At 45.0% G+C, this 69,896-nt stretch overlaps 1 protein-coding gene across 1 annotated transcript; it reads right to left on the minus strand.

The window, feature by feature from the left end:
- Window positions 1-18,091: 18,091 nt before the first annotated feature.
- LOC128348238 (heparan sulfate glucosamine 3-O-sulfotransferase 3B1-like) lies at window positions 18,092-60,403 on the minus strand. The gene is made up of 2 exons (XM_053303994.1): window positions 59,673-60,403; window positions 18,092-21,645 (listed from the first exon to the last, which is right to left on the minus strand). Exons 1-2 carry the CDS (start codon window positions 60,227-60,229, stop codon window positions 21,027-21,029), a joined length of 1,176 nt encoding a protein of 391 aa, XP_053159969.1. The 5' UTR covers window positions 60,230-60,403; the 3' UTR covers window positions 18,092-21,026.
- Between the last annotated feature and the right edge of the window lie 9,493 nt (window positions 60,404-69,896).

The raw sequence follows: 69,896 nt of genomic DNA on the forward strand, positions 1-69,896 counted from the left end.
CTATGTGTGATCTCAGTTTTAACTCTGTAGAAATAGGCTAGACTTGGATAAACAGGAGACCTCTGAAGACATTGACCTACATCCAGTCTAGTGTTGCATTATGCTGCTGCAGTAGAGTGAGTACACAGAGTGAAGGATCACAGAGCATAACAGGACTATGACTCCCATAATCTCCAGGCAGTGACCAATAGCCAGGGATTATGGGAGTTGTAGGCCAACATCTACAGGAGGGCCAAAGCTGCGCAGCCCTGATCTAGAAGCACACACATATCTTCTCATGTTACACTTGCACAACACTAGTCTGGGTGTGGATCACTGAGAACAAAGACTGTTTTATTATCCATAAAACAATTTCTTTTTTTTACTCTTTCTAGCAGCCATATAAATCAAGTTCATCTTTTTCATTTTTATGGTCATGTTCTTAATAAGGGCCCCAGAAATAACACTGACTATAGGGGAGGCTATCCAACAGAGTGTATAGAAGGATGGAAGTTCTTCAGGAGCAGACTGAAGGAAACTGGCTAGGCCGAACTCTTCTCCTTCGACTGAGGGAGGTTTGTGTCACACCACAGGAACAGAAGTAGGCTTTGACTTCCATCATTCAGCTGTGCTAGGGATTTACCGTGGGCTATTTTTTTAAAAAAATGGCTTTGATTTGCTTTCATGCCAGAAAGATATATTAAAAATAATTCACAACCAGATTAATGAGGGGAGGGAAAGTCATTAGAAATCAAAAAATGAGATAATTCTGCTGTAGACATGACTGATGGCAGCAAATAAATCATATATGGCTGACATGACTTAATTAGTTGGAAATATAGTGCTTTTTTAAAGTTGCGTAGGTTAAGCTTTTGACACATAAATTCTGAGCAAAGTATCCCAGATGTCAAAGCAGGCAGCTATAGCTCTTTGCTCATGTCATTTTTAAAAAACATGTAATTCTGAAATTTGATTTAATCTTTTATATATAAGGCTTGGTGCTTTTCATATTTTAGGGTTACTTTTACTGTATAACAAAGTTCAGATAAAATAAGGATCAAGCCTTCTTATGCAGAAACCTTTTTATCCAGTAAATGTCTTAGTGATAAAAGCACAATTTGCAGTTCAGTTTTCTGAAGATTTCATTGACACATACTTTGAGCACACATGATGCTCTCTCTTTGTCACATGACCAAGATATGGAGCAAGAGTAGGGCTATTGTGATAGGGCTGGGCTCATTTTCAGCTACAGTCCCCATCCTGTTCTCTGGGACCAACTAAGATAGCAGTTGACAAAACTGTTAGGAAAGGGGCAAAACCATAAATGGGGAAGGCACCTAATTAAGAAAGAATAAGAGCAAGAAAGTGTTCTCAATGTGCCACTATTTTATTGTGCCTAATGTGTATGTGTGGCAGGGGGGTTGGACTACTCCATCAGGAGTTGTCTGAATGACTCATACATTCTACTGGGATCTTGCTGATTTCTCCTTAGACATTGAGGCTATTCACACAATTGCAGAAAATCGGGCTAGCGGATTTTCTGCAATCGTGTGAACCACCAGGCTCGGCTGCGAGCCCGGTGGTTCTAGAGCGGGTAACCCACTCAAGTACCCCTCCCCTAAAACCGGGTTTGCGGAGTGAGCACTCCGCAAACACGTTTTTTTAAATTGTGAGTAGCCCGGCTCCATGGCATGGCTACTCACGAGGAGACCCCCGGAGAGGAGGCAAAAAGCCCCCTCCCGGCTCCGGGGGTCAGACCAGCGTGCACTCACACAGAGCATGCTGGAGCTTCCGGGGGCCAATTGGCCCCCGTTCCCCCCAGCCCCCACCGGCTCCTTCACGGAGCCGGCAATCATGTGGGTGGCTGATCCGGCTGCCCAGGGCTCCCGCTGTGATCGTCTGCAGGGATAGCGGGCTTAGCCTGCTCTCCCCGCTCAGCTCACCAGACCAGGTCTCACTGATCGTGAGAACTGGCTCATTGGCTAACATCCAAAGTTATTCAGTAGTACTACTCAGGACTTACTCTAAATGATGACTTAATTGTAATAGGAGTTCTGTTGAGTCAGGATGTCGGCCATTGGACACAATTAAACTGGAAGAAGGAACTGGGAGAAGGGCAAAACCTGCTCTTCTCTTGGAAAATAGAGTCAACAATGGGGGTAAGAACAGCCCTTACCCCAAAATGTAAGAAAACACAAACCTTTAATCCCACCCCCTTCTAAGAGATGGAAGTCTGGGGCAGTGCAAAAATATGATAGATAGATAGATAGATAGATAGATAGATAGATAGATAGATAGATAGATAGATAGATAGATAGTCATTCACTCTTCTGGGGGAAAATTATATATTGCACTTGACACCATTGTAATTACAGCTAAACCTGCTGCATTCCCTCATACTGGGAAGAAGCCTATCCACTGAGAGAAACCTTATGGGGATGAAATGTCTCTGTGTGGGGGAGCCCATAAGCCCATTGTGCACCTCCCATACATCACCTGAGCAATATATAGGGCCAGTCACTCCACTACAGCCCCACTCAGGGGCGTAGCAAGCTTGGAGTGGGCCCAGAGACAAGATTTTAAAATGCCCCCCCCCATCACCGAAGCTCAGCTCACGAAGTCAAGAAATCTTAAATGAGGCTGAATAGTGGTAACAAAAAGCATTACACACACACACACACACACACACACACACACACACACACACATAGATATAGATATATACACACACACATATATATCCCCTATGTGCCACAATAGAACAAGTCATTTAATATTACTAGAGAAAGACATGCTGTTCTAGTACCTCCAGGTCTTAACACTCCAGTGTGTATCTAAGTCAGTTATACCCCACCATTTTCTTTTAATCTCTTTCTTTTGTATGCTGCTCTTGGTCCTAGATAGGAACCCCAGCAGTGAGCCTCAGATTAAAAACAGCAAATAATCATAACGTTTCATTAAAAATACACTAAAATCCAACAAACTACAACTGTCAGCATGGTCAGGGGCCCTCATAGAGTGGGTGAAAATGTCTGAAGTGCTTTGAATGTTGCCATAAACTGTGGCGTATCAACAAGTTCATGATGATGATGATGATGATGATGAAGAAAATGAAAATGAATGGAGGCAGTTGGATAGAGAGAAATGTCACCCGCTGTGTCTGAAACCTGCAACCCACCTTCTCTATATTGCATCACTATAAGGATTTCGTAAAGAGGGGTGAGAAGAAGGTGGGGGCTGGGGGCGGTCCCTTCTGGGAAAATACTCAGGAGGATTGAGGTGGACTGACAGGTGTGTGGAAAACCACTAGTGCGTGTGAGGGCGGGGGAAGGAGAAGCTTTGCCGGTTGAATGCCTGCCTGATGTTCACAGCAACTTTCCAGCAGCGGCCATTTCAGTGGCATCCCACCCCGTCCTCTTCCTCCCTTGCGCCTCCGGTGCTGAATGGTTCAGCCTGAACCGGCTCGATGGTCTGGTCTAGCCAATCCACCTGTTAGGACCTGAGGGAAGCTCCCGCAGACTGGGGCGGAGACTTCGCCACTACAAAGCCAGTGGTGAGGTGGCGGCTGGTTATGGGGCTGGAAAGTTGCAGAGCAACGTAGGGAAGAGGACCCGGTGGATTCCGATAACAGGTGCGCCTCCTCCGCCACCCCATGATCCCGGGAGCAGCGCGGGGAGCGGGGCGTCTGGGTGGGCTTATGCGCCCCGAGTTCCTGCTTCGAGCGAGGGCAGCCTAAAGAGGGGCGGGGCACCCGTGGCTGGCACGGGCCAGGGCGCTATGCCGGTGAGAGTCAAAAGTGAAGATGAGCACATGCAGAGTGCTTTTCTCTTGCCCTTCAGCAGCTGAGCCGCAGTCGATTTGGACTAGGGAGACGGTTTTCTTTCCGCAGGGTGGTCTTTCCAAACAGGTCAGTGCTTCTCGTAAATCTATGAGCTGCCGGAGCTCGACCGAGCTGGGACTGCGGGGTTTCGATAGAGGAGGAGCCTTCAAGGGGAAAGGGTGGAGAGAGAGGGAGGGACGGCAAGGAAATATGGCACGCACGCTCGCACACATGGAGGAAAACAAAAATAAAATAATTCAAATTGAAGGAGCTGCGGCAGGTGCTGGGTGGGGGGAGGCACGTGACATGTCTCTGGAGGGGCCCCCCAGAGGCCAGGGCCCCTAGACAGCTGCCTCCCCTTGCCCGATCATAGTTACACCCCTGGCCCCACTCCTCCACTGATGGGCATTTGGCTGGTTGTAGCTGACATCCTAGTGGACTCGGGCAAATTTATTCTTCAGATAACGATATAGAAGTACCCTTTTTTGTATGCAAAATAATCAGTTGGTACTCTGATGCTAAACTCCTATATTAAGGACCCTTTCCACAAGTCCACTGGGAATGGAATGATGATGATACAAGTACAATGTTGTGTTACATGCTCTTACTCTGACAGAGCACTCGCCCCATGATCCTAAGTCTATGTGCTGGAGAAACAACTCTTGTGAACAGGAAGTTAACCAATCACATTGAACATTGATTGTTATCCATTATCTCAAAATGTATTACTGATGTAAAACATTTTATTGTTATGGTAATGTTACTGCTTCAGGGCTAGAAATGTGAGAAACAAATTACATTCAATACCTTATAACATAAATGCCATTCATTTCAGAGTCAGTGATATTGGCATGTATGGACTTCTTTCAACAAGTTAGTAGTGAGCAGTGATTGCCATCATTCTAACCTGTGCTTCCCTACCCCTTGATGCTTACAGTTCTCCCCAGTGGGCAGATCATGCCTAAGTGGCCAGGAGAAATCAGCAGGAGCTAATTCTCAGGAATGGAGTCAGACTTGGTCAGAATTCCACAGTTATTCTGCAACTACAAATTGTGCTCTGCCTGGATGGGATGTTCACATTTCACTTTTCAGTACAGCATAATATGCTGGACTGGGCCTTCTCTCCTTCAGCTTCAGAGGAGAAATTAACAGCCCTTCTTATCCGCCAGAGGAGTGGGGGTTGGTCTATACATGTGCTGCTGGGCTATATGTGGTCCCAGAATGTAGGCTAAAGACAACCGTTGAGTCAAGGAGCAAGCTCTGAGCTTATACAGCTGTCCAAACACACACTGAACCCTGAATGTCAGCATGAGGCTTACATGCATAAAATACTGCAAGTATTTAACTAAAGATTTCACGTGAATAGGGCATATTTGCATTTATACAGCAGGCCCTGGTTTGGATGCAGCATTCTATACACAGAGGAGTAGGGTGCATTGATCCAAAGCTTTCCTTTAGTAACAAGCTGCAAGGTAGCCTGACAAGGGGAGGCAAAGTGGGCTGGAGGTTCAGGCTGGAAAAGGAGTTGGATGGGATGCTGAAGCAAAGAGTTGGCAGACTGGAACTGGTGGGGAGGATGGCAGGAACAGAGGGCTGGGATGGGAAGCAGAAATAGCAGCAAGACACAAAGGAGCTGGCTTTAGAGGAGCTCTGAGTTAGAGATTCTCACCTGCAAGTGCCTGTCTCAGACAAGGCCCTCTTGACATGGCCTGGGTCTCTTATAAAGACAGCAGGAAGCCCCACCACTTCCTGCATTCTGGTGGCCCCAATCCAGGGCCTTAGGTCAGGGCTTGCTTCCCTCCTCACCCAATTGGACCTGTGGAAGAGGGGTGCCTCGAACAGCAAGGCAAGCACTCTTCAACTGGCTTTGGGCCCTGGCCCTGATGTAGTACTGCTATTGCACTTGGGGCCCTGGCCATTGATGGGGCGGGGTGGGGGGTGGTGGTGGTGCTGATAACCAATTGTATAAATGAAGATGTGTGTGCTGTCTGTCTTTTCCCCACACATGGATCACTGCCTCTTATTTCAGACCTCTGAATGCCATGCAAAATACAAATCATCCTACTCAACCTACCTTTATATAAATGGGCAGCTCAAAAGAAACCATAAATGTGCAGCCAACAAAACACAGCATGCATTAATCCATATAATTATTTCAAGCTATCAGTTATACATTCCAACTAAAAAGCAGATCTGAAACAAATCTCTCTAATGAGGAAAATAGACTATTAACCTGCTTGTGACTTCATGCATTAATTTGCAAGTCTGATTACTATTCTTATTTTAAAAACCATCTACATGATCAGTTGCTGCCCTTTATACAACCATACCAAAAGCGCAATACCTTGGACAGCTGCTGCAGACAAGTTTGGGTTTGGTTGGAGTGTTCTCTCTCTCTCTCTCTCTTTATGGAAAGTCAGAAGCCGGCCTGTCCTTTAATTTCCTCCTCCCTTCATAATAAAAAAAGGGGAGAGCAAGATCACCTTTCGACATTTATAAATGTCCTCTCCTTTTCCCCCTTCAGAACAAATATGAAAATATCACTTCCCCCCACCAATGAATTGCAATAGTCTTCATCAAACACACACACACACAGCCACAATGATTCAGTATCATGATTAAAAGCACCATTGAAACCAAGGAGTCCAGTCCAAACTATGTTCCATGGGAGGTCTTTGCAGTCAGTGAAGGGAAAGAGGTTAGATGCCTGTAGGCAGATGGCCCATGTCACATGATGAGACACAATGCTGACTCCCCCCATTGGGAGGCCTGTCTCTGCCTGCTAGTTAGGGCCAATGGGAGAGTGAAGCTGGAAGCTTAAAGCCCCAGCTACTCCTCCCTGCTGTATTCAAATCCGAGCAGTGCCCATACAACTGGCTGTGTAGGTCTAGAATGTCATCTTCCAAGAGCAGAGTAGGGTTTTCCCCCAGGGATGATTGGGATACTATACTGGAGTCAAGGGAGTGGTAAATGTCTACTGCAATTTGTCACATACTGCACAAGCCATACAGTGCCTGATTATGTTTTCAATGTGTTTGTCCATAACAAGCCACCAAAAACTTTCTCTGCCTTTTAATCAAGCTCATGCCCAGGTGACCTTTGTATGCAATTTTGATCACTTTGCACCACCAAATGATCAATATTCGGTATTGAGAAGGGACAGCTCACTTACTACATGTATGTGTGGTTGAAGGTGTTCAGGTATCCTGTTTTTGCATGGCCATCCATTAGTTAGGTAAGGTTTAATTTCAGTGAGCACTTGATCAGCACTGAGGGCCGCTTTCCATTCAGAAGACGAGATCACTCCATAAATGGATGAAGCTAATTGCACAATTATGACTCCTTCATCTTCATCTTCTGGGATCTCCTCTTGGCCTGGAAGTGGAAGTCGAAATAAAAAATCTGCAATTGTATTCCAAATACCTGGAAGATATTCCACCTGGAAATCAAAGTTCACAAGTCTGGTGATTCATTTGGCTATTCTTGGGATTGCTTGATTTGATCCCTGAGTAGATCCCGTTGCAGCCCCTGGACTTCGGAATGCACTCCCTGTTGAAATAAGAGCCTCCCCATCTCTGACAACTTTTTAAAAGGCACTCACTGCAGACACATTTATTCAGCCAGGCTTTTAATTAAATTTATAGTTTTAAATAATTTTAATACTGGGTTGTAAATGTTTTTAATCTTTTAAATGATTTTAATTGTTAATTGATTTAATGTTTTTAATTATTTTAATTGTAAACTGCCCAGAGTTTGGGGTGGTATAGAAATATTGTAAATAAATAATAGTAAATAAAGCAGTTGGGGGTTTATGGTATGACCATAGCGTGAACTTTCTGCCCCACAAGTAAATCCTGAAGGCACTGCCCATAAACATGCTAGAGTTCTTTTTCAATGACAGAATACATCTTCTCTGAAGCAGTAAGCACTCTGGAAACAAAGGCAACTTAACTTCCCTGTCCCCTTTTTGCTGGGTCAAAACAGCACCCAAACCATTTTCAGATGCATTAGTGGTTACAATAGTGTGCCTGTTGGTGCCAAAAGAAGTGAGAACAGGGCTTTCAGCAATGGCTGATTTGATAGTCTGAAAACTAGCCTTGCAGGATGCATCCCAGTTAAGTGCTATGTTCTTTTTAAAAAGTTGTGCGGCTCTGGTGCTTCCCGAATATCTTTCACCAAGTTTGTTTTGGGATGTACGCCACTCTGAGATATTGTGTGACCCAAGAATGTCGCTGAGTTTGTGCAAAACTGAAATTTCTCTGCAGAGATAGGAAGTCCATTTGTCAGCGTTTTTGTAAGACTTCTGTCAGTTTAGCATCCTCCTCCTCAATGTTTTTGCCATACACTAAAATGTCATCCTGACAGTAAATGATGCCATCTGTAGTCTAGGGATGTGTGAATGGTCCAGTGATCCAACAGTCTGATGGTTCGGTCTGGAGGTTCGGGGGTTCGAGATCGAACCAAACACCGACCCACCCAGTCCATCCAGACCGGAACCAAACTGCCAGGACCGGTCTGCGAATTTTTTAAAATAAATAAATAAATAAATAAATAAATAAATAAATATAAATGTCTAAAAATACCTTTAGACCCTGGGAGGGACTTGCTGTAGGCCACGGGGGGGGGGGGCTCCGCGGGTGTTCCCCTTCCCCACCGGCCTTCCTCATCACCACCACAGCCGGGTAAGTGTATCCTTTTTGGCCCTTTCAGGCCTCCATAATGGTGAGCGGCAGCCATTTTGGCTGCCACCGCTCATGCGCAAATGCTGTCTGCGAGGCCGAGACAGCATTTGCACATGCACGGCGGCAGCCAAAATGGCCGCTGCTCAGCATTACGGAGGCCCAAAAGGGCCAAAAGGGATACACTTTCCCAGCTGTGGAGGTGATGAGGAAGGCTGGCAGTGGGAGGGGGAACCCTTGTGGACACACACACTCCCCGTGGCCTACAGCAAGTCCCCTGAAGGGGCTAAAGGTATTTTTAGACATTTATTTTAAAATTTTAAAAAAATTCACGGACTGGTCTGGGACTGAACCGGACCGGGGCGGGGGGTTTCAATGGGGGCCGGACCGAACTGGCCCAGTTCCGTTCTAGGTCAGTCTGGCCTCGAACTGAACCAGGCCAGACGGTTCTGTGCACACCCCTACCGTAGTCCTAACTGCATGCATCATTTTTTGAAATACCAAAGCTGCAGAGGCTAATCCAAAGCACAGTCTTTTGAATTGAAAAAGACCCTCTGGGGTAATGAAGGCTTTGTATTGTCAGGAACTTTTGAGCACAAAAATTTGATGATAGGCCGAGGACAAGTCCAAAGCTGTGAACACTGAGGCCTCTTTCAGAATAAGCAGTATTTCATTGATATTGGGTAATGGATGGCAATCCACTACCATGTTGGAGTTCACATCTCTTAAATCTATGCACATTCGAATTGTACTGTTTGATTTTCACACAAGAACAATGGGAAAGACTCATTCTGATGAATCGACAGGCTCTATGATGTCAGCATGTTGCAGTCTTAAATGCTCATCTTTAAGTAGCTGGCACAATGCTATAGGTACATTCTGCACTTTATGTTGTATAGGTATTGCATTTGCCTTCATTGAGGACCCTACGGCTGTTAGTCTTGAGGGACTTTAATGTCCATGCTGAGGCCGCCTTGTCTGGTGCAGCTCGGGACTTCATGTCCTCCATGATGACTATGGGCTTGTTTCAACTGATTTCTGGCCCCACACATGTGGCAGACCATACGCTTGACTCAGTTTTTGGGTCAATGGTGGACAGTGGTGTTCCGTGGATAGTCCAGGAGGCCTCAATACCATTATCATGGACAGAACACCATCTGGTGAAGATTGAACTGAGGGTGAACCCACAACACCTCTGCAGGGGTGGGGGGCCAGTTAAGATGGTCTGCCCTCAGAGGTTTATAGATCCTGATGGCTCTGGGGGAGTTTCCTGCTGAGAGAGTGGACGATCCTGTTGATGCCCAGGTCTCCCTTTGGAATGAGGAGATGGGTAGGGCAATTGACATGGTCATGCCTAGGCATCCTCTATTGACCCACTGAGCCCAAGTGACTCCCTGGTATACAGGTGAGTTGTGGACAGTGAAGCAGGCTTGGGGATGGGTTGAGTGCCTTTGGCGGAAAACTCAGAATGAATGTGACCGAACACAGGCTAGAGCACATATTAGGGCCTACTTTATAGTGGTGATGGCGGCGAAGAAATTCTACTTTTCTGCCACCATCACATCGGCTTAATGTCAGCCAGTGAAGCTTTTTTGAGTGGTTTGAGGACTCCTAGGTGAGGACCCCAAAGACCATCAAACAGAACCCTCAGCAGCCCACTGTGAACAATTTGCATTACATTTTGCAGATAAAATCGCTCATATCTGTTCTGACTTGGATGTTAAGATTTTTGCTGCACCGGAACTGGATGTTGCCAATGTCTTGTTATATTGGATGGGTTTCAGACTGTGTTGCCTGAGGAGGTGGAGGTGGAAGATTGAGGCCTACCATGTGCATCCTCGACCCTTGCCCTTCATGGTTGGTGAAAGCTTCTAGGACAGGACTGGTTCCATGGGTGATGGAGGTGGTGAATGCCTCTCTAGAGTAGGGGGTGGTCCCCCCTTGCCTGAAGGAGGCAGTCATTAGGCCTCTCCTTAAAAAGCCCTCATTGGACCCAAATGACTTAAATAACTTTCGACCAGTTTCAAACCTCCCCTTCTTGGGCAAGGTGTTGGAGAGCATTGTGGCATCTCAGCTCCAGGCAGTCCTGAATGAATCTAATTACTTGGATCCTTTCCAGTTTGGTTTCCGACCTGGATATGGGACTGAAACTGCCTTTGTTGCCCTGGTGGATGACCTACGCTGGGAGATAGACAGAGGGAATGTGACTCTGTTGATTCTCCTGGACCTCTCAGCAGTTTTAAATACCATAGAACATGTTATCCTTCTGGGGCATCTCTCCAGGTTGGTACTTGGGGGCACGGTTATATGGTGGCTCCACTCCAACTTGGAGGGTTGTACTCAGAAGGTGGTGCTCGGGGATGCCTGCTCCACCTCTTGGCCTGTGGAGTGCCATAGGGATCTATTCTGTCCCACATGCTGTTTAACATTTACATGAAACCCCTGGGAGAGGTCATCTGTGGGTATGGGCTGCAGTGCCATCAATATGACAATAAGTCAGCAGACACCAAGGAGGCAGCGGATGCTCTGAACCACGGCTTGGAGGCTGTTCTGGACTGGATGAGGGCAATCAAGCTGAAACTTAATCCAGTGCCCTAGATTGGTAGAATTGATCGTCCAAGTAATGAGGTAAATCTGGTCTTGGCCAGGGTCACACTCCCTCTGAAAGACAAAGTCCACAGCTTGGGGTGGTTCTGGACCCGAGGTTTTCCTTGGAGGCACAGGTGGTGGTGGTGTTCAGAAGCGCCTTTTACCAACTACGACTGGTACACCAGCTGCGACCCTATTTGGAAAGGTCGGACCTGACCTCAGTCCCTAATGCATTGGTAACATCCAAATGGGACTACTGTAATGCGTTCTATGTGGAGCTGCCCTTGAAGACTGTTGGAAGCTTCAGATGGTCTAGAATGCTGCTGCAAGAATGCTCGTGGGCACAAGTCACTGCATGAGTATCACACCCATCCTGCGGCAGCTTCATTGGTTACTGGTCTGCTTCTGGGCTAGATTCAAAGTTCTGGATGACCTTTAAAGCTCTACGCAGCTTGGGGCCAGGGTACCTTTGGACCGCATTCACCCATATGAACCTGCAGGACCCTACGTTCATCATCTCAGGCCCTGCCAATAATAGAGATCCAGTTGGCAGGGACTAGAGACAGAACCTTTACGGTTGTGGCCCCTCTGCTTTGAAACATCCTCCCTGAAGAGCTTCACCATGTTCCTTCCCTCAGTGTTTTTAAAAAAACAACCAACTACAAACACATCTTTTTAAAGAGGCTTTTAAATGCCCCTTCTGTGGTTATATCTGGTAGGTTCTTTAATTTTTTAGTTTTTATAATTCTCAGTTTTTAGCTTTTAAAAATGGTTAATCTGCAATTAATATTGATTGTGTTTTTTAACCTGACTTTTAACTTGTTCACTTAATTTGGTTAATGTTATTGCTTTTATTGTCTATTGTATCTATTTGATAGTTGTGAGCCACCCTGACCAGTAGTGTACTGGAGGAGCAGGGTATAAATATTTTAAATAAATAAATAATAAATAAATCTGAATTTTATGTTTGAAATGTATGCCAGTGCCAGGAGTATCAGCAAAAACATCCAAGGAATTAGAAATTATATCAGCATATGGATTCTCCATCATCTGTAAAATGGGCTCCATGCTATTGGGTCTAACACTATCTGTAGCTCTTTCTAATGTTTCCAGCCCAATACTGAGACTCGTTTTTGTGACATGTACACTCTGCCTTCTGTATTACATCCTTTGTATTCCAGCACAGGAGTGAATTTATGGCAATAGGAGAACATCCATATCCCCATGGGTGGTGGATGTCTGAAGGCCGCAGGTGCAGATCTCATGTAGAAAGGACGGAGTTTCTTGTAAAGTAGGTGAGAAATGAGAGTGTATGGAGATCCAGAATCAGCCATCATCTACACTTCATGGCTGTTATGTTTTACTTGACAGTGTGAAGAAGCAGGCTCTGTCACACTTAAAACACTGTCAGGGTGTAGTTCATCTGCCTTATCTTTATATGGTGAGTCAGTAATGGGAGTGGATTTAGAATGAACAGCCTGGATTTGAGGAGGTTGGTTTTGGGGTACCAAAGAGAGCGATTTGTCACTGTGAAGAGCATTTCCCACCATTCTGGCCATCTCTATAATTTTATCCAAATTTCCACTCCAGTAGCAATTTTTCATGCAATTTGGAGCAGTTTGTTTTCATAACAATCTGATCCCTGAGCGGTTCATCAGTAAAGCTGGCAATCTCACAGGTTACACTTAAGACATGCAATACTGTGACATATTGTTCAATAGATTCACCAGGCAATTGGGATCTAGAATATAACTTGTAATGTTCAGCAATCACATTCAAAGTAGGGTTGAAATGATCATCTAAGGCTTGAAGAACAACTTCATAAATAAGGGTTGGGATCTCCTCCCAAGTTGGTAGGAAATGGCAAATGATTACTTTTTTTCCCCCTTCGGTGAAGCAATATGGCCTTCTGCTTTGCTGTAGTAAAATCAGGGGTCTGTATAGTGAAGAGGTAATGTTATGAACGGTCTATAACATATCAGAACCAGAGGTACCAACTCAGAAGTATGGTGAAATATAGGCCTGTGTCTGATTTCAGTTTATTAAGAAATGATACCTGAACTCAAGGTGAACTGGCCCCCAGGTCAACTGCTCGGTGGAGCAGGGGGAATCCAGCATTGTTTTGTAAAATGGGTGAACACAAAGGCTTTGGCCTGGGCTACTCATATGCTAAAATGCATCTGACTCACTATGTCTATGGAAGAGTCTGCCAGAGGCTGATTTTCCCCCTTCCTGTTGCAAGAAGCCAGTGTTAATCGTTGTCAATTGCTCTCTATAGAAATTCAACATAGCCAAATGCATACACAGTAAATGCCTGTAGATTTTAATCCTCACCTCACCAATGCTACAAATCTCACACACACCTTTTCATGTATACTTTAAATATTCTCTTGTTTTCAATTAAACACTGGGTAGAGGTACACAAGCTGTCTCACACAGAATATCCTGAATCCCCTTACTGACTGCTGACTTTTAAACACCTTTGGGGAAGATGCCATTGTGCCTCTCAAGTGCAGAGTTGCCTTGGGCAATGCTCCCCACCCCTCCCTTCCTGAGCGCGCAGTTTACAGAAGATGAGATTCAGAGATCTCTCTGAACTGGCCAATATCCTGAATAATTAAGACTTTGTTCAGAAGGTAGCAGCTAGTTGTCACCTTTTTGGACACCCAGGAAAAGAGGAGATTTTGAATAGATTCTATTCAAGGATCAAAGAGAAAAACACTATAAAGAATGAGGCTTTAGACAGAGAGTTCAGCAATCTTTTGCCTACAGCAAAAGGCTGCTCACAGGATCCCAGGGTTTGCTGCTAAGCCGTGGGGCAAAGCAGGAATTCTGTTCATGAACAGAAACTACAGCAATGCCTGAGTTTTGCTGCCCAGGCTGCGTGATCTGAGCACTGCAACAACTCCTGTCTCTGCCAAGTGCCTCACTCCTTCAACTGAAGTGATCCTCTGCTTTCAAGTCTCTGGTCCTGGGTAAATATGCTGCCTGGAATTCCCTCATCCCTTCCTCTTTCCCTGCTCCCCTCTCCTCCCCCTCTTTCCTCCACTAATCACCCCAAACCATGCCAGCCCTCAGCCTTCTTCCTCCCCCCCCCCCATCTTTTCTGCCTGTATCTGAAATGTATTAGAATCTAGGAAGATTTAATGCACACACATACGTTAGTTAGGCACATGGGTTGAATATATTGGTACTGGTTAGATGTTCTGTTTAAATACTGTTAGCAATATTGATAGAGTGTTCTGCTTTCTGCTTTGCTAGGTTGTTGTTAAGCCTTTTGTACTCAATAAAGCCCATTGAATCTTTGAGTGGTTTGATCTCCTTTTCTTCCTTGCGTCCAGATCAAACGTGGTCACCAATATAAAAGAACTTGGTCCAGACCTATTTTATATACTAGCTAATGAGAATATTTGGTGTATAGATCAGGCCTGGTCTGTAACAGTAATTGCAGAAATAGGACCTCCATTGTTACCAGGGAAGAGCAGGTTCTCCTGAGGTGGACAAGAAAAATGGTGGTGGTAGGAGTTAAGCCATGCTGCAGTGGGCATCCAGTGAACACCAGAGTCTAGGACTGATAAGGAAAAATACCTTCAGGTGTTGTGCAGGTCAGGAAGCTTGATAAACAATCAGCAGCAGCAATAGTAGAATGCAGCAGTCCAGGAATATAGGCCCAGTAATGCAATGAAGATGCAGGAACCTTCACAAGCTTTGCAAACTCACACACATAATTGGTTCAAAATCTAATCACCAAATGTTTTATAGCTGCTTCCCTCATAATCACAAAGTAGTCTTAACTTGATTTAACTAAGACTTTATTCAGAAACAACTCCATGTTTCTTCTTCTCCTCTTCCTTTCTTTTCTTTCGTACCACACACCCTACACTCTCTACAGGATCCCCACTGGGACAAACTTCTAAAATCACAAAACAAAAAAGACTACAGAATACAACTGGAATCCCTGATCTACTAATCTTAGACTAAAGAGAATGCTGAGTTCAAAAACTTCAAACAAAAACAAACCAAATGGAACCATAGTCATTTCCAACTTGAGTGTAAGTTCTGTTCACACATTCTGTTCAACACATTTAGAACCAGTTTGCAATGGGCAAGATCCAGAGTAAGTTAATCATAAACAAGCACTATTGAAATAATACAGCTATTTATACCTGTGAACATGTATAATGTAATGTCTGAAGAGGCTATAGGCACACAAGTTATCATCGTCAAGAATAATGGAAGTTGTAGTCCAACAAGAGCTGGAGGTCTGAAATTGTGCAACACTGCCATGTTTTGGAACTTATTGTGGTTTGTGCCTTGAATTAAAGCCTCAGACACAATACTAACCATGGAATGCTGCCTAAGGCCTTATGTCCTTATTATGTCTATGTCTATCAGTATAGTAGTGTTGGAAGATATTTGCAATTTGCTTGAGCAGTGAGCACTTAGCTAGCTAGGATAAATGTCGCTTTCATGCCTGGTACATCCCATCCCCTTCACCTTGAAGGTATTTGATTACATTACTTGAAAGAACGTCCGCAGGGAGGAAGAACCAGTCACTCTTGAGAAGAGTGTGAGAAACATAGCTCTTGGGAGCAGATTAGAACCTTTAGAGTTAAAAGAAGTGCCTTGGTTTGTATGCAATGTGTGGGTGTGGAATGTGTTTGTGGCTCAGTATATAAGATGATGAATTGCCAGAAGGAGGGGCCGGCCGCACCCAGAAGCTGTTTGCTAGCAAATGAAATAAAGCTTTAATTTGAAACTTTGATGCTGGTGCCTGGTTAAATTTACCTAACCAAGAAAACGAATGACAGGAAGAATTCCTGACTCTAACAGTAGGCAACCTGTAAGCAAGAGCGAGACTCATCCCTCCATCATGGCCAGTTTCCTGCTGCAGCATCAGCTTAATTCCTCCTTCCTTAGACAAATTTCAAAAGGTCAGAGATAAGAGCATAAAACCAGTTCGGAGAACCTTTATGGGCCTCCGAACCAGTTTGAAGAACCAGCGATTCTGCCAGTTCGATGGCGGGGGTTGTCTAGCTTTAAAAGCAGGGAAGGGTACACTTACCCCTCCCGCCACTTTCCCTCCGCCGGTATCAGTTTTTTTACAAAGCCCATCGGGGCAGCAGCGTACCTCCCTGCCACCCCGTTGCCCCCATTTCCAGATATGATCGTAAGTCTCCAATGCGCCTGCGCACGCCGGCATGTGTGTGGTTTGGAGTGATGTGCGCAGACTCGGGCAGGCGTGGAGATTTCCGGTCATAGCTGGAAAATGGGGGGCAATGGGACGGCAGGGAGGTACGCTGTCACCCCAAAGCGCTTTTCAAAAAACTGATGCCAGCGGGGGAAATGCGGTGGTAGGGTGAGTGCACCCTCCCCCACTCTTAAAGCAGCACCCCTGCCACCTTCGAGCCTCGCCACCATGGTTCCATGCACATCCCTAGTTTTCGATGGAAAGGAGCTCTTGTGCTGATGCCCAGAAATGCTTTAAAGTCACTGCACAGCAGCCTTGTTGCTACACCATTGAACTTGCCTGTGAAGTTGCGCAGCAGTCCCAGTCTCCCCTTAGCGTCGATGGAGGGCTGCACATCATGTAGTCCATTATGTTTAGACTGGAAATGATACTATGGTAATCCTCCAGGGAATCTCTAGTTCTTGACAATGGCTACAACCAGACTACTCAACATTACATAAGAACAGACCTGCTGGACTAGGTCCAAGGCCTATCTGGTCCCACATCGGCCCACCAGACACCTCTGGGGAACCTACAGGTAAAGGCTGAGGGCATGCCCCTCCCTCTAGCTGTTGCTCCCCTACAAGTGGTATTTAGAGGCATTTTTCCTCTGAGACTGGAAGTGGCCTATAGACCCCAGACTAGTAGCCATAGATAGTCCTGTTCTCCATGAATTTGTCTAAGACCCTTTTAAAGCCTTCCAAGCTAGTAGCCATCACTACTTCCTGTGGCAGAGAATTCCATAGATTAATGATGTGCTGTGTAGAAAATGATTTCTTTGTGCTGGTCCTAAATTTCCTAACAATCAGTTTCATGAGATGTGCCCGGTTCTAGTGTTGTGAGAGAGGGAGAAAAAGTTATCTGTCCACTCTCTCTACTCCATCCTTAATTTTGTGTACCTCTATCATGACTTTGTATCGTCACCTCTTTTCCAAACAATAAAGCCAAAGATGCTGTAGCCTTGCCCCATAAGGAAGGCGGGGGGCATGGGTAGTGAGGACATCCTGACATCAATGCCAACCAGTGCAGTTCTGCTTCCTGCCCAGCACATACATTCAACAGATGGAAGATTGGAAGAGCAGGGTCACCAAGCCAGTACTTCAAGCCCACCAAGAAGAACTATTCTAATGATGTACCTAGGAGTCAAGCTTCTGTGACTGGGCTTTCCTCTGAACCACTGAATAGTGCTTGCTTACCTGACCAAGCAGTCCTGATGTCCAAAAAAAGGGAAGGATGGAGCATGCAAGGCTCCTCCCTCCCACCACATGTAAAAATATATTTCAGCAGCTGAAGCACATAGAACTGGAGTTGTAGAGACCTGAAATAAAAGCCCTGGTCTGCAGGGGAAGATCAAGCCCTTCAGCCATCTAATCCTGTTCTGATTTAGCCCAGTAGAAGATGAAGTGGGTCCAGAATTTCTGCAGCAACTCTCCTATCCATAGGGGAGATTTGAAAGACAGCAAGAGATCTCTCACAAGAGGTCCCGATTACTTTCCCCATTGTCTCTCTTTCTGCCAAAGGCTCTCAGAATCTCAGAGAGGGTCTTGCCTCAGCTCATCCTTCTCACCCACTCCAGGAAGTATCTCGTACAAGAAAATATGGTAACTTCTTGAAAGTAATACAAATCTGCCAGCATCTCTCAGTGCTGCACTTGGATCATTGTGGGATTAATGAGAACATCTTCACAACATCAGAACATCAGAAAAGATTCCAAAACAAGTCAAAAGTTAGAAGGCTACCCATAGACACAGACACACGATATGGATGAGGGGGGAAAGGAGTGCGACCCCATGATTTGGTAAAATATATTTTATTTCTTCATACAAAGAAATAGTATGAATTATCAGAATTTCTTTTTCCTAGAAACCTCTGTGTAAAATTAATCTGTGTTGTACATACCACAAAATACTCCATTTACAGTTTTTGCTTGCCATTTGTTTTCCTTTACAAGTATACTATTCTAAAATGTACCATGTTACAGCAAACACACACAAAAAATATTGCTAATATCTGAATGTACTGCATTGCTGAATGGAACTCAGCCATAAATTAATGTGAAAGTGTGAAAAAAATGTCTAACCACACATCTGTGTTTGACTGTGTATCCCTGTGAATCAAACAAAAAGTGTGACAACATTGTGTTGAGGGTAGTGCCAGCAGTTCATAAGAACATAAGAACAGCCCTGCTAGATCAGGCCCAAGGCCCATCTAGTCCAGCATCCTGTTTCACACAGTGGCCCACCAGATGCTGCAGGAAGCCACAGACAGGAGTTGAGGGCGTGCCCTCTTTCCTGCTGTTACTCTCCTGCAACTGGTACTCAGAGGCATCCTGCCTTTGAGGCTGGAGGTGGCCTATAGCCCTCCGACTAGTAGCCATTGATAGACCTCTCTTCCATGAAGTTATCCAAACCCTTCTCAAAGCCATTCAGGTTGTTGATAAGTTGCAATGCCATATGGTATGGGGTCCATTGGGGCAACAATAAATGTTTTAGGCAAGGCCTTTTAAATTAATTGGCTTCCTAAGATTTTCATTGTATGGGCTGCTCAGCTAGGATTATCAGTTTAAAGTATTTAACAGGGAATTAAATGGCATTTTTATCACTCAACATTCTTGTCTTATAAAACCACTCAAAACAGGGTCTCTGGCTAGAATATCTGTTTTGCAAAATGTCATTTGTGCAATTGAGAAAGGCATCAGGATATGAACAGTTTCCAAGAAGAAACATGCAAGTCCAAAGACTCAGTTCTGCTGTCCAGTTAAGAAAAGAAGCTTTAAAATGAAACACAGGAGAACTATAAGCAGAAGAGCATCACAGACTCCTGGACCAAGTGAAGTCACATGGCTCAACAATACCAGAAAGCAACACAGTCATATAAGCAGGTCAGAGAGTCAAGAGTTCCAAAACTTCATGTGTCTAGGAAGAAGAGAGACTGAATTCTACATGTTGCATCTCAGTTCAGTGGGAAGATCAAGGGTTCATGTTTCTTTTGTCCTAGAGTGCTGTTTTATCAGCAGGTCATGCCGTAAGTCCAAAGATGACCTAAGCAGAGACTGAATGTTGATAGGCATCCAGGTCTGAGAGATATGATTTTTGTTTGTGTACACATGCATGCATTTTGTATACAGACCCCTGAAGAGTCCTACCTTCATTTCTGTTGAATCACTCAATACATAACAGGAGAATAAACCTGACAATTGTGCCCAGTGTGTCTCAAGTATGGGACAATCCCTTTCATTAATTTCTTGCAACTCTGCTTTTAAAAAAGATATAATTCTGTTCTAGATCACCCACCCCAATGTTAGATACATCCAACCCTCTCAGCGTGTCTCAGGGAAGGGGCTACAGTGGGAAAAGTGAGACTACTAGCCACACCTTGGTGATCCAGTTAGGTGTGCCAACCTCTGAGGGGAAGCTGCATTCAGTTCACTCCATGGCAGTTCTATTGGAAGGTGGGTTGTTTGCTAGTCTCCTGGAAGGTTTATGGAATTCTTTGGTGAGGTTAAGACAGACTATATGCCCTGCACATTTGTCTCTAGTGCCTCGCAGAGTGGCTTGCAATGCATGAAGCATGCACACATACACGTAATCTAAGCTGCTACTTTCACTTGAAGTCTGACACTTTCAGCTCAGCACTAATGGCCAATTCACTGTACTCTGCTTTCTGCTTATGTTCAAAGTCACTTGAAAGACAGACCCTATGAAGAGTGGATGTAGCAATGAGCTGCCTGTATCATTTAACCCTCAGCTCACCACAGGATTGAGAGTGACTAGGACTCATGGTTTGTCTGCAGACAAGTGGCTCAGCACATGCCAGTTCAGACTGCATGGCCCTAACTCCATGAAATGGATCTGAAAGTCAAGCTAAAAAAAAAAAAAGTGAGTGAGTCATGTGAAATGCTCCAAGTAAGCATTTCACATTCTCAGTAGGAACAAGTTAAAGCTGGACAAATTATGCATAGTTTTCAGCCCAGGAAATCTGTTTAAAGAAAAGGATAATTTTAATTGCATGGAAGCGGGTGGAAAAATGATAGGTGCTCAGGCATTAGTTCTCACCTTATAGCAAAGCCTCTACAAAAAAAAACACAAACAAACCATGGAGGGCTCTATACACCGAGGCAAAACTTATCTGGGAGACAGGTAGCAGCTATATGGCTGGAGAGTGTATCCTTCAGCACACGTGTGCCACACCCACCTGAAAAGGCAGCTGCTTGAGCTAGGCTCAACGCTCAAGTTCCATGACATCAGTTGCAAAGCTGATGTTATTTCACAGCCAAACACACACAGAGTGGCATGTGAACTGGCCTGGAAAGAGGGAAGACAGGAGATGCTACCTGAAGTGCCTTGCACACACACAAAAGGTTTCAAAATGCCTAGTACCCGTATTGGGGGGAAATTGTGCTTTTCTTACCCTTACCCACCTGCCTTTAAAAAAAAAAAAGACACATTACCTTTCTCCTATGAAAGTAGCTGGAAGCACTTTCTATCATCACAAACTGAACCAGGCAACAGAAGAACAAGAGCATAATACGATTCAGCACTGTGGAATGTTAAATACAGCTATGAGCTACAGTGTGGTTAGGCAGCTTAGTGAATTAATTGCTTAAGAATTAAAAATAAATTATTATAAAATAGATTTCTGTACATTTTACATATAGACCTATCTACATATATAGGGAGAGCAAGCTGAATGACAGGATTAATGCTAGAGAGCACGTCTGCATTAACCATCAATCCCAGCCAAAGTCATGGCCAGTCATCTGGTAGAACTTCATGTTGAAAGGCCTATAGAACTCTCGTAGCCTCTGCACCACCTTCTGGTCTATATTGGGGTGGGTCCGTCCTTTTGTTTTGCCCAGGCAGTGGGGTTTGCTACTGCCTTCTGCCTTTTTCAGGCATGGAAAACCCTTGGTTTTGTTGAAGTAGAAGTGTTTATCTGTAATGATCCTCTTGAGGCCAAGGAAGTCCTGGACTCGGCCTAACTCCCCCGCTGGATCACTGATTAGCCGCTCCCCACTGACAAAGAGGATTTGCCCAATGGGGAAATACAGGAGCCAGTTTTCCAGATGCTTGGCATAAATGCCGATCTGGATGGCACTCCAGGAGGTATCGATAAGGCCCGTAGTCCTGTTTTTGAAGGTCAGGCTCTCAAAGGTGGGGATGTCGGGTTTCTTGGACAGAGTCTGTGTGTAGTCAGAAATGGCTCTGGTAACTGGGTCTCTCACCACCACAATGAGCTTGGTGCCCTTTGACATGGCAGAGATACGAGCCGGTGCTTCCTTGGTCACAAAGTAGCTGGGAGTTTTCTCCATGGTGATCTGCCCATCAAGCGTCCTTGGCATCAACTCTCTGCCAAGAGAAAAAAATATATATATCAGCAGATTGGTTAGGAAAAAAGAAAGAGAGGGCACCCAGTACAAACATAACCTTTTACCATTCTTGCTACCAAAGCAGCCTACCAGGATTGTTTGTTCAACCAAAGAGAACACAGAGCATCATCTGATCAGGTGCACTATGTACTTAAACAAGCTAAAAGGTACGGAATCTTGTGTTTTGTAATTGTATTTACTGAACTTGCTAAAGTAAGATTTTGTAGGCAGACTAATTTATGCAAGAACCAATAATTTGCAAATAAGTAGTTTAAGGTCTGGCCTATGGAATGGGTGGCATATATTCTGGTTTCACAGATGTAGTGAGATTATAGTGCCAACAGAATCTTATGTCTCATAGGCAAGGGAACTACTAACTGCAATCTAAGATACCGTTTTAGGAGTATGAAAGTTTGCTTTCCCCTTGCTTCCCATCTCACCGGATATTCCTCAAGGGAATGTTCTTGGGCTCCAACTGCTGGTTCTCCACATCAGAGGGACATTATAAGCTATTAAATGGGTGTAGGTCCTAGGCATGCATGCCAAAAAAGGGGGAGGAGTGTTTTCTGCATTACACTTTTGTATAATGTACATCTCTGCCTAGAGATGTACAGGGCCTTCTCTGTTGCTGCCCCCAGACTCTGGAATGCTCTCCCGGTGGTTATTCACTCCTCAGTCTCCATCACAGCTTTTAGAAAGCATGTTAAATCTTGGCTTTTTACCTATGCTTTTATATGATTGTCTCTACTATTGCTCTTTGTATTTTGTATTGTTTTTATGCTTGTGTTTTAAATTTTTAAATCAGATTTGTTTTATATTTTTAGCTCAATATTTTAATTGTGTCATTTTTACAATTTTGCTGTAAACCGCCTTAGTAATGTTTTAATGAAAGGTGGTATATAATTTTAACAACAAATAAATAAAAATAAATAGAGATGTACATATCAGGTGGTATAAAAATATGATAAAATAAATAGATAGATAGATAGATAGATAGATAGAATACATTTATGTTCTGCCTTTCTTCCATCTCTCCATCATGGGGGTTCCCAGGCAGTCTCCTGCCCATACATGTACAACATTTAGACTGCCTTAGCATCAGGAAAGGGGTTATATAATTTTTGCTTAATACATGCTAGTGAGGCTCACATGCAGCTGAGCTTGGGCTTGGCTGCCCTTGAGAACCACTGGGATCCACGTAGATCCCAGTGATGATGTGGCGCTAAACCCAGCACGGAAGCCTGGTTAGTAGCAGAGGTTAAGGGAACAAACATGCCCTTATCCCAGCTCCTGGGATCGTGTGTCAGCAGGCGCTGCTTGCAGTTCACGCTAACACAGAGATGGGCGCCTAGAGAGAGAGAGAGTGTCAGCAGAGAACCCTTTTGCCTACTACTCAGCATAGTGCTGAATGCAAGACATGAACATAAGGAATTCAGGAGGCGGAAGAAAAACACCAAGTTTTCCTGATAATCATGCATAAGGTCAGGAATGAAAATAGCTCTCTGACCTTTCATTTTGAATATACCACCTTTGCTGAGGGTTGTAAACAGCCAAGAGTGTAAGCAAATGGCTGGTGGCCTTTACCGCTGAACCAGACCAACATTGTACAAGAGGTTTGCATCATATATTTTCCCCATACCTTGGGAAGTGTTTAGGCTAGTTTTGCAGACCCTGCTCCTGTGCATTGATGGTGGGCAGAAACAAAATGATTGAGTTAAACTTTCCCTGCCATGGAGATAAGTGGTAGGAAAGTGTCACCTACTCCAATAGGCTGTTTTTAAAAGTGACAGAAGCACTTTCCAGAAGATAAGGCAACAATTCTACATATGTTCCAATGGGCACATGCACCTAATAGTGCAGAAGAGACTGTCGTTTCAGGAGAGACTGTTAGCAATGAAGATAAATGGTTGGAACTGCCTGCAAGCGAGGAGTAACAAGGGGCTACAGAGCTTCTTTGATGAAGATTTCTCCTGCAAGATGGCTGGTGTGGGCGAAGCAATGCACTTAGTCTGCAAATGAACTGGCCTGCTTTACCCATTAACCACTTATAGTAATGCAATAACTTCTCCTTATCCAAACAACTATAATCCTGCAAGTCATTAGTCTACAAAAATCTTAAATGCAAGAAGCTACAATAGTACTTTAGCAACACCTGTTCCTTGGGAAAGAACACCTAAAACTTCTTTAATGTGAAAAGCAGACCAAAGAAGAACACATTTACAAAGTCAGTTGACAGGTGGCCACGTGGTAATCCAATAGCTGAAGCCTAATGCTTTGTCTGCATGGACAGATTCTCTGCTAATCTGCTGACATTTCCCAATACAAAACATCGAGAGGCTCTTTTTAGTTGGGGCGGGGGAGAGGAAAGTGTTGCTAGGTTGGGTACCCAACAATCTGGCACGTACAAACTTGTTCTATCTATCTAGCATCTATCTATCTATCTATCACATTTGTACAACGCCCCAAACTTTCGATTCTGGGCGGTTATGAAGGGCCAAACATTTATGAAGGGCCAAACTCTATTGCAACTGAAGTGCTGTGTTTGTCAGCACAGCTGGAATGATCCCACTCAGGGCCTTGTTTTATAGATGATCAAGGTGTAGGTGTTGTATTCTATCCAGTAATCTCTTGGGTTTAGTTGTTTGGACATTTGTCCCAGTGAGGACAGAGGTGCACCTAGGTATTTTGGAGCCTGGGCCTAAAAGGCCTTTGGAGCGCACCCCCTGCCGGAGGCCACCCACCCCCACCGGCAAGTTAAGCATCATCCCCCTACACACACACACACACACACACACACACACACACGGTGACACACAGTATTTTTAACATGTGGATTCTGGAAGCCACAAACAGCGACTGAACTCACAAGAATAAAACGGGAATATTTATGCAAATATGCATTAGCAGAAATATTTCCTGGGGCAGTGTGGGCCAGTGGCACGGCACAACCACACCACCCGGGACAGACTAAAAAGGATTTGGTGGGGCAGGGTGTGTGGAGGCCCTGGACTTCCACCCAGAAGCCTCTGAGAGGCGGTCCTGTAGGGAATGTGGGGGAGGAGCCAGGAGGAAAAGGAAAGGAAAAGGAGAAGGAAAAAATGGAGTTGTTTCTGAATAAACCTGTAGTCAAATCTACATAAGATTTCTTTGTGTGTATGAGGAAAGCAGCTAACACACAGTAAGGTCATGCACACAACCTCCCTGGGGAGGGCAGGCAGGCTACAGGGAAGGCAGGAGCCCACCTGCCTTCCCTACTGATGAGCAGACACCGTTCTCTATGTCCTCTGGCTTTTCCTCCTACTTTGGTTTCCACACAGTCACTTCTCCCTCCTCCTCCCTAGTTGTTTGCACCCACACAACCAAAAATTGGGAGCACACACAGCTTCCAAACCTGCGCAGAACACAGTTTTTGCTTGTGTGGATGATCTCTGTCTGCCGTGTTTTTAAGGCAGTAAGCACAGTACAATCTCCACAGAACCGGGGGGTGGGGGTGGTACCCAAACAACTGCGTGCATTTTGTTACTTAAAGCTGGAGATACTGAAAGTGTTTCCAGTGGCTTTATGTTCCTATGCATCTGCTTAGAAGGCACGGCAACTAAATTTTGACACCATGAACAAGATACACATATTTTAGGCATTCCCCCCAAAGCAGAGGAATTAAAAGAGTTGCACAGGAATTTACAGAATCGGGGTGAGAGACGGAAGGACTCTTGAGAGCTGAGCAAGATCAAGTGGGCAGTTCAGGAAGCCAAATGACAGCACAATCCTATGTTTGGAAGCAAGTTTTTCTAAGCTTAGATATAAGTTTATTTGGTCATTGACCAGCAAATTACTTAGAAGTAAGTATCCCTGCTGAGTAGAGAGGCACCTTTTAAAATGGTGATTCTCTTATTTAGCAGGGGGAGGGGGGAAGCAACTGCTCCTATCCCAACCCAGCACAGCATCCCTCCAGCAGCTGATGCTGGTCTCTACCTTATGCCTCTTTTTAGATTGTTTTACACTGTTATTTTGTTTTTGTTTTTAAATTATATTTTCAATGTAAACTGCTTTGAGAACTTTTTGTTTAAAAGCAAACAATGGCTCACTCCCAGGTAGAAATGCATAAGACAGCAGCCCAAGGGTTTGAGTTCTCCCAAGTATACTTTAAGATCACGGAACATGCCAATAGTTATGAAACCACACAGTGAAATTGCACAGAATTTTGCTTTTAGACACTGAACAGGAGTTGCCTGCCACGGAGTTAGCATTCCAGAAGATCCCCATCAATTGAAGCTCATCTTTTAAGTGAAAGCTTTATAGCAGGTATGGCCATGAACCTGAGGCTCTGGCTCTATAGCTGTTGGACTACAATGCCCATCATGCCACAAGGACCAAAAGTCAGGGATAATGAGAGTTGTGATTCAACAGCTGGGGGCTTCAGGTTGGCCAACCCTGCTTTATAGGCAGCACAGCTGCCCTCACATTCCATTTGAGACACATCCCTAATTTAAGGATGGGAAAACAGAGCCCAATTATTCCTACCCAATGGAGTACATGGTTGAACTAAGACCACAGCAGTATGACACATTCTCACTACTGTATCTAGGCCCTACAACAATTCAAAGGACAAAGCAAGGCAATATTCTGCAGCCAAAAATAAGAAAATTATATATACTCCAAACCCCCACCCCTTGCTTCAGAACTATGATTTTGTGGTGAGAGGCTTATAGGTGATAGGTTCTTCAACATCCTGGCTAAAACATTTAGAATCTAACTCTGACTGGCAAGGAAAATAGAAACAACACTAGAATACGAGCCATGGCAGTACAGTGCAAGTCCTGGGTTTCACAGAGAAAGGCAGCTACTTTTAAGAGTCAAATGGAAAGAAGGTAGGTGACAGTATGATCAGAACAAGAAGGTTATAACTGAAGTTATTGCAAGTACAATATAAAGCGGCCATGTATGAAATTGCTTTCCCCTCCTGCCACTATACTGAGGGGTTAGCAAAATGATCCCCTGGTTTAATATCTGCTCTGCTCCATCAGATGTATGAAGTTTACAGGATCTCTTCTCTGCTTGATAAAGCAATCAAAATCCTAGATGCCTGAAAGGACTACTATGCTGCTGAAGCAAAGAATCATAGCCAGCTCAGTAGAACATCACTGTTGTGATTGCATTGCAGGGATGTCACCAACACTACTGGGGTCAACTGGCCTTTTTAAAAATCACTTTTTAATTATAGTCTTTTCGGGGGGCTTCTGCACTAGCCAAAAGCCCCCAAAGACTACAATTCCTGAATAAAACTGCACCTTTCCCAGAACTGCAGGATATATTTTTTTAAAAAAATTTCCTGGACAGCATTTGAATCTGGAGCCACACATCACAGCTGCTGCTGCCTCCTGTTGCTGAGAGCACCTTGCCTCTTTCTGCAACCCAGTAAAGTACAGAGGAGATGGAGCACTGGAGCCTCTGCCACAAATCAAACACAACTACTTCAGATCAGGCAGCACTAAATTGGCTTTGCTCCCTCAAGCGCCAATTCAAGTTGGGTCCCCTCACCCCAGAAGCACTGAGGTGTACTCCAAATTTAATCTGTCCCACTGCTCACACCCCTAGCAAATATCATGAGAACCCAAACAAGGTATGAGCTTTGTCCATATACTACAACATGGTGGCTTATTAGATTTGATCATCCTACATTTTAGTCAAATATAACAGGCATCACTTAACCATGTGAAAACTGGACTGCCAGGTCAACATGTGAAAAGCTGATCTATAGGTATAGTATCCCAAGGTAGACACTGAGAGCCTCTTTGCTTAAGTGTAAGGAGGGTCTTTTGTTTGGCTCGATTAAATGTGCAGAAAGATGCTTTCTGGAATAGGGAAAGGCCTAGCATCCTCTACCTCCATTGGCTCATCATTTCTCACCAGCTTTTAATCTCAGCTTGTGTACACCTGTCTCCCCCTCTCCTGCACTAAAGTGTCCAACAGTAGGGATGTGCAGGAACCTGCCGCCCCTGCCCCCGTTCCTGGCCGGAAGCGGCTGAAAGTACTGTCTGTGTGTGCGCCTGGCACGTCCTCACAGTTAAATAAGGAGACATTCTTGGCACAGCCTGTGCCCTCAACCCAAGGCCATATCTTGGCCTCAAACTTGCACCCTCAGAATAGGAAAGAAGCGAGCAGTAACTTTGGGCCACATATGCATCCAAAAGATAAGGAGACAGGTGGGGGATGTCACGTAAACATCTTATCTTTATGAAAATAACCTTTGAACTTGAAAATATGTATTTGACACTTGGACTGAGAGGGGCGAAATGATGCCATTTTGGACCAATCAGAAGAGCACTGCTATGCTATTTAGACAATTTAGGCTATAAAAAGGAGGCTTACCCATGTCCAAGGTTAGGTTAGAGAAAGACATCTCACCTCAAGGTGTCAGTGCTGCTCAAGTAAAGGCAGCAACCCAACAATCCTGTAATGTTGTACTTCTGTGTTTGAGCTATTGAGAGCAAACAAGAGTGGTTTTACTCCTCCATCTTAGGTGAAAGATCCCAAGTACCATCCATGAAGTCCAGAGTGCTGGGGTTCATTGTTACTGTGTGTCTTTAAGTCTTCTTTTTCCCTTGACATTGCATGACATCTCTTTCATATCAACTACCCTTTCCTGAGCATGACACAGGAAAAGTGGAAACCTTCCAACACATATATTAAAAACTGATATATTAGAACAGATATATTTTTTAAAAACCTATGTGGGAGGTTTTTAAGATTAAGTGGTCAATATACTTAGTGACTGAATGGTCTGGCGACAATACCAAAGAGGTCCTTTTTAAAAAATGAAACAAGATATGTAGTTATCTGCAAAAAGTACCCAAACCCCTAATTATCATCCATTATGTCTATTCAAGAGCAATTGGCTCAGGCAGGGGCATAGCTGGGGGCGGGGCATGTTCATCCCTCTCCCCAGTGGTTCCTTGGAGTGAGGGAGATAATGAAGAAAATAAGGAAGGTGGAGCTTGCAGGCCCTCATGAGCTTTCAGGCCCAGGTTCTTTGAACCCATCCACTCAATTATAGCTATGCCCTGGGCTCAGGAAAGTCTTCAGTGGTGCTTAGCTCTACAAAAAGAATCCTCCTTTGGTAGAAAGAAGAAAGCAAGCATGCATCTTACTCCTTTGGCCCTACTCTTGATCCCTTTCATTCTCTGCAGGAGCCCTCTGAAGCAGCCCCATTCTGGGGAAAGAGGTGGAAGGGAATGGAAAATAAGGAGTGATGTGATGACTGGGTATGGTTAGATTAAGAACTCACTGCTGTTTATGGAGCAGTTCTGCAGACACTCTCTCATCATTATCAGGGACTCATTTCCCTTGGCTTGGCCAGAGGGGTAGTCAAGTAATCTCTAGCCATTTCCTGCATGGGTTCTTTAAAAAAAATGCTAAGGGAAAACAAGAAAAAAGGTTTCCCAGAAATAAGATGACTCAAAACACAGTTGGAGCTAACAGGGGAACAAAAACAAAAAAACTGCCCTTAACAGCTAGTACATTCCATACAAGGCCTTTACTTTCAGTAAGAGGTACTGTGTGTCTAATCTTTAATTTAATTATTTGACCTCTGTTGATACGTATCCTCCCACTGTTTTCCATTAGCATGATACACACAGAATGGTACCCCAGTTCTAGGATAGGCACCCAAGTGTCTCATTTGCTTATTTTGGAGTCATGACCACCACCTCATATTCCCTCCACCTTATTCCATTAAGTCCACAGCACGTGAAGTAAAAATTCTACAAAGATTCCAGAGACTGAGTGGCCTCTAACGTTTTAACTTGGCAAAGGCACCAAGACGGGACTCTGGCTCTATTGGACCAAATGGGTTGTGTATTCATTAAGCCCCTTGCTTCCTGAGCCTGCATTATTCATAAGGTTCTCTCCTCTCAGTTTAAGAGCTAAAAAGCAGACATCAGCAACTTCTATACTTTGTGTACAGGCTATAAAGGAGGCAATTCACAAGCCATTTAAATGAGTAATTCAAGTGAAGGTAAAACTGTACCCATTTAGGTTGCCTCAACCCCCAACAATATTTGAGTAGTTCACATTTTGGTACCAGCATCAATACTCAACGTTCACAGAATTTCTTAGAACAATCCTCATCTATGCACTTACATTTTAAGAGTCACTGCAATAAAAATCCACCTATAGAGAAAGTTAATAGGTTCACTCATGTATGGTTGCTGCCTATCCATGTATAGTGGTAACGTTAAGTCCTCTCTGCTGATCCAGCTGTGATTGGACAAATTCATGGGCATGTAGAGGAAGGAAGAGGAGGAATATTCAGACATTACTGCCCCTGCATGGCTTGCCAGCACAGACAAGCGTGTTTCAGCAGCAATCATGGGTGAGTGGATACATTTAAGTTCACTAGAAGCAGCTTCAAAGAAATTAAGACTAACACAGAAACTTTTCAAGTGGTACAAAGGAATGCACAATTAAAAGCAGTTACAAAAAGCAGAAGTTTGGACGTCATGATTAATTAGACCTTGTCTTCATGTAGCCAAATTAGTTTAATCACTACCATTAGGAATTTAGCTCTCTTCCAGTTCAAAGAGGAAAGATTTAAATAGGAGTGGGAGATGTAAAGTTAGGAGGACTTCAGAAGACTCGGGCTGAGCAAGAAGAGGTGTTCTTCCTGAACACAAGGGCATCTTATCAGGGGTTCCAAACTTGGGTCTGCAGATGTTGTTGGACTACAACTCCCAACATTCCCACTTACAATGGTCAAAGACTGTGGATAGTGGGAGCTGCAATCCAACAACTTTTGAGGACTCAAAGTTGGGAACCCCTGTTCTGTAGGAATGTCTGGCTCCTGAAAATTTATAGGAAGGCTTACTAGTAAGCAGAAGCCAGGGATGTGTAGCTGAACTAATGTACAAAAGCCACATTGCGACAGGATGTGCAACAAGGATATCTATTTAATAAGTTAGTTGTGCCGGGAAGATTGGAGTTTCCACATTTGTCACAGCATGTATACAGATGTCACAGAAGCAATTCACTCCTTTAACTTGTTGCCATTACATATCATTAAGTATTTAGCCATATCCACACTACAGACCCTGGGAGTTATAGTCTTATGTGGGAAACAATTTTCAGTACTGCCCCCAGTCTACAATTCCCTGGGTTATTTGTGGAAACTACAACAGTTGTGGTGAAAGACGAGTAAATTAGTAAAGTATATGTGCCCTTACAAATAAAGTCTTCTCCCTACATTGTATGAAAGTAGCTAGTATAACACCACTTTGTTTTTGCATGTCTCACTATTCAAGGGTGTAAGATGTTAAACCCACAGATCTACAGTCAGCCGGCATGAGAAGCCTGAGAATATGGGGGCTACTCACATGACCGCATATGGACAGGGGTGCAGGCAGGCAGAGTTCAACCTACCTTCCCTCAGACTGCTCTGAGCCTCTGTGGCACACAAGCTGCACAGGAGCAGTGCTGATGACTATGCATGCTGCTCCTGGCAATACAGGTAAACAGAGACCAGACTTGTTGTCTCAGCCTCTGAGAATCCCACAAAGCACCATGTGCTGAGTGCAGTGCACTGCAGGATTCCCCCAGTGGATGGGCTCTCTAGGTGCCTGTCTGTGTCTGTGCGAGCTACAAGCAAGTCACGCTGACCTTAACCCGGGGGCTGGGTTAAGGGCACATTTGTGCCGTTAACCTCAGGTAAGAGTCAGGCTTCAATGCTGGGTTTAGCACTGCAGCACAGCCGGGATCTGTGTGGATCCCGGAGGTTCTCGCTTGTGAAAACAGCCTCCGATTGATAAAGGTACAGGTGGCCCTCATTCGCACGGGTTCTGTTCTCATCTATAGGTGCAAGTACAGAAACTACAAACAACAGTACCTTACCCCCATGGGAATCTAGGGGTTAAGTTCCTAACAACCAAAAAAGGGCCAAAAAGCGGGGGGGGGAGCAGAAATGCACAGTACATTATTCTCCAGGTCTCCAGCTGTACAGCAATGCCCCCCTAAATTGCAAAAATGGTTGAATTTGGGGAAGTATTTGTCAATTTTTTATTTTTGTTAAAGAGTCACAAAATGGCTCTCCACTGTAAAATGGTGGACCAGAAATAACACTGGAAGTCATTGCCAGCAGCTCAAAACTGCAGATAGGCGAATTTTGCCTATTTTTATACTCACAGATAAACAGAATCTCTAAAACCCAGTCACGGATACATGACACTGCAACTGGCGAGTCCGTGGATAACGAGGGCCACCTGTATTTGAAGATTTCTAGCCTTCCAGCCTGCAGCTGGAACTGACCCATACCCGCACTGAAGTCTTTCACCAATCTGCAACACTTCCTCCCATTTAGACACGTTCAATTAAACTGAGTTCCTCTCTTCCATCACATGACTGAGGCTCCATGCCTATACAAGCGGCTCCTCAGGAATTTTGCTGAACTACCCCCCCAGATTGCCAAGGCAACTTTTTAAGTCTTGTGGGTGCCTGCATGTGGCAACACCACACTTTCAAGGAGCACAGAGAGCTTGTCAGCATATTTGTCAAGGTTTCATGATATGCAGGTAAATATGGAAAGATTGTATTTAACTAGGGATGTGCGAAACATTTTGGGTACAAAACGATTTGTACCCCAAACGGGCTGTTTCGGGTGATTTGTTAACAAAACAAATCATCTGTTTGCCCCTTCCGAAAATTTCAGCCACAAAAAAAATCGTTTTGGCTCCGAAAGATTTGTTGTTTCAGACCTCCATTTTGTAGCAATCTCCGAGTCAGTCTCCATTTTGTCTTTGATGTCTATTTGAATTTCCCGCCTTCAGAGCAGTGAACGAAAGCATGGTCTGATCTCCTGATGGTTCCTGATTGGCTCCTTTGGCTCTTGCCACTTCTGACTGACCCCACATTGGCCAGGGGAAGGGAAGGAGTTCAAGGAGGGATTCATTCATGCATTCAATGCCATTCATTCAGATTTAAAGAGGCAGCAGCTTGCCAGCCACCATTCTGCCTTGTTCTGCCTCATAATAGAAGAGAGAGAGAGAGAGAACTTTGCTTTGCTTGCCACCATGCCATTGCCCCTATGCCTACTGCCTTCTGTCTTGCCAGCCTGAGCCCAGCTTGCCCCCCCAGCCTGCCTGCCTGCCCTTTCTGGCTAGTGGCTAGTGTGGCTACCAGCCTGGAAATGGATTAAAATTTATCTCTGCTGCATTGCTTTTTAATTTTTTGGTTGAATCCTGAGAAGAATTCTTTTTTCACCCCCTTGAGAGAATCACTGCCTGCCTGTGCCTGCTGTGTGCCAGCAACCAGCCCCAGCCCCTATGGCCACTGGCCAGCCACCCCCTTTCCCCCCAGATTTTCAAGACTTTTGCCCCAGCACCCCAAAATCTGAAGACTGGAGGAAAAGGAGAAGTCAAGAGAAGATTGAAGAAGAAAGAGTAAACTCAGACACCAGACCACAGATGTGGACAACTGGGTGAAGCCCTAGACTGAGTGTGTGTACCCCATTTTCACACACACACAACACACACACAGCACAGCCCTCTGGAATTCTGTATTCTTGGGGTTTTACACTGTTTGGAGGGTGGTTTTGGGTTGCAACTGAATTTTAAAAGTTGTGTGTTGTTTAGTTTAGAAAAAGTTTAAACAGGGGTTCTGTGTGGGAGGAATCCCTGTTAGCTAGTACTAGTGGTGGTTAGAAGGGTAGCATAGCCCCGTGGTTTTAAAAAACAATTATGTCTTTTTTACCATTCCAAAGATTGGGAGGGGGGAATTTTTAAAAAAACAAAACAAAAACAGAAGCCTGTCCTCCAGCCCTCTGCCCCATAACATATCAGTATTAATATTCTCTGCCCAGCCGCCTATTGTATCTTCCCTAATAACTCTATCTTCCCTAGTTAAGTTATATTGTATCCATTCTGTTCCCAATCCCTAGTTATAGTGTATCTGTTTATTATTGCTCCTTATCTGTTCCCTATTGTATCTGTTTCCTACTTACAATGTATATATATATTATGCAATTCAAATGCTTTGGATGGTTTGTTGTTGTGCCTGCATTTGGGGGGCCTCATGGATGGGCTCAGGACAGGTTCTCTCCCTCTCTGTGTGTGTGGACTTCTTTGCAATGAAGATTGGGTCATATTGTGACTTCTAGCATCATCGTCATTTTTATTCAAACTAGATTGCTTGCATCTACAGGTTGTGCTGGTGCCACAGGCTCCGATCTGTTGCAGCAATGTTAAAAAATGCACCAAAAATTGTGTGCCATTGTTATCATCATCACTCTTCTACTTGTGTAGGTGGGAGGGGGACCAAACTTTGCTGTTCCACTGGCAGAATGTTGTTTTTTGCACTATTCCTTACTTAACCCGCTTTTATGGCCAGGTGTCACAAACGTTGCTGTGGCTGAAAAATGCTTGAGAGAGGGAGAGCAGGGGACATTTGATGCTGTTGTTGGCCCTAGTCTGCTGCATCTGTGATATCGCATGCACTTGCTTGTTGCTGGCTGTTGCTGTTACCCTGCAGTGGAGGGGGCACGTGGGGCAGTGCATTTCATTGTTGTTGTTTCACACTGCTGTGTGTACATCAATTGCATTTCTGTTGGGGGGGATGGTGGGACACAGTGGATGTGTGTGGTCTTTGGAAACCTTGTTCTTTGCAAAGCTCTGCTGCTGTTGATGTGTGCTACATTCACCCTATGGGACAATGGAGACTGACAGTGCCCATTTCTGCCTGTAGATGCCTCTTAGGACTGCCACAGTGGGTTGGAATTGGGCAAAGGGCTGATTTTTTAAGAATTTGTGAAGCTTGTGCATCTTTGGGGCAGATTCAGGGCAGAAGAGTAAGTTGGGTGGTAGTGCCCCAATCGGTGCTTGCCACCACCCAGATTTCAAAAGGAATTGGGCAAGGGCTGATTTTTTTTTTAAGGATTTGTTAAAGTTTATGTGTCTTTAAGATTTTTCCCCCACAGAGAATAATGGGTGTTTCAGCAGCCCCATAACTGCACTTACGGGGCACCAGGGTGCTCTAGAGCGAGTGGTGGTGTAGTGCATATAGGGTGCCAACCACTCCCATGGGTTGCTAACCCATGGGGTACTGCGTTTTGTTGTTTCACAGGTGTTCTGGGTATAGATTCTCTGGTAGCAAATGAGAGTGGATTCATGGTTTGCAATTGAAAATCTCATATGCTAACAGAGAATCTACACTCAGAACACCTCAGAAACAACAAAACCCAGTACCCCATGGGTTAGCAACCTATGGGGGTGGTTGGCACCCTATGTAGACTACACCACCACTCACTCTGGGCCACCCCGTTGCCCCCCAAGTGGAGTTATGGGGCTGCTGAAACCTCCATTATTCCCTATGGGGGGAAATCTTAAAGACATGTAAACTTCAACAATTCCTAAAAAAAATCAGCCCTTTGCCCAATTTATTTGAAATTTGGGGGGTAGCTTCCACCCCTTGGGCGCTACCACCCCCACTTCTTTTTGCCCCAGGACCCCTTTTTAAAATCTGATTCAGAAAAATTTGAGTACAAATTGAATCGGGTTGATGGGGGGTGTTCAGATTCGGACCCAAAACAAGTCAGAGGTGTTTAAATTTGGGTACAAATCAAAATGGAAAAATTGGTTCGGGCACACCCCTATATTTAACATAGGAAGCTGCCATATATTGAGCCAGACCATAGGTCCATCTAGCTCAGTATTGTCTACACAGACTGGCAGCTGCTTCTCCAAGGTTACAGGCAGGAATCTCTCTCAGCCCTATCTTGGAGAAGCCAGGGAGGGAACTTGGAACCTAGATGCTCTTCCCAGAGCAGCCCCATCCCTTAAGGGAATATATCTTTCAGTGCTCACACTTCCAGTCTCCCTTTCATATATAACCAGGGTGGACCCCACTTAGCTAAGGGGACAAGTCATGCTTGCTACCACAAGACCAGCTCTCTTCTTGGTAAGTTCATCAACAGCCCATTCTTTCAGCCAAGCAACAAAAATTAAGCCTGGATTAGAGAAACTACTTCTGTCACCACCTGATTTGCAAGGAGGGAATTTGAGGGTTATTGTTTCTACTTTCATAGAATATTGAGTAGGTTGTACTTGACTGAATAACCAGTTAACATCTCTTATCATTTCTTGTTTCCTTACCAGACTGGAATCATTTACACCAGTAGGAGCATCTGATATCCTGGCCAAGTTTTAACTTCTCAGAAGAGACATTACTAGGGGTGTGCACGAACAGTTCATTGCGAACTGGTTCACCTCAAACTGGGCCTGGTTTGGCGATTCCATCCATGACTGAACCAGGCCTGGTTAGGGCGAACCAGTACAGCAATGGTAAGGGGCGGCCAGGCAAGGGACAGCGAGAGAACAAGCTTTTTTCCCGGCCAGCACAACTGCTTGACCTCCTCACCCGGCAGCTTGGAAAAGGAGGGAGGAGCATGCTTAGGGCCACACTAGGAGGTCGAGCAGCTGCGCCAGCAGCCATGCCAGCCAGTTAAGAAGCTTGTTACCTCTCTCACTCCCCTGGCAGCTGCCCCTCACATGTGAAGGAGCCCCCCACCCCTATTCTTGTAAAAGGGAATCCTCACCAGATTACCCTATACAAGTATAGCGGCCACCTGAACCACTGAACCAGTTCGATCAAATGGACCACTGGTCCAGTTTCAACCAAACTGGTTCAGAGCAATGTGGTTCGGTTCGAATTACCTACCAACTCTACTACATTTCTATCACTTGCAGCCCCTGCCCCCCCACACACACTTTCTCCCACTCAGACAGTTCTTTAAATACATCTGTTGATGCTGAAACTTCCTGAGTAAGAAAACAGTATGCTCAAGGACAGATGAATCACATCAGGACCCCTGCTAACTGGGCAAAGAGGCACTTTTTAAAGTGGTGATTGTCTTCTATTTATTACAGGGAGAGCAACTGGCCTTAGTCCAGCACAGCATCCCTCCAGTGGCTGTTGCTGGTGTCTGCCTTATATTTTCAGATGGTGAGCCCTTTGGGGACAGGGGACCATTTTATTATTTTATTTACTTTGAGAACTTCTGTTGAAAAGCAGTATATAAATATTAGTAGCAGCAACAGGAGGAATAGGGGAACTTTAACACTGCTTCTGCTGCAGCCCTGATCTAGACTGCATACTGCCAAACAGGTCATTTCCCTTTGGGGGGGGGGCTTTTATTGAGGTCGCAGTCCACTCAAACTGCTCCCACAGTTCCCCACCCCCACCCCTCTGTGGACAGATATACACCTTATCAACTCAAATTGTGACTGTGTCCCCCCCGCCACCCCCACCCAGCACCTCTTCTGCTTATGCACACAATGAGGTTGTTCACATGAGCAGCCCTACCTGGTTTTTTAAGCTTAAGTTTTGCTGGGTAGCCAGGAATTTTCCCTGGGGTTTTCCCTGGGTAGAAGGGTACAAGCACACCTTTTTACCCAGGTCGCTGGTCGTGACTGCAGGCAGCCTGAGGAACACCTGGCTTGAAAGGAAATCCTTCAATGCACTGTGCTCCTTGCATGGTGCATTTAGGGACACCTGGAAACTGGGCTGCATTTTTCCAGCCTCCAGCAATCCATGCTGCCTAAAGCAGCATTGCACTCAAGGCTCCTGGTCAGCCTGGGGGGGCGGGGTGTGTGAGAAGGTAAGATTGATCTTGCCTTCCCCCGCCCCCCGCTCACCGCCAGGCTGAAATGGTCTTGAGAATGACCTTTGTGTACTTTCTGTACAGCATTTCACTGCTGAGCGATTGCCTAGAAGCAGCTCACAAACTGCTTCTATCACCAGAACCAAGTTGTATTTCCATTTCCAACCCGATGGTTGTAGGAAAGTTGCAACAGTAATAGACAGGAGTCAAATAGGTTTCCTCAAGAGCAACTTAAGCCTTTAACGTGAACACAGATGGTTTCGGCACCAAGAGGCATGACCTGCTTTAACCAACAGAAAAAATGGTGGAGTCCTCTAATACGTTCGACAGTGAGACAATATCCTAAAGTAGTGCCTTTCCAACAGTGTTCCAGGACATTTTGGGGCTCTTTTGAAGCTTATTAAGGGTTCCACAATGAAAAGAGATCAGTAACAGCAGACAAGCTTCTCTGGGAGACACCTTATATTTCCCACAACTGCTCTTTCTCTACAGTGTATAGCTGTATTGGACACACTATTGATCTGTAAGGAGTGAGTGACAAAGGCCTGAGCAGCATACTGCCTAAGGAGAGAGTCTACCCTCAAGCAAGGGGCGGGAGGTTGCGCATCAATGCAGTGGGTTTTCGTTGTGCACATTTAAAGGCTCGAGGAGTTGCAGGGGAGCAAAATAATCAAATGCTGAAAAGTTGAACAGAATTTTTGAATTCTTGCAATATGGTGGGTACCTAAACAAAACATTCAATAGCTTTTCACCTACTAGAAGGAGTGCGATTAAGAACAGCTGCAGACATATTGCACTAGAGACCATTTTTTCTGCCCATTTCTCCTATGAGTCCAGAAAGCAAGTTCAAAACACTGCTAGATCATGAAACTCGTGTGAAGGACAATTCACAAGGAAGTCTGCAGTTAGAGATTTGTTTTCAAAAGCTGAATGAATACAGGGCTGTATATGCAAAAGCCACATGTTAATGGATTGGCTCAACTCATGGCAGTGTGTTGGAAGTCTAAATGGACCAACTAAAGAACCCCCAGCTGCAGTGGTTATGTGTACAAGGCCTAATCTTGCAGAGGATTAAAGAGAGAAGGTTACCCCCAACTCCTTAAAAGGTCAGAACTGTAGGGGAGGATGGCAATGCAACCTCTTTTAGCAGAGTAAAACCAGTATAGCAAGAACTCAGCCAAGCAGGAGGTCTGAAGACAGTTTTATTTAGGAGGTAACAAACAAAATTGGAAAGCCTGCAGCCTATTCTAGCTGAGTTTATGGTTGAAAGGGGCGGGGTGGGGGGGGGGGGAGAGCCAGACACTAAAAACAACTATCTCTGGGAGAGACTACTGAGAGTAACTCTGGGAGAACAAACTGGGGAGTTCTGCACTCTCTGGCTGAATCCAGACACAACAGGAAAATGGAAGTTCCTTAACATGTCACATAGCCACATGTCCGAATTCGGGAAACTGGAGTTAAAGGCAAGAAGGGACCCATGGTTTCCGAACTCCAATCTGAACCTTTGATTCCGAGTGGAGTTTCGGCACCTTCAATTCCAGTTTTGTGGTGCCAGCGTTGCATCTGAATGCTGGCACTGCAGCATTTTGGCCCCATGAAGCCAGAGTTGAGAAGGGAAGCTCCTCCTTTGCTCCAGCCCAAATGGCTGTGCAGGCTCCTTTCTCAGAGAGCCAGACCACACAGCCAGTTCCCCCGCCTCTCTACAGTCTCACTGACTGCAGAGAGGCTGCTCTCTTGAATGTCTGAATGTGGATGGGAGAGTCGGGGGAGGGAGTGCGGAACCGCAGATCCATTGGACCCACAGTTCCACATTTCATCTGAAGACAGCCTCCATCTATGATCCTAAAGCCCCTAGTGGTCATTGGGAGATATTGCTGCTGAGAGTTGCTGCTGCTAAAGTCCCAGCTCCAACAGAAACCACTGCAGCCTAGGCAGCAAGGAAATTGCTTGCTTTACCCAACAACCCATCTTCTAACAGCAGGCAAACTGCAGAGGAAGCCATACAGTATTGGGGAATTCTTGTAAGCCGGACCACACATGATCCAACCACCTTGGTTAACAGCAATTGATACTTTTATCTGCTCGAGCAGTTACCTTTAAGGGAGTCCTGTCATAAGGATATGGACCATTTCCTTTGAAAATTCCATACATAGATTCAGTTATTGGGTATCTTAATCCAGAGAAGCTGAAAGAACTCAGCTCAGCAACCCCCATTATTCCTCCCATAACCAACTTACACTGGAGAGTGTATTTGAGAGTGGGCAGGACAGCGGTCAAACCAGGAGTCTGCATAAAGCTTCTGTGAGAGGCCGGCTGATTCATCAGGAACAAGGAGGGCTTGACACAGGTATCCTTGCTGAGAAGACTGGCTTTTGTTTCCAGCTTCTGCAGGAAATCCCTCCTCCCAACCCAAGTTGTTTCAACTCCTCTGGCCTGCATTCAGAACTGGGTCTGCAAGAGCCAGGTCATCTCCAGTCAACTTCTTCCCACCCCCACTGCTCTCCTTCACAATTGGCCCCTGCATTCCCAATGAAAGCTACCCCACTACCCTCTCAGACTCTGTATGAAAAGCGAGATCGTTTTTCAACTGCACAGAAAGCCACACTGCCAATTAGGACATCGTAGGAGATTAAGAGACACTGAATGGGGTCAACTCCATGACAGCAGTCATGTGACAGGCCAGCTAGCAACTGTACAGCAGGTCTGCATGGGGGGGCACCAACACCACTCTGGTGGCAAAGCACACAAAGAGAAGAAGCTGTTCTATTTAGCCAACAGTGCGCTTTGGTCCACTGGTCCAAGAACTCCAAGGGCAGCTGTTTGGAAACTTTTTCACCAACTTCTTCCTATGCAAGAGGCCTTGGGGAAACTGGGAGAGGTCTGGCAGGGAGTATAAATTAAAAGAGGGGAGGCTTCTTGACAGGGCAAAACTACATTTAAATGGTGGCGGCGGGTGGGGGAACCAAACAGGTATGACTTTTTCCTCCGAAGTCTACATTCACATCACTGGCTGTGGAACTGAAATTCTCATTTCTCCCAGAAGGTTCAGTGCTCAGCTTCCTGAACATTCTTAACAGTAAAAGCATCTGTCCATTGTACAGGAAGACGATCCCCTTCTTATTTCCAAACACTGAATGGCAACATTGACACAGCCAGACATTATTCAAGGCTGCTCTGGCTGAGAGAGTCAAAACATTGGACTCGCCGTGATCACCATCGCCCTGCTTTTTTGGAATCCTGATCTGGTTCTCTTTACCTGAAGGAGGCAGCAGACATCTCAGTCCATTGTGTATATTATATTTGTACACTGCCCCAAACTTCCATCTCTGCATAGTTTACAGCAAAATAAAAGTTAGCAGAAATTAAAACCTTAGAACAACTTGAAACCACATGTCTAGTTAAAAAGCTTGGCTGAATAAGTGTGACTTAACAAGTTGTCAGGAATAGAGAGGCTCTTATTTCAGCAGGGAATGCATTCCAGAGTCTTGGGGCAGCAACAGAGAAGGCCTGTCCCTGGATAGCCACCAGACGAGCCCCGTGTGGCAATTGTACATGAACCTCTCTGGATGATCTTAGCAGGCGATGGGGCTCATGGTGAAGGCGCTCTCTTAAATATCCTGGGCCTAAGCTTTATAGGTTATAACCAGCACCTTTTATTTTGCCTGGAAACTTATAGGTAGCCAGTGTAGTTCTTTTAATACAGGAAATAAAGAGTTCTTTGCCTAGCTACAATGCAGGCAGGAATGTTCTGGTGGGCCACTGTGTGAAACAGGATGCTGGACTAGATGGGCCTTGGGCCTGATCCAGCAGGGCTGATCTTATGTCCAAGTGCAGGCTTTCTAAATATCTGCAGCACACCAGAGTCCTTCCACACTGCAGATCAAACAAGGACAGGCTGACCACTAGATGCAAGTAGTCAAGGGCAGGGGCAAGCTACATTTGAACAAGGGGCAGTGGGGGGTGGAAATATCCCTCGGCCTCTGAGGGGAGGGGACACAGCAGCTGGATGACAGTTTGTTCTCTGAAGAGGAACATGTGGAAGGGTGCAGGGGCCCATTTTTACTTTCTGCCCCAGAGCCCACACCAAACTTGCTATGCCCTTGGTCAAGAATAAAATTTAGGGAGGAGCAGCAGGGGAGGCCACCTTAAAGCTAGTGCAGTGCACCAGTGTTAGGACTTATCTCCTCTGCTGGGGCAGTGGCCATGCCTCAGATGAGAGATAATGTTAGCACATCTCCATAACCTGTTCTCCTTCACTGGGCACAAGAAGAACTACAGTCCTTTGGCTTACATTTGCATAGCCATTTTGGAAAAGGGTCTGTATTCTGGTCCAGACTGCCAGAACTTCGCCAGTCCCAGCCACATAGGACAAGATGAAGATCTCCATTGCAGTGGGTAGTCAGCTGGAACAGGAGAAGTGCCACTAAGTGTGAAGGAAGGTATTGCAAGGAAGCAAGACAGTGGGCTATAAGGGATCACATGACGACTAAGGAGAGAGTCATGAACATACAGGGGGCCCCAGCAACATGTGAAGAGCAATAGTTCCAAGGTAATAGGAAGAGAGCAGGCGCCCCATATTAATGGCCTGCTCAGGCAGCTTATTTTTTACCCCCCAGAGTTTCTGCTTTTAAAGACACTCCTTTTTAACAAATTTTATGCCTTATGAGCTTCACGTACACACTTCACTTGTTCATCCTTCCTGCATCACCAATTTCCTTGTGTCTCATCTTAGATGTCAGTTTATTCAGGACAAGATTTTCTCTTCTGTTGACATTTTGAAATAGAGGCAAACCTTGTTATATGTGGAACTGCTATATGCAATTCTGCATATTTGCAGGCCTCTAATTGACACCCGATTTCATTATCTGTGGATAAGAAAGGGTTAAAACCCATGTATCCACAGTTCCTAGAGGGCCAGAAGTTACTGCAGAGGACACTTCCAGCCGCCATTTTGTAAGGGAGAGCCATTTTGTGGCTCATTTATTTAAAGGATTTTTTCCATGTTTTGGGGGGCATTTTGCAGTTTGGGGGGCATCCCTGGGCAAATGTAGACCCTGTGGAGCATGGTACAGTAAACAATTTCAGTGATTTTCACCTTCTTTTGCTCTTTTTAAACTGTTTAACCTTCTTTGTCAATTCTGGAACCTAACTCCCCATTTCCAGTCGCATAATGCCTCGTTACTTGTGGTTTTATTACTCATGGTAATAGGTGAAGAATGGAACCCCCTTGAGTAAGGAGGTATCCCTGTATCTGTATAGGTGAGGCACTGCAGAGATGTTGTGCAAAGTAGGAGTTTAGTAGAGTGCACCGTTTACTAAGAAGTTTAGTTGTTATTACATGTCATCAATAATTTATAGGAGGGTTTATACTTAATCAGAACAGTCACAGTATGGACAAGATCGGACATACACTCCTTAGTCTGGGTGTAGACATACAACCATATGTTCAGCTTCATAGAAGGGGGGGGCAGATACCTCACACAAGAATGTCAGAAGTTGAAAAGGTCACTCTTTAAAACTGCTTTAAAGCCAGAAGGTGACCTAGACAATGAGCACTATATTTGCCTCATGCTGGAATAAGAGGTCTAGCACATTAATACACTGTTGATCCTCTCTGCACACTGAGCCTTAAATGCATTTTAATACAAATGGGATTGCCTTCTCCAATCTCCTGTTATTGGATTGGCGATTAGTCATAGAGATAGACATTGCATCTGAAATTAAATTAGCCTGGCCATGAACAGAGATCATCAGCTCTAAGGCATGCTTGGAGTGGAAACCCTAATGCTACTAAAGGCTTGTGGACACAGCCAGTGCTCCCAGAACACCAGTCTATTGGTTCAAAGGCTGACTTAGAAGACTCAACCACCCCCAGTGAGATCATGCGTTCCAACCTGTATCACTATGTAGGATAAGCAAGCAATAAAATGCCAGGGTTATTGAGTCTGAGGCATGGGGTGGAGTTCTGTAGAGAAGTACAGCGACCTGTGAATGACCCAAGAAAGTAAAATGGTAGGGGTCGGGGTAGCGGGGGAGAAAGATAAAGAGCAAGTTATGGAAATCCTTCATTTAGACTGGGCTTCACAGGACAGCCACCATGGGATGACAGCCCTGGCTTTTTGTTGTGTAAACATGCCTGTAGTCAAAACAGTTTCTCCTCACAAAAAGGGTTCTTGTGTTTGGAAACAATGATGTGTACTAGAACAGCTGTCCAGAGAAGAAAGATACAGAGTGAGTGAGTGAGTACACACACACACACACACACACACACACACACACACGGAAAGAGGAAGAACATCAGAGCAGAAGCCAAACACCAAATTCTCTTGCAGGGGGGGCAGAAATTCTCCAAGATTCTGGGGAAATAAGTTTCAGATAAGACTAACTTGAGTAGTCAGATAACATCAAGGTATCTTTAAAGAGAACGACTGAGGCATGAAGGTGCTCTCTGCTGTAGGTATATATAATTTCTAATTACATAGATAAGTTTTTAATGAAAGACTCTGCATTTCCAGCTCAGTAATTTGACAGGGACAGAGCAAGGTTGTAATTAAGGCTCCCCTCTCTCCCCACCATTATTAGGATACATTCATTGCTTCCTCTTGGCTTACCGGAAGCTGCCAGTCACAGGGTAGCAATTGCTCAGAAGTTATAGGAAGTGGGCTGAAATCTAGTAAGAAAAACCTTGGTAATCGTTATCACCCAGGTTCATGGTATATCTATGTGGCAACGTGTTATTTATGTAGCAGCCTCGTGGAGTCAGTGCTCCTCATTTGTTCAAATACTTTGAACATTCATCAGGTCAGTTGAACATTGTACTGCTCTTCACATCTACTTGTGAAGATAGCTTGAGAGAAGCTAGCTTTTCTTATGGTAAAGATGAGTCAGATCATAGCACCTTTCATGGGGGGGCAGAAGTGGTTCTAGAACTAGTTTGGGGAAGCAAAGAGATGTAAAGAACTTTATTAGAAGAGTAAAAAATTTGCTAGAGGTTACTTATAAAGGTAATTTTAGCTTATTTACCTTATTGTTGAAGCTTCCTTTCAAACTTTCAGAAAATGAGCCAGATTCCTCTTTGAAAATACAGTCTTGATTTGGCCAAACCTTCCAGTCAGCTTTCCAGGCTGGTTTTATCATCCTTTACAAGACCATGTGGCAGGAAAAACTGGGGTAGGGAAAGACCCTACACCCCTCTGCACATGGGTGCAGTGTTCAGATAAGATAGGAAACCAGAGGTCCCTTCACTTCCAGTTTCCTAACCCAAACTCGGGGAAATAGAGTTTGCAGGGGAAAGCGACATGCAATTTCTCTTGCCAAACTACATTCTGCATCTTTGGTCAGAGTGGAGTTTCTCCACCACAAATGCCATTTCTGTGGTGCCAGTGCTACATTTGAATGCTGGCACCACAGTTTGGGCCCAACAGGACCAGAGTTGAGGTATGAAGCTCCTCCCTCACTCTGGCCCAATTGGCTAAGCAGGCTGTCCTGTCACCCAGCCCAGAGGGTGGCCTGGCTCCTAGGAGATTGGAGATCTCTATGTGACTGAAGAGTGAATGAGGCTTCTCTGAACAAAGAAAACTTTTTAAATAATTCAAGCTATAGGACCATAATGTGCTAGGACTGTATTGTCTGATATTTTGCTCTAAGGTTCTAGTCAGGTGAATGGAGGAGATGGTAAATATTGAGGGGGGTGCTACACAAATCGGGAAGCTTGATCTTTTAAAACAGCTAGGATGACACTGGTGAGAAGAGAGAATGCAACCGTTTGTAGGAACATAATCTGAATGATGAGGAATGACTGAGTAAGCGTTGGTGGGGCAGGGGGATGTCAACACCGGAGAAAGGCTAATATAGAAACACCTACAGGCCCAGTTTAACACACACTTGTCAGGCTCAAAACAAAACAAGAAATTGCCTTTAATGCCTTGGGAAAGAGTTGAGTATGCATGCTTTCTTTCTGCACTCACTCTACACTTAATGGTTAAGAGCTTAGAATTAGACACATTCGCACACTCATTTTTGCAGCAAATGGAAGATGAGAATTTGCACAAATCAGATGCATCATCAGGAAAGAGACATAGGGAATAGTTGGAGGGGTGACAGATTCAAAAAAGATTATTTCATATCTCTCAAGTTGTGCCACTTTCTGAACTACCATCACAGAAGTTAGAAGCAATCTTGAAGCATTGCTTTAAGTTCAGGTTTAAATGCCTTGGAATAGTTACATGCTCTTAATAGGGGCATAAGTATTCAGACATTAGCCAATAGCTATGACTTGAGTCACTTGCAAGGTCATAGAACAAGAGCATTCATGGAAGAGGTCCTCACTCTACCAATGCTACAAGCCCAGAAAGTAAAGGACGCTATTCTGAGAAGCCTCACAGAATTTACATCTAGGAGGTATAGCAAAACACAGGTGTGCAACCCCAATGTAGCTTGGTCTTCCACCCTAGTAGTTCCTGCCTTGCTGCACCCTTCCCCACAGCAGAGAGATCAACCAGATGAAGGTTAGTCTTGTTAGTCAACAGAAGAGCGGTAAAGGGAACAATCAGAGTTGCCAGAACAGATCTTTGTCAAAATCTTAACAAGCCAGTTTTGAGACAGGATGACAAATAATATGCCAGATCTTCCCTCCCTGCCTGCTCCACCCTTCTCAAGACTCTGGTTTTCCAATACTGGACTAGACAGACTAACACATTCCAGCAAAGACTGCTCAAGACAGAGAGGCCTGGGGCAAGATGTTCTGATGCCAATTCCCATGGTGGTAATAAAATAATTGCTAGTTTGCTGCCCTTTAATGGCATGCCAGAATCTGCTGCCCGAAGAAGGCTGCCTCACCCTGCCTAGTAGGAAGCTTGGTCCTGCATTCCAGCTAGACACACACGTAACTCCCTCCAGACATTCACTGGTTTGTTATGCGGGCAGGGGAGTTGATGTCTCGTGACAAGTCAGTGTATGAATCCCGTTTACATAGAAATGGCTTGGGATCATTCATTTCCCTAAGTAAGCCATTTTAGACCCAGATTATTTGAGAAGGTGGTGGGGCACACTTCAGGCATGCCACCCGAGAGTAGCAAGAATGAGAGATTGGTCATAACTCATCAAGCACACATTCTGCAGCAGCCGCACCAACTTGAAGGCTTGCAGCCTTAAGCACACATTGCAAGTCAGACCTTCTGTTGGTTGTTTGCTTAGATTCCCAGAAGGAAATTGAGTTACACCATCTGACAATTCACTCTCTTAATCTGTGTTTCCTCCCACCACCTTTTCAACTCCATACAAATACCTTTTTTTTAAAAGGTGACTATTTGAACTTTGGATAGTGGATGGGAGAGGAAAGTTCTGGGCCCCATTTAAAGAGGGTCAGTGTTCTCCCTCACACTTAAAGAGCTTTGATGCTTTTTGCTCCACAAGCAATGAAATGTTAAAAACCAACAAATGACCACTCAACAGTTTGAAAGGAAGCAGGGTCAGGTCCCAAAATATGAGTACAGATCCATGCATGATTTAGTTTTGCTCTCCATTGACCAAATTTCACTTTTGAGCCATTTTGCTCCCAAGATATTACTGCTTGAAGTTACTTTAAATGGCAATTATAGATGGCCATGTGCTACATGGCCAGCACTTGCAATAAGGCGATGCAAGGTGTGGGAAGCAATGTGTAGCTTTGCCTCTTGGCTGGATACAGGTTTTTTGTTGTTGTTTTTTAATCACTTGCCTGGATTTCTGATCCATTGCAAACGTGGTTAAAGAGTAGTCATCTCATTACATGGAAAGACACCACCTGACAGTTTACTAAATAATAGCGCTCATTAATAAGGCTGCATTTAATACAATAATGGCTCAGAACACTAGAATCTTTTGACAGTTCAGGGTTTAAGGAGCCACAATCCCTTGCAGTGCAACTATTTCAGCAGACATGGAAGCAGTTTTATGAGGAGCAATTTAAAGATAGACAAAAGCATTAGTATTGTGGTAACCAAGAAGACAGAAATGAGATGGAGAGAACAGATTGATTTCATATATGAACTGGCCATTTCCAATTGCTTCCTGACAGACTGCAGGATATTTTGGGTTGAGAGAGAATGAGAGTTCCCTGTGTTGGAGCAAGGGCCCTGGCAGCATCAGGTCTCAGTTGCAATGTCTCATAGTGACCACTGGGGGGAGGGGAGTATCATGGATAAAAGTGCTGAACTCCTCCCCAATTTGTTCCTCTAGTGTTAGTCTCCATTTTGTCTCTCCAGAGATGGCTGTTTGTTTTGGTGTCCCTCTTCAGCCATGAGCTACAGCTGAAATTAAGCTGCAGGCTTTTTCACATTCGTTTGTAACCTTTTCTTTAAATAAATCCTTGTAGTTCTTCAGTACTAAAGAACAGTCTCAAGACCTCTTGCTTTGCTGCTTTCTCAAACTGGTTTTGCTATATGGAGACTGAACTGCCATTCTTTCCCTACACCCCAAAACTACCTTTCCCCTCAAGGACTGAAGTTTAGATTCTGATCACTTTAATGCACTCCTTAAACATATCAGTGAGATGTCTCCTTGACCTCTGGCATCCATCTTTTAAAATAGTATGTTTAATTTTACTAGCAATTGACATGTAATTTTATTAACTGAATTTTGTTTAGAACAGCTGCTCTCTTGTCCTAAAGCAAACAGGTTTTAGTCACACATCCTGTTCCAACACAAAAGTAATGTTTACAAAGCAGTGGGCCAAGTGGATGCCAAGGACTAGTTATTCAGCCAAAGGAAGCCTGATCTCAAAATCAGTTTTCAAATGAGACCTTCTGGACTTTTACCAAAAAGCCTCTACAAAACCCACTAGCAAGGATTTGTGCAGAGAAATACTTCCGTTATCAGTCATGACTAACACATGCAAATTATAAAAAGTATGGATTTGTATATAAGAAGTCAAAGAGCTCATATTCCTTGTACAAAGTAAAAAGATTTTTTTAAGCAAGAGTTGACACTAAACTCTGGAAATAAAGTCCAGCATGAATAGCTTTGTACACTACCAAGCTGAGCATGGAAACAGAACACACAACAGCACTAGCCCTCTTCAATCACTTCGGACACCATACAGTGACAACAGGTAGCAGCCGATAGCCTTGGTTGTTTTCCAGCCCTGTAATTAGGCTACAGGAATAAATGGGACCTGGTATTTGTTGTGCTTTGAGGCCATATGGCCAACTATCCAGCAGAGCTTTGGCCTATTTATTATCCCTGCAACCCATTGATCACCAATCCTCTTGACAAAAGGGCAAAGACTCGGAGAGAGATGTTGGTTGTCTTTCAGCACTAACTAGCAGAAGAGGCAGAGCAGGCGTTCCAAGCTCCAAGGACTTGACCCTTTAGGGGAGGAAAATATGAAATAGAGTCACTTTGCAAAATAGGCATTTCATGCACTTATTGACTTAAGCCGTGTCCTTTCCTAGAGGCAGCTGGTATCTTCAGTGCTGGCTGGAAACATGCTCACAAAGATGTATGTATGTATGAATACAGCCACCAACAATGTGGTTCTTTCAAGTGATGAGTGTTAGAGGGAAGTGACATTACCAGGATATCTGCACCCAACTACTTCCTGTGAAGCGATTCACAGGCAACTGGGCAATCTCTTGAATAACTGCACCAAGTACCACACACTGTAGCCACCCTGCCAACAAAATGCCAAACACACGTAAACTAACCTGTTCTGGTGGTTTGTTTAGTTGTGGGGCCTTTTCAGGACTGCAATAAAGTTAGTTGTGAATTCAAGGCACAGGAACTTCGGAAGATAGATATGCATACAGATAGCATTTGAGCATATTATTCAGTAACTGCACACACAGTTACGTGACTAGACTACCACTACAACCATCAAGTGGTCCCAAGGAAGAGTTATTTGGTGTCTTCAGGCAGGCAGCAGTTAAGTAGGAATGACCACTTACACTGAGAACTGGACTGCTATCAAAGCCAAGTTGAGGATGTGGATTTCAGCATTACCCAATAAGTCAAATAGCTACCCTCCCCCGCCAAGAGAGAGACACACAGGAAGTTTTCATAATCACTTTTTACACTACTCAGCAACGTTCCATTCCACTGACTACCACAAAATCCCATTGCTACTCAACCGCTGGGCGGATTCACCAGCCAAATATGTCCACTCCAGTGCATGCTGGACTTCAGAAAAAACCCAACAACTCAACAGGTGAGGCTATGAAACCCGATCAGGGAAGACAAAAGCAGTTCCCGTCAGTGCCGTGCTGGGAAGAACGCATCATTTGCGCCATATCAGGAGACATGCTTGAAACAGTAGTGCACTGAAATCTCAGCAACACAAATAATCTTTGCCATCTGTTTGAACAACTCAACGCTCCTGCAATTGGAAGGAACGCTCCCACAGAAACACAAGGGCCTTGCTGATGGATCACAAGAGCCCGTTCCTCCTTTGGGGGCCATTTTCTTCATAACTTCATGCCGAGACTAACACATTGTGATTTGGGGCCTTCTGGAATCTAACTGGAAGGCATTACATGCCAAGCAGTGCTGACGAAAAAGGGGAAGGGAGACCCCCATCTTGAATTGTGGTGGGCTCTTGTCTCCAAAGAGAGTTTCATTCATTCAAGAGGCTGTAAGTGTATTCTGAAGTAGCAGTGAAGAGCCCCTGAAGCTGATTTAGCATGAAATCAGATACAAAACTTTGCTCTACGGTTTGTTTGGGGCAACAGGGTTGGACAAAGTTTGGAATGTTAATGTGCAGTTTGTTATTTTACTAGATCATTTTAAAACACAAAATCAAGAACAGTGTGTTCTTTGAAAGAAAAACTCCCCTCCAAAAAACCTTTGGAAAAATCCCCAACATGCTCTAGATCTCTCATTTAGGTTTACCCCCCCCACAATACAATTCAAGAGTTTGTCAAATATATATATTGCAGATCAATTGTTTATGTTCCCTGTGCTGTCCAAGCATTGATCTGCAACTAGGCTCAGGATTTTGTGCTACCAGATTCAGAGTGGATTTTCCAAGAGGATCATCTATATAATTTGTCAAGTGAGCATCTTAGGCACTAACTCAATACATTGGAGAAGGGATTCCTAGCACAGCAGTTATCACTGCTGGTCTCCCCAAATCAAGGAGTCAACCAACAATGAGCACCAGTCTAAAAATGAACACACCACAGATCAACCCACTCCACTGTCTGAGCTAGCTGGTCCAAGGTCTGAAACAAGGCATGTTTGCACATTTTAGAAGTAAATAAAATGTCCATCGAAGTCTGAAAGGGGGGGTGGCTTCTGACTGCACTTATGTAGGATGGAGGGAAAGGAAGTGAAATGGTAGGGCAACACTAAGCCTTGTGGCTTAAGTTCAAGCCTAAATATGGAGGCAGAGAAAGTGGAGAAGATTGTCCCCCTGCCCCAGAAGAATGCTTCTCCCCTACCTAGTCTTTGTATTAGAGGGTGGGACTAGATTCAGTGCACTGAAACTTCTATAAGTCACAAAGGTCACAGTTTTGAACTATTTGGAGCAGAGAACAATGAGCTCTTTCCATTCTCACCCACATATTTGTTGATTAACTCAGAAACCATAAGCCTCACACTAAGGCAGGCAGGCTCAATTCCAGTTGCTACAGAGTTCTCACATTTGACCAAAACCACCAGATCAGATTGTGTCATTTGTGATTATTTTAAATTTAGGCATCCATCCCCAAGAGGCACCATTGTTATGAAGATTTAGGCTTCAGCATTCTGAACCAAGTACCACCACAAATGCCACACATACCCCACTTCTACTTCAAGGCTCAAGTCCTGGAAGGCATGCATTAGGGGCACCTCTATTGGTTACAGCCGCTGGAACTATTTCCCCCTTATGCACCATGCACCAGTGTTCCCTCTAACAGAAAATCCCAGATGTTGTTGACTACAACTCCCTGCATCCTCAGTCAAAGTCCATTGCAGCTAGGGATTCTGGGAGCTGTAGTCAACAACTTCTGGTATTCCCTCTTACAGGGAACACTGTCATGCACATCAAGGTACAGTGTAAGAATTCTTGTGAAATGCAAAAAGTGTCATATTCACTGTTTCCAGTGCAAAAACCTAGACAGTATGTGTGTACCTTTAAGAAAATTGCCACACACTTGAATATTCCCTGCCACCACCCCAGATTACAAAAAAGTGTGACAGTGCCAAGAACTCCGATCAAAGTACTATGATAACCAGGAAAAAGTATTCCAAAGTTTAAGCAGCAAATTAGATTGTGTCCTTTATGCTAGACTACAAGGAGGGCAGTTCTCCCCTGCTCTGTTTTTGCACACAAAATACCATGGCTTCTAGTGTGTAACAATTCAACATTAATAGCTGGATCTAGTTTTTCTGTCCTGAAAAAATGCTTAACATTTCAGACAGAAATAATAGGTTAGAAGCTTCTTCAGCTCTCAAAGGCAGCTATTTTGGAGCTATGTAACAGAAGCTGACAGACTTGCAAGAAAACCTGCATTGGTTTCATGCTTGCAAATTGAAATCAGATTAAATCTAATCTTCCCTTCCATTGCAAGTGTGTTTCTCCCACAAGTCAACACAAAAACAAGCATTCTACACATTCAGGTTTATGCTCCCAAGTCCATCTCATCCCAGGTCTTCTCCAGAATTAGAGTCAAGAAAAAGACAAGAATAAACAGAAGAATTAGTCTCACCAGAACCCACTACAACTATAGTTTGGGAAACAAGAATTATTGTACTTTCCCAAATTCTAAATATCAACTTCGTTATGTGCCTATTTACCATTCTATTCACTTTGCATATCACATACAAGAATTCTCAAGAAAGGTAAAGCATGGGTTGGACCAACACTGTCTGCAAGTTAGCAGATATAGTCATGCAACAAGATGTATAAAGTTTGAGAATGTCATGCTTGTAAATAGTTACTCAAATATCAGTACCTTAAGAACATGGATGCAATTAGGCAGGGATATAATATTGTTTATATCTTTGAAAGGTAAGCCATCTAAATTGCTGAGGAGTCAGACTTCCTTTTTATGTCCAAGACTCAGATTACCTGGGTATTGAGAATCTAACATATGCAGTCCCATTTACTTCAATGGGCATAAACTGGCTTCAGTTAAAGTAGTCTAATCAACTGGCCACCAAAGCCTTATGACAAGATGTGTCAGAGGTTCCCACCCCCAGGGGAATTCTTCAGAAGCCCCTCTGCTCTGGGGAAGAAATCCTGTAGTTGCAAAAAAGTCACCTCAATATACAAGATTTTAATAACTCATTTGGAGCCCCAAATGTAAGATTTATATATTCATTTTATTAGCAGTCTCTTCCTGAAAGAAAACTGCTTGCATGTTTGCTGAATTGGCCTTAGACTAATATATTAATTAGGAGGAGGCATTTCATTCAGTGAGTCACTTAAAAAATAATAAGTGTTAGTGCAGGCAATCCTATCCCTAAAGCAAAATGGCTCTCTTCAATATACTATCTGGGAATCTATTTGTAGTTAGATATTTTCCCATCATTTACATATAAAGGATTAATCAACCATTTTACGGTCTAATTTAGGCATCTAATTTAATAGAGAATTCATGATACTTTAACATGGTTTCACTAATAAAACCATGACAGCTCTTTAGCTCACAACATGCAGATTCTTCTTTTCAAAATGTTCTGTATATTGCAACTGAAGAAACAAGCTTTTCTCCAACTGCCTAAAGGCAAGCTGCAGATTTTGACCTCTTTCCCTTTTCCCAGTTTGGGAATTAAGACTGCCTTTTAGCTCAGTCTTAACCTATTCTCATCTTGAGCTGATTAACAGGAAGTAGAAGTAATGAGAGCTTTAAATGGAGTTTTTATTCTGGAAGAACATTAAGATTTTAGGTAGAAGGTTCAGTGGCTGCGAAGTGCCCTCCTCGCAAATCATATTTGATCCTACATTTAACAAGCTATAGGCACAAGTTCTGTCCAACATACGTTTAATTTATGTGCCGTATATGCACGTACAGGTTTGTATATGCAGTGTAGGTTATTCACACATTATTATGTTCAATAATGCACATAGAGCAGTACATTTCCTATTTATACCCTGCATTTGAGAAGGGCTGTAGCAAGATTCACTCTTAAAATGAACACATGTACAGTCACTCGCACAGACACATGTACAACATAATGACTGAATAGGACTACTGAAGCAAAGACAGGAAGCCTTACAATCCATATTAACAGAAGATGTTAAGAGACCTTTCCTTATAAGCCACGTATGACTCTATCCTCCAATGTGGCTGGTTTGAAATTGTCAGTTGCACAAACATACTCTGCAAGGCCTTGTTAACTTTCATCAGAAGTATAATCTCACATGATAGTTTTGTTTACAAAGGTCTGAAAACTCAGAATTTGAGTGAGTAAAGACAGCAAATACAACATAGGTTGCAGCACAATCCTGTGCATATCTAAAAAGGAAGTGCTACTATGTTTGATGCCATTAACTCCCAGAAAAGTGTACATAGGATTACAATTGTAAAGTCAATAGTCAATAAGCCAGCCTCATGCCAGCACTGATCAGTCTCCTCAAAATGCATTAGTTTGAAGCAGACCTTCACGCAATCAAATTCTTGTGGAAAGAAAAATTTTGACGCCAGGAGAAGGATTGCAAACAATTACACTTCACAGAGAGCTATCTAGTTGGAGGACAAAAAAAATGAACATGCCCACCCCTGCCCTTTGATGAAGTCTACATTTCCTAAACCCCGCACCCTAACGCTGATCATATTGTATGAGTGGCATGCTAATGCGTTTTAGACCTTTAACAGAACTTGAAAATATTTGACCTCTTTCTCCACTTATGGCCGCTGAATACAAGGCTTCCTATCACTGCAGTTTTCCCTCCTGCCTATAAAAATCAGACAATTCACTATAAGATATTAAAGTTTGTGACTACTGTCTTTAAAAAACAATTAATTGTTAATAATTAAAATCTTAGTAATATAGCTTATGTACTAAGTCCAGAATATCTGTTCTAAGCAAATAAAGCTATCAGAGCAGGAAAGGGTAGGTGGGGTTCTACAAAATGGAACATGAAGGACAGCAAGTGTTCCCAACTGCCCATTTCAATCTAAGGAAAGACACACCATTGTAACCACAAATATGGCAATATAGTCCATTAGTACGCAAAAGTAGTTAGTAGTCACTGGGGTTTGATAGCCAATTCTGAAGTTGCTTTGACAGTGAAGTAAAAGCATTCAGGCCTGTGGGTAGATTATCTCAGAAATTGGTTATTTTAAGAAGTGAAGTTTATCTGGAGCACCAGCATATGAACGGGAGTCAACGTTCATTTAAGAACGCAACTCTAGATTTCTTTTCATGGGGGACTGCCTGCAACGAAAATCCACATTTAATTCATTGCCATGATTAAGGAGAGATTTTAAAAGCTGGAGGCCTTAAAGTCTGCTAGTCAACACCAATCCTGTGTCAGTTTCAGATCCCTCCAAGTCTGCTCTCCTCCTCCTGTGACTATTCCCATATCATGGCTGCCACTTACAAGCCACAGTCCCCAAGTGAACTAGTTTAAGACAGTTTAGTCTTATTAAAACAGGACTAACACCCCAATCCAAAGGCTCGTTAAAGTGTCATACAAGAAGTTTAAGACTGTTAGTCTCAACAATAATCAACTGAAGTATTTGGACTCCAAGGGTTTGCTGTTGCTGCATTTTGTCTCAAGTGACACGTTTGGAGGGGCTTAATTATTCAGAAGTTCCAACCTATTTCATATTCCATTTTCAGTCCTAAGGGCTTAAAAGAAAAAGAAAAAAGACTGCTACTGAATGCAACTGTTGTGTATTGCAACTGAATTCGAATAACCCAGCAGATAAAATTTAGGATTATAAATTGTAGGGCATAACTTTTTACAAACTTGTCCTTAAGCTTCACTCTACATATAGTGACAAGCTGCTGTCTATAGCTACAACACCTTTATTTTTCCTAGGAGAGCATAACTCGATGTTTGGGGTTTTTTTTTAGTTACACTTGTTTAGAAAAGCACACTAATTTAGTTGCCTAAGTAAATAATCATCCCTCACACAGATGTTTATTTCCCCTTCATTTAAAATAGCAGGTGAACTTTGGGGAACAGTGGAGAGAGGGAAGGCTTAGTCTTGAAAATGTACATTTCTACCAGACCTCCAACAGTAACCAGATCAGCACCTGAAGCTGCATCTCATTGTGTTCCCTTCCTTGATTCGCCGTTCCACTTGCCCTTAATACAGCACTAATTAAATCTGTATGCTGTATATAACCTTTTCATTTGAGACTGTTTTCCGAGTACCAAAGTTTGTGACAATTACATATACATATATATGAATGAGAGAGTGTATGTTACATAGCCAGTCTCAAGTGCAACTCCTTGCAAATATTCATTATGTGAATTAAGTGGTGGCAGCTTGCTAAATACACCATAAAAGATGACCAGAGGCTACGTGGCTGGGGGAGGGGTGCCTGTTCATAACCCCAATGCAACATTAAACCCATTTCACCTTCATCAGAATGGCCTTTTCACACCAAAAAGGCCTCCCTTACGTTCTAGCCAATTAAGCTGGTCAAATTCAGAGCTTGTTATCACTGTTCTGACTCACATCCTTTCAAGGCCTGCAGCAAATGAACTTCCACCAAATCCTGCTCATCTGCATAATTCACGTTTGCATAATCTGGCTTTTCAGATCAACTAGCTAGCACTGTCTATATTTGTGTGTTTTGTGTAGCAAGTCAGAACTTTCCAAAAAAAGGAAAAGGAAAAAAGCCTTTGTGCAAGTTGGATTGACACCAAGAAAGTGTGACAAGTTTGCGAAGGTTTGGAATCTGCATTTCATCAAAAGGTTATTTCGTTAAATAAATTCTACAGTCTTTGTCACAGCTTTGCAGAAAGCAGCAGCATAACTTGTTTAAGAAATCCTGTGAAGCTGGACTTCAATGCGATTAAATCAATTTAAGTCCAGTCACTTTGACTTAGAATTGAGAGTCAGAATATGAATGATGAAGCAAAAACAACTATGTAGACAAAACCTTCCCTCACCACACTTTAAGAACTCCATATGTGTTTTAATGCCTTTAGTTCCATAGCTTAGCAAAACAGGACATCCAGAAGTCCACGTCTAAGGATGTGGCTTTCCAGAAACTGTATTTATAAAAAGCAGACTAGAGACTACAGAAGTGTGCAGGTCTAGATTCAGCCCCCGTAAAACCACTTAGGATATTTAAATGAGAGTTCCCTTCTACTGCCATCTCCCAAACTTTCCCCTTAGAGGAGCCTTCAGAAATACTTAATGGCTCTCATCATCCTGACAGCTTTGCTCATTAGCTACAAACTGCAGTTTAGGGAGGATCTGCAGTTTAGGGAGGATCTCTCCCTTAATGCACATCCCTCATGCAGGATAACAGATCTTGGCTTGTCACAGCTTCAGCTAACCAAATTAGCACCAGCTCTAATAATCAGAGCCTACATACTGGGATGTGGGACTGACAAAATGAGGAGGTGCAGAGAAAAGTAGCAAGAAAGGTTGCCAGATGGTTTACAAAAGCAGCAAGAAATTCTGCTTACTTATTCAGGATTCCAATTAAATCTGAGGGGTGGAATTCTGGATGAGAAAGCTGAAAAGTTGGCATTTTTTAAAAAGGCCATTCTATAATAATTTTTAAAAAGTAAAATCCCCTTCCCTTCATTGATGGCAATCTTAGGATTTTTTTAAAGCAATTATTGGTGTCATTTGAACTAGTTGCCCTCTTATTGTGGCACCCCTAAGTCAAACAGCTTTCCTTCAAGGTGTTTTAATCCTATCTTTTTTGTGATTTGTTTTAGACAGCTCTTCTGTATGTTCTGCAGGAAAAAAATATCTCTATACACACTGGAAGTTGAGGCAAGTGAAAGTTGTAATAATGAATGCAAAAATGAAGACATTTACGTATGAACAGGCCATTGTCACCATATAGATCACTGTACCTGACTTGCACATAGATGGAAATGAAAGTGACATGTGGCACTACTACATCTCATTACATGAGTGTGATACAGTCACATTCTGTAGCTTCTCATGGACCTCTTCACAAACCTACTGTTTGTGTCCAGAGACGACTTGCCTTGGAAACTTCAAGGCAAATTTTTCTCACTTTTACCAGTCCCACATAAATCCACTGCAAAATGCCGGCAGAGAGTTTAATTTAAAACGCGCAAGACTCTCTCCGATTTCTGCCTCTTTCTTGCACACATCTGAAGGAGGAGGAGACTTGCACCTGCCGCTTACTCTATTACATGGTCAGTTTTCCTCTTGGACCGTTATAGTTCTCCATAGGGCCTGACAGGGCAGGGTCCCCAACCCCTCCTGCTTTTACGAGAGCGGGAACAGCCAGGACATATAGCCCGGTCTTATTATGCATGTTTACTCGCAATAAGTCTCATCGAGTTCCGTGAGACTCCCTCGCGTGCTCGTAGAATTGTAGCACAACTGGCTCCAACACTAAACATACTCGGGAGAGCAAGCACTGTCGCAGGACTTGCTTCCGAGTAAATATGCATCGGATTTCCCTCGTTCGTTATTTAAACCCGAAAGATCTGGGGGGGGGAAGAGCAATATCGAGGAAGAATCTCGGCGTCTCGTTCTTCTCCGAGTTCTTGTCTCGGAAGGAACTCTGGCATTCTATCACGCCGCCAAGGCAGTTGCTTTAGAAGATTTCTAGACCAAGTAGGCACGTTTACTCGAGAAAGAGTAGAGCATTAGAGAGGAAAGGCCACCGAGGAAGTCCCAAGCCGGAACGCAAGAGGGGCGGCAGACGAGTTAGGGAAACCAGCACACAGAGCAGTTGAAATGGTCAAGGGATATGGTAGGCAGGCTCAAGCCCAAACGGAGCCCCCGACTAGGATCGCTTCGCCCTTTGGGAGCCTGACCCAAGGCCCAGCACATTGGAGTTCGCTTCTTCGCCCTAAGGCCACCCTCTCACACGAGCCCACATCCGAACACTGACACTCTTATGCGCTTACTTCTCCTTTTAAGGGGGTCCTTACATTTATTTGTAGGCCAAACAGAAGTTTGGCCTGAAAGCACAGGCTTGGCGCACACTTTTGCTCCTTTTTCAAGGAAGCCTGTTGGGAGGGGGCAGGGGAGCGACTTCGGCGTTTGTCGAGATTCGACATCTGCAGCACAGACATCTGCCGGGCTTCGCCACAAGGCCAGAAGCTGCAATGCTGCTTCTGCCCAACAGAGCTCACCGGCTTCTGCGCGCCCGAGGCGCTCCCCATCCCACGCTGCCTTTGCACGAGAGCGGAACTATAGGCGAAGAGCGCACTACGACTCGACCTGAGCGACACGTATTTGAATGTCGGGAGCAGAAGCGTATTTTCTGGCACAAATGAGAAGCCTCATTCCTGGTCTGTTATTGGGGGTGGGGGAGAGACGATCCCTTTCTGACCCTAGATCCGCGCGCGCGCGCACACACACACACACACACATTGTGGAATTAATCCCGATAGAGCTTGGTGCAACAATGACGGGAAGTGGAAGTTACCCCCAATATTGGCGAGAATGGACACGATTACATTTTTGGACCTTTGAGAAGCCACGCCGAAACCGGGCGATCAGCGTAAGAAGGCTCCAAGTTGCAGCTTCAGTTTGTGGCCCTAAGATGGAAAAGGAAATTTAAAAAAAAAAAAATTTTTTTTGACAACCGTAATGTGTTATGTCTCTATCTCAGGACAGAATCCAGAAAGTTTTTCTTTTAAAGGCATCATCCTTCACGGGTGGCAGGGGGGGTGGGCACTGAGAGCATAAAAGAGGGAGTCCCCGTTCGGAAAATTCCCTCAAACTCCTCGAGTCTATACTTGTCCAGGTGACGGGTTTATGTTGCTATCAAAGACAGCGCACCGAGATCAGGAGAACGCGTGTAACGGAAGAACAGGAGGAAAGTCTTTTGCTAGGCTTCTCGTAGGCAAAACCCAAGAGGAGTCGCCGCCTGCCCGTTACACTCGCCCGTTACACTCTTCAGCCGAGTGGCATCCTTGGGGCTGGAATGGGAAGAGAGATTCCTCCTAACCTGAACTTTCCGCTCGCAAACGAAAGATGGGAGATTCAAGCAGCAAATTGCTAGAGGAGCAGAGAGTTCCCCTAGGAACTCTAGGAATGGAGCTCAGGAAACTCCAGCCTGGTCTAGCTATCTCATTCTCTTCCACTCTACCCCAACGGTAGACGGCCCACAAGCCTGTGCATGGAGAAACATTCGTCCAGTGTCCTCCTTGTGTAGGAACTCGGGGTGGTGGAGAGGAAGACCGGGGAGTCGACGGGACTGTGGTTTTTAACCCCCCAATTTAGTAGCACCGCACTAAGCTATGGTGAGGCACCCCACCCCCAGGCCAGGCATACCTGTACCAGGTGAGCCCTCGCTCGTAGTTGCGATCAAAGAAGTGGGGTTCGGCGCCCACTGCCCGCACGTCCGGATGGACCCGCAAAAACTCCAGCAACGCCCGGGTGCCGCCCTTTTTCACGCCGATGATCACCGCCTGGGGCAGCCGCTTGGTGCCTGAGCCGTTGAAGAAACTGGAGATGGGGCTGGGGGAATCCGGGGCTACTCCGTTGTTGTTGCCGCCTCCGCCGTCATCCTCGTCTTCATCCTCGTCGTTCTCCTGATCCGGGCTCAGCTGGCCCCCCTTTGAGCCGGGCGTCCGTAGAAGCAGCAGCTTGGAGAGAGGAGGGCTATGCGCCCGCCGGGCTGGGGGCGAGGAGCCCAGCATGAGCAGCCCCGGCGCGGCGGAAGCGCACGATCCGGCGGCGCACGAGTAGACCATGCAGAGCCACAAAGCGAGCATGGTGAAGAGCAGCAACAGCAGGAGCCTCCTTCGCCCCGGCGGGAGCAGCGGCGGCGAGGCAGGGGCGCCGGGGGCATCGGGGAGGCAGCAGCCGATCAGGCGCAGCTGGCCCATAGGCGGCAGCCCGCGGGCGACAACCCCGGCACCATGGCGCAAGCGGCCCGGCCGGCGCGGCTAGCTCCGGCTTAGCAGCAGCAGCGCATCGTCGCTAGTTCGCTGGCCAGCCCTCCCGCCACCTCCCCTCCAACTCCGTCCCAAGTGCAGCTCCCGCGAGCGAGTGGCGGCCGCACAATCGCGCCTTTGCCTGCCAGGCAGGAGCACAAGAGGGCGGGGAACAGGCGCGCCTGACTGGCACCCCTCGGAGCCTATAAGAGCCGCCTGCCGCATGGTAATTAGCCCCCCTTTGTTGATCAAAGGCAGCCAATGGCGAGCCAGGCCGCCCCCATTGGGAGGGGAGCGGAGAGCTGCGGGAGGCGATTAGCCATTCTTATTGGCTAATGAGACGTTAAAGAGCCAGGGGCAAACGAAGCCGGGAGGGTTTTTTCGATGCTTGGCAAGTGGAGGAAGAGAGCCCCGCTAGGCGCCTTTGCTGCACGCTGCAGTTGAGCAGTTCTTACCAGATTGCGTTTAGAGTGGGAAAGGGACACACGCCCGCCCGCCCGGCCGTGCAATGGCCTGGAGGGACAGCGGCGGCAGTGGGGCAAAGCAAGTTCTCTGGCTAACTCGACAAAGCCTTGTTAAGAAGTGCAACTGACAATGTATCTGTCAAGGCGAGGACCATGCGGGGAGAGAGAAAGGTTAAGGCGCCTTTGAGTTTGAGGCAGCAGCCCTCTTGTAAACTCGCTACTTCCGCTCTGCTCAATCCTGCTGAGGGTAGAACCCTGTACCACCAGGATGCGATTCCGCCCTACCACCACCCCAAGTACATTGCGTGGCCAGGAGCTGTAACCTGCAACCTGAAACATAGCAGGAAGGAAGCCCCATTTGAAATCAGTGGGGCTTTCTTCTGAGTAAACATGCCCAGGCTCGAAGTGCAAGAAAGAGATTTGAGTGAGCTTCATCCCTGAACCATTCATTCATGGAACGGTGCGAGGTGGAGATTTTGATCCACCTTGGGGAAGGAAAGGAGGCAGTTCGCCTGGATTCTTCTCCATTCGGAGTACAATAGTGTGATCTTGCGGGTGTGGTACATTGGACGTGTGAAAGAGCATCACTTATAGCCTCCCGAGTAGTACAGCACTTTGTGCCACCCAGCACATCCCAAACTGCTGCAGCACTCTCTCTAGACTTGCCCTGCTTCGCACCCTGTATCCAAATATAGTCCCGTTAGCAATATCTGCCGAAGAAAAGGCCCTCTCCATCTCCATCACAAATCCATTGGGATCTATCCTTCCTTCGCTTTAGAATCCTGCTCCTCTGGCAGCAGTAATCCTCAAATTCGGAATTATATCACTCGTTGACGATAAAGCTAATAATGATGTTATTTATTATTAAAGATTAGCTAAAGGATGACGCTGTTGCTACTGTGGAGATAAAAAATCACCATGACACCAGAAATAATTTCGTTTCCAAGTCAAAGAAAATGGCGAATACGCGTAGACTTTAGAAACCGCTTTATACAGCGGGAAACAGCTCAGCGTCGGAGCCGGTGTCTCCCGCTCCGATCCTGCACATGAAGCCTGGCCCGTTTATCTGAAAGGACCTTCCTTTCTTCTTTGCAAATGTATTTCTAGTAACCGGAGCCATTTTGGAAGGGCGATATAAAAATCAAATAAATAAATAAATAAATTTCGGAGGGGGTGGGGGGGAATTGTCCCCCAAGCAATCAGGACGGTTCTACTGTTCTCTTCCATCGGCACCACCACAGCCGTCCCAGTTGCCCCCGGCGGCCCCCGCCCTCTGTGGCTCCCTCTTGGTCCACTTTGCCCTTCCCCTTCCCATCCAGATTTAATCCTTTTCCTGCCCGAGGAGTTAGGGCGGCAGGGTGCAGCTCTGCCCCTCCCTCCCGTAATGGAAAACACTCTCCTCCGCTCCGCCTCCCCCTCCCCCAGCTCCCACAAGGGACTCTTCCCGAAATAAACAAATACATACATACATACATACATACATACATACAAGGGACTCTTCAGGACAGGGACAATGATTTATGTCAGATCGGAGAGCGAGCACTTTGTGAAATGGGAGAGAGGCGGCGGGTTTGATCCTTTAGGACACCTCTGCATTCTGATCGATCTTTCCTTGCAAGTGACCGGGGAAAACAAGTGGTTCTTTTTACACTTTAGGAACATAGGAAGCTGCTATATACCGAGTCAGACTATTGGTCTATCTAGCTCACTATTGTCTTCACAGACTGGCAGCGGCTTCTCCAAGGTTGTAGGCGGGAATCTCTCTCAGCCTTATCTTGGAGAAGCCAGGGAGGGAACTTGAAACCTTCTGCTCTTCCCAGAGCGGCTCCATCCCCTGAGGGGAATATCTTACAGTGCTCTCACTTCTAGTCTCCCTTTCGTATGCAACCAGGGCGGACCCTGCTTAGCTATGGGGACAAGTCATGCTTGCTACCACAAGATCAGCTCTCCTCTCCCACACCACAACAAACTCACTCTTGCAAACTTTACACCAGGACGGTTCTTTCACCTATATGACGAGTGGGAGGGGAGGCGTTCTAAAGGGAAAAGGGAATTTTCAAGGTGGTTCGAATTATTAGGTTGGAATAAACGACAATAAGTCCCGACCCATTTACATAAGTGGGTAAGGTTGTTTTATGACTTGCGTGGAATCAGGACTACAATAAACAGCCGTGCCCTTACTTGCAGCGGATCATGACTCCCTTTCCACTCTAAACCTCCCCAGGCCAATTTATGAGACGATTCACGATGTTCCCAAGGTCATTTTCACAGTCGACAATTAAGGCTGCAATACTAATTTTAGGACGCTTGACAGAAGTAAAATCCTTTTGAAATCAGTACCCTAGAGTGTAAGAACCGTTTTCGCACCCAACGAAGTATTGTGCTCTTTATGTCTCGTGCAAAAGAATATTGGTTGACAAGAGGAAAATTACTCAAAGTAGTCCAGTTGAAATTTAAAGGACAAACTAAGCAATTTGTCTTTTTAATTTCAATGGAACTGCTCTGAGTAATTTTCTTCATCATGTCAGCCATTATTAATATGGCATAGAACGCGGGAGAGAAATCTTATGTACCTTCTTATACCATGTCACTTGTGAAGATGCACGAATAGTGGTGGGTTTCTTTTAAAAATAATAATTTCCTGCTATTGTTGTAGATGTGTGTCTAATGCGAGATAAACAGTGGAAGTGCGCCATCCTCAAACTAATAGGAGACAATACAAAAATACAAAGATGCGCTGGTGTTGTGTGAAAAAGCAAATTGATTTCGAAGGAGAGAGACCCCGATTCTAAACATTTTAGGCAGCTTGATTGCCTTCCAAGTCATGCTGGGGCGTCCCTGCTTTAATCAAAAGTTGAACTATGCTTTAGTAGCCTTTGTATCTACACCAATAATATTAGCCCTGAATTCAAACCCGCAGATCCCAATCCGTCACTGCACATCAGCGATGAAGAAATGACTTTAACACATTTCATTAAAGTGCGAATGAGCCGCTCATTAGCGAGGAGTAAACGCCACTGAGTTCTAATCGGATTTGCTCCTGTGTATGTTCAGAATGGAGGTCCAAAATAACAAAGAGGCGGAGGATGTGTGTGTGGGGAGTGATGATGTGTTAAATTAGCCCTTGATTGTTGTTACTGTGATTATTCTGGATGAACATTATTGGATTAAAATGAACGAAGGTTGGAGGCTAAAGATGAAAGAAATCGTTTTAATGCCGCCCCCCCTCCAATTCAGTGTGACTTTAATACGTCTCGGAGCTAACCAGTCCAGAACTTTTCAAACCGGGAAATAACATTTTCAGGGCTGTGGACAAGACAGAAAGATAGAAGAGAGGCGTGGACCTAGGGGGCGAACCTGGTTTTCCCTTCTCTATCTTTGGACTCTAGTTCCTATTAATAATTTGGGATGGGTTTGTTCTTATGTCCTTAGTTGGTGCTACTCAATAAGTCTCAGTTCTGAGTAAATTCATTTTTCGGTTTAAATAAGCCTACAGCTCTAAGAACACTGGAAGTAAATCCTATTGAATACAGTGGGACTTACTTCCGAGGAAGCAGGGGTAGGAGGATCCTGCGGTAGAATAATAGTGTGGGGTCCCGCGGAAACAGGCTGGCAGCCGAGCCTCACTATTAGTGAAGTTTCAGTGGGACTCAATTCGATCAATATAGGACTGATTTGGCGCTTTAAGCAGCTTCCGCTGAAATCAGAGGGCTTTCGAAAGTGAAGCCGCTGGAGATGTTCGGGAGAGCGAGTTCAAATTCCTTCACCCAGGACGACAGATCCGCCGCCGCAGAGATGCTCCCTCCCGCCAGGCCCAGCGCCTCAGAGTTCCGAACACCTCGCCGAGCTTAAAGCGGGAAAGACTTCGCGAGCGACCCTGGAGGTGCGGAAGAAGCACCCAGCACTCTCCTCCTCCCTCCCACGCGAAACCGGGAAAAGGGGGAGAGAGACTAATTGGAGAGAATGCAATCAGTGGCAGTGGGGCTTTGTCATGATAAGGGGTAAAGATTGCCCCCGCGTCTAAACAGGGCGCGGGACCTCCAAGGACTGAGGTTGCCAAAGGAGGAGAAACCTCTTGCCCGTCAGATCTCAGGCCCCTTGCTCTGAGCACCGAGGAGATATGCCAGCACTCGCCGATTCGGGTAGCTTAGGGGCCCTTGTAGGCTAGCACTCTGGTCTGCCTTCGTTAAAAAGAAGTGAGAGTAGGTAATGCCAGAATACTCTGTCCTTTTCTCTGCTCTCCCCCACCCGCCCCACCACCACAACATTCTTTCGCGACTGGGGCGAGTTTACCCCGAAATCCTGGAGTGAAATGCCCAAACCGGTCCGCTGTCTGCAGTGTGGAAATCGAAGTGAATTCAAGTCGGAGTCTGCTCAAACAAAACGGCTCCTCCAGGTTTCCTGGAAGGGGCTGGGTGGGGTGGAATAAGGGGGCGAAAAGGACAGCTATGTGGGGGAAAGTGCAAAGAACACTAAACTAGGCTGGAGAGGAGATTCAGTTTCCTCTAGTCCGAATTTGTGGTTGCAAAACGGAAAAGAAGACGTCTCCCCAAGGCTGCAGACTAGAGGAAGAACGCAGATATGCGCCCCCTACCAATCCTCCGTGAGCAGGGGAATAAAGTGATTTTTTGGGTCGCCGCCTAAACCTGGGTGTGGGGTGGGTGGGGAGGAGAACCGACTGAACTGACAAAGCTGGTAATTGTGAACAGATTCTCTCGAATGAAACTCCCAGTAATTTGTAGTCTTCTCAAAATCTTTCCAATTAGATGATTTCAGTCTTGGAAAGAAATTAAAACAACCCACACTGAAGTTAAGAAAACATTTCTCGATTCTTCCCTGTTCCCTCACCTCAATAACGCTCATCAATCTTTCGCTTAATTTAACTCAATTCTCAAGATGCCCCCAAGGTGTTCCTTATTTTCACATTAGTCGGAATCCTCAATGCGTTAAGCCGTCTCTAAATCCCATTGATCTCAATTGGATAGACTTTTGAGTAATGACGATCAGGACTGCAGCTCGTATTTCCCTCCCCCCTTGACCCCCCAATGGATGTCTTTTTTTTTAAAACCAACCTATTTCTAAATACCATTTAGAAACCACGAAACAGCCTGTATTTTTTCTTTTGCAGGATGCAAGAGATTAGTATTTCAGCTTTCTCAGGAACTTGACAATAAGCTGAGAAAGAGAGAGTATCTCCACTCAGGAACACAGGAACACAGGAAACTGCCATATACTGAGTCAGACCATTGGTCTATCTAGCTCAGTATTGTCTTCACAGACTGGCAGCGGCTTCTCCAAGGTTGCACTCAAAGAACACAAAGGATTGGGAATTAGAAGTCCAGAAGATCTGGATTGATTCTCTCAAAATTAAAACATCAAGAAAAGATGGGGGGAGCTCCGATCTTTCCTTGGTTCAACCTGCACGTCTTGACCACTCTTAAGGACGAAAACCGCGGGACTCCTTCCCTAGTCCTACCCCTCCCCTTCTGGGTGGAAAATCTAACTTTGGTTTCTTGGGTTTTTCTAAGGAAAAAGACTGACAATCCCCCTCTCCTCGTCCCCATTGTTTTAAATGTTAAGGTTTTTTTAATTCAGCTCCCGTGGAAAACTTTTGAGTGGGTTGGGGGGGAGAGGTAGGGGGGGTTTGATGTGCGAATATATATAAATGAATTGTGGGTATGTATCTTTAAAAGTGTTTCTGAACCAGGAGAATGGGCGCGTGGGCGCGCGGGCGTACGTGTGAATGAAAGTGCCTGCATGGGTGAGAAGCGTCTGGTATTATTTTGCGCGGGATCAACTGAAACGGCGCAGCGAGAATGCGTGACTATCCAGTGGGCAAGTGACAGAAAGAGGACCGGTACCTAGCAACCCAATTAAGTGGGCATTGCCTGGCACCCGAGGCGATTACATTTCTTTGTCAGTTAAATCCCACTGACTTCATTGGATCTCGGTTCTGCGACCCCTAAAGCCATTTAGTGGGACATGTGCCTGTTTATCCCACCGAGTAGAATGGGGCTTCTTACTCCCATGTCAGTGTGTGCAGAGGACAGAATTAAATATGCGTACGGATCTGTCCGCTTCGGGCTTATTTATTACCACTAGTGTCCGATCCGAACCGTATTTCTTTGTGGCGGCCCGACTGCAAGACCATTGCCCTGGAAGTAAGTCCCAAAGCGTTTCCAGCAGAGTTTACTCCCAAGTACGTCTGGGATTGCAGCTCAGCTCAAAGTCAACAGGTTCGGACGGGACTTGTTTTTGAAGGATCTCAGTGGCGTTCTTAACACTCAGATCCTAAACTCTTTGGTGAAAATCGTTGGACACATTTCGTCTCCATTAAGCAGCTTTCGTCTTCATCTTTCCAGCGGCGCGAATCTGGCTACTCGTCTGTTTGGAGGTTTCCGTGTGCACGTCTGAACGATGTGTCCTAATGCCTGGTGATGTACTGGAGCCATTCGACCTGGGGCTTTGGTCTAAGGCCGCCTTTCAAGACGACCCACAAGGCAGTTTACAGCATGAGCATATAGACCTCGACGAGTTTGTGTCCAAATCATTTAGTGTCCCGAAGCAGAGAAAATCACACAGACACCCCCCAGTCCCAGAACGGTTTCTGCGAGCAAGACCAACCACCACCCCCCCACACACACGTATTTTCCTCCAGAGCGACAGGAGGAAGCGAGGGAGGGGCGCTCTGGACCAGGCCTCCCGTCGTGTGTGTGTGGTGTATGAGAGTTCCAGCCTTACAGATCAGCAGCTGGTTGCTGGGCTTTCTTTCCCGGCAGAGAAGCCAAACCCAGCCCAGTCGTCCAGTGTTTTGTAGCCTCGCCTGGGGAAGGGAGGGGAAAAAATATTTTGAAGTAAGCCTGCAGGTGCAGTTCCTTAGGAACCGACCATTTTGGCAGTCCTTTTGACTTCTCCTCTTCCTTCCAGGCAAGGGTATGATTTATGGCCAAAGACCCCAGGCTCCACTGCAAAGAAAGCCTCTGCCGCGCAGACAATACATCGACGATGTCTTTTCGGAGGCTTGGAGGGCGCATATTGTCACCCTTTCATGCTCTGAGGACGTGCACACGTTGAAGAGGAATGCACGCATGTTCATCTTCACTGTCCTTCCCACCACCAGTCCTACGAAAGCCCTACTTAATTTCTTTCTTTAGAAACTGACCATTCTCAGTTACAGGTGGTTTAAAACCAGTGAATGGATGGACACTTCCAAATGTGTAAACCAATCATTGCTTTCCCCCTTTGAGTTGCAAGCAGGATTATATTACTACGTCCACACCAGTGTGTTTTTATGCCTGCTTTTGCATTATCCAAAAAGCTTATCACCGAAGAAAAAAGATGGAACAGTGGTGCTAAAAACAGTCCACATCTGCATTTGTTGCACAACTGTACTGCTGTGGTGTTGGGTGTTTTTTTAAGACAGAAAGACTCCATTAATTCATTTGATGACTTAAGCATGGGGGAAATGCAAGCTATGGATGGATGAGGCCGGGGCTCATAGCTCACTGGTTGCTTTGCATGCAGAAGGTCCCAGGTTCAATCCCTGGCATCTCCAGGTAGGACTGGAGAATCACAGTCAGTGTAGACAATATTGAGTAAGATGGACCAATGGTCTGACTCAGTATAAGGCAGTGTCCACCTATGTTGAACCCCCAGGAGGAGTCTATGAACAAAGGGTGACAATCCTGAACCTAAACACTTGATCTGAAAGTGGCCTGACTGTGATAACTTGTTCAGCTACTCTGTTTCAGGAATTCTCAAACTTTGATCCCTACGGTGTAGTTGAACTACATCTCCCATCATCCCTAGCCCCAATAGCTTACAGTCATTGTGGCTGGGAATGTAGGCTTTTTCGTCCAATAACATCTGTGGACCCAAGTTTGAGGGAAAACATGGACTTAGGCCATGGACAAGCAGGGGAGGGGAGCCATGAGGGCAGGGGTGCCGATCAGTCTTTAGGACCCAGAAATGCTTGGATCTTCAAAGGATCCATCTCAGTTAATTCCACAGAATAACCAATTCATGGAGTCTTTTCTTCAAATGTTTTTCCTTTTGCTATGTTCCTTTGCTCAGTTGTATCACTCTCATTGACAATAATGGCCAGGCAGGTTATTCACTTATCAGAAAGATAAATCAAGTAAAACTATTAGGAACATAGGAAGCTGCCTTCTACTGAGTCAGACCATTGGTCCATCTAGCTCAGTATTGCCTAAACAGACTGGCAGCGGCTTCTCCAAGGTTGCAGTCAGGAGTCTCTCTCAGCTCTATCTTGGAGATGCCAGGGAGGGAACTTGGAACCATCTGTTCTTCCCAGAGCGGACCCATCCCCTGAGAGGAATATCTTACAGTGCTCACATGTGGTCTCTCATTCAAATGCTACCAGGGTGGACCCTGCTTAGCTAAGGGGACAAGTCATTCTTGCAACCACAAGACCAGCTCTCCTCCCTGAATAATAAACATTATTTGTTAGGAACATAGGAAGCTGCCATATACTGAGTCAGACCATCTTGCTCAGTATTGTCTACACACAGGCAGCAGCTTCTCCAAGGTTGCAGGCAGGAATCTCTCTCAGCCCTATCTTGGAGATGCCAGGGAAGGAACCTGGAACCTAGATGCTCTTCCCAGAGTGGCTCCATCCCCAAAGGGGAATATCTTACAATGTTCACACTTCTAGTCTCCCTTTCATAAGCAACCAGAGTGGACCCTGCTTAGCTAAGGGGACAAGTCATTCTTGCTACCGCAAGACCAGCTCTCTTCCATGGATATCACTTCAGACTGCCTGTGGGAGAGATGTGTGAGTTTAAATGTTCTTCCATCAACATTTCCCTGCAGACAAAACTAGTAGAGTGTAATGGAGATGTGCTCATCAAAATCCTCTCTCTGTTAACAATCTGTTTTTCTGTGTCAAGAAAAAAGGTTACTCCACTCCCATGAAAGAGCATCCATTCTGAAGTATTACAGTCCAGGAAAACCTGTACCACCTAATTTTTCTGTTTGTATACACTGTCCCTTAATAATCACCAAACTCAGTACTATCAAGGGATGGGGAGTGAAGTATAGGATCTGTGTATTCAATCCAAGTTCAGGTCTGATGCCCAAAGGCACACTGAAATAATGTGAGGCTGCAGCCCTGAACACAGTCATGGGTAAGTCTC

Source organism: Hemicordylus capensis, chromosome 2, assembly GCF_027244095.1.
Source record: "Hemicordylus capensis ecotype Gifberg chromosome 2, rHemCap1.1.pri, whole genome shotgun sequence".
In the NCBI taxonomy this organism is placed as follows: domain Eukaryota; kingdom Metazoa; phylum Chordata; class Lepidosauria; order Squamata; family Cordylidae; genus Hemicordylus; species Hemicordylus capensis.

Bases quoted from the DNA above. Each gene is read 5' to 3' on its own strand.
- LOC128348238 (XM_053303994.1), bottom strand. From the start codon at position 60,229: ATGGGCCAGCTGCGCCTGATCGGCTGCTGCCTCCCCGATGCCCCCGGC. The intron at 21,646-59,672 runs GTATGCCTGGCC...TTCTCTTGGCAG, and splicing joins CGAGGGCTCACCTGGTACAG to AGAGTTGATGCCAAGGACGC.